Source organism: Adiantum capillus-veneris, chromosome 21 (genome assembly GCF_014529385.1).
Source record: "Adiantum capillus-veneris isolate H3 chromosome 21, ASM1452938v2, whole genome shotgun sequence".
Taxonomy (NCBI): domain Eukaryota; kingdom Viridiplantae; phylum Streptophyta; class Polypodiopsida; order Polypodiales; family Pteridaceae; genus Adiantum; species Adiantum capillus-veneris.
The window spans coordinates 32,044,920-32,117,008 of record NC_140951.1 but is presented as its reverse complement, the minus strand read 5'-3'; positions in this window follow the sequence as shown (position 1 = coordinate 32,117,008).

Sequence of the window (72,089 nt, the reverse complement as noted above, 5' to 3'; positions counted from 1 at the left end):
AACAATTTTGCAGAAACTACCCGCGAAAGAGACCGGAATCAATGTGATCTACAACTTTGCAAAAGAAAGTTTTTTCAAATTCTGCACCGATTTTGAGTTATCGTTCGCGGACTGCGTACATACCTAAAAAGCAACTTCTGCTTTTTGTTTTTGATTTTTCTGCTAATTGGAAACGATTTTGCAGAAACTATCCGCTTAGAGGATCGGAATCGATGTGGTCTACAACTTTGCAGAAGAAACTGTTTTCAAATTCTGCACCGATTTTGAGTTATCGTTCGTGGACTGCGTACATACCTGAAAAGCAACTTCCACTTTTTGTTTTTGATTTTTTTGCTAATTGGAAACGATTTTGCAGAAACTACCCGCGATGGAGACCGGAATGGATGTGGTCTACAACTTTACAGAAGGAAGTTTTTTCAAATTCTGCACCGATTTTGAGTTATCGTTCGCGGACTGCGTACATACCTAAAAAGCAACTTCCGCTTTTTGTTTTTGATTTTTCCGTTAATTGGAAACGATTTTGCAGAAACTACCTGTGCGGGAGACCGGAATCGATGTGGTCTACAACTTTGCAGAAGGAAGTGTTTTCAAATTCTGCACCGATTTTGAGTTATCGTTCGCGGACTGTGTACATACATAAAAAGCAATTTTCGTTTTTTGTTTTTTATTTTTCTGCTTATTGAAAACGATTTTGCAGAAACTACCCGTGTGAGAGACCGGAATCAATGTGTTCTACAACTTTACAGAAGAAACTACCCATTATGGGAGACCGGAATCGATGTGGTCTATAACTTTGCAGAAGGAAGTTTCTCTAAATTCTGCATCGATTTTGGGTTATCGTCTCGGACTGCGAATATGTTTGAAAATCAAAATTTTACTTTTTGCTTTTGATTTTTCTCATAATTGAAAACATTTCTCAATTATATTTTTCTTCATCAATCATATATTTGTTACTGACGTAACTTTGCTGCAGAAGCCAGTTACACATCGTTCCGATTCAGTCGAGCCGTTGATGATCGTCCACATTCTATCGAGCTACTGTTGGTACATGATCTTTTGTTATATGATATACTCGTTCATTGATTCTCGTATAATTATTCTTTTAGAGATATAGTTTACGTCGTTTTATTAATAATTTTTCATTGATACCATAGTGATTTTGATGGTACCATGATGATGTTTTGTTAATACTTTGGTCATGGTGATTTTCGTTGATACCATGATGATATGTCATTGATACCATGGTTATTCTCGGTGGTGCCATGATGATATTTCATTGATACCATGGTTATTCTCGGTGATGCCATGATGATGTTTCGTTGATACCATGGTTATTCTCGGTGATGCCATGATGTTGTTTCGTTGATTCCATGGTGATTTTTGTTGATACCATGATGATGTTTTGTTGATACCATGGTTATTCTCGGTGATACCATGATGTTGTTTCGTTGATACCATGGTTATTCTCGGTGATGCCATGATGATGTTTCGTTGATACCATGGTTATTCTCAGTGATGCCATAATGTTGTTTCGTTGATACAATGATTATTCTTGGTGATATCATGATGCTTTTCGTTGATACCATGGTCATTTATTCATTTTTATTGATATAATGATGATATTTTGTTAATACTTTGATGGTATTCATTGATCACTACATTGATAAATGTTGTTTTATGTAGTATATACACATATCATTTGTATCACGTAATCACACATTTTGTACTTTTACGTTTATACTTTATGTACCATATGTTGTCATGCGTATATATGTCGTTAAAAGAGTGGCGTCGCGAACCATCTCTTATGGCATTGTGAACGTAATTATTTCATTAACGATGCTAATAATTTTCATGACATGTTCTTTTTGGAGTCTATGATCTATGTAGGATTGATCAAAGAATTGATTTTATGAAGACAAACTTGGTGACAATAAAAGATTTATGAAGATATGTTTGGTGATGCCATATTGATGATAACATGAAGACATGCTTGGTGATGCGATATTGATGACAAGCTACACAGCAGATTCACAGAGACACTTTTGATTACAAGCTAATCGATAGCTTTTATACCTCTTTATTGAACCTTTGTATTCATTATTGTATTTGATAGGATAGGAGTAATGTAACTCCTCATAAAACATTCATTGTAAAAGGAGTGATGTAGCTCCTCGTAAACATTTGTATATTTAATGATTTTAATAATATAACGGTGGGTGTATATAGAGCTGTGGGTTTTTCCCTTGATCCCCCAAGGGTTTTTTCATCCACAGTTAGGGACCCTTATTTGAGCGGGGGTGTTGAGCTTATATGTGAAGCTACTCAATATATGGCTTCTCTATATATGGCACCCAGGTCCCCTCTATATATACATCATCTCATGTGTGTATTCTACATACTTTGGGGTTCTACTTCTGTGTTCTCTCCTTCTCTCAACACTCATCTTCATTGTCACTGTGCAAAAAATCTTTAAGATTTCTACCCAATAGTTTCTCTACCAATGCTAAGAACTTTTGAAAGACACTAAAGATGTCACTCTTTCGTTTCAAGAGATAAACCCACACCTTTCTAATAAAGTTGTCTATGAATGTTAGGAAGTGTAAGGCTCCCCCTAGAGACTTGACTGGCATAGGTCCGCACAAGTTGCTATGAACGAGATCTAGAGGACTCCCTAACTCCTTGTCCAAAGGTGCTGATGTCAACGTAGTCTATTTGCCATAGATATAATGCTGACATAAAGAGAAGTATCCCATGACGTTGGTAGCAAACATAGCAAGAAAATGGCCTTCATTTTATCATCGAAATTGAGACCTTTTGAAGTAAGCTGTGAAAACACGTTGTTGAACTCGTTCAAGTGAGAGCTAACATTACTGCCTTCTTTCATGTTCATGCACATCAATTTCTTCATCAAGAAAACCTTGTTCAAGGCATTGTTGCCATCCCAAGCCTGACATAGAGCATCCCACACATCTTTGGCATTGGTCTTATCCATTATGGTAAAGTAAATGGATTCACCAAGGTCTACGTAGGCGAATGGTTGCCATAGCATGGTCATTCAAGTCATCCCACTCATGAGTGTACACATTCTCTCTTCTTCCATGCCAGGCTGCTATCAAGCCTTTGTTGTTGCCGCCAAACGACAAAGTTTGAGCCATCAAACTTTTTGATGTAATACTCTTCTCTTTCGGGTGGAAGCACTACTTGTAGCCATGATTAAGAGAAGGTAGCCAAAAACTTTATGGAAAATTGCTTGGGATACTTTTGACAGAGTTTTCCCTAGAACAGGAGCAATAACTCAAACCAAAATGTAATAAAATCACTAAGTAAGAACAAGTATAAGTGCCAAGAACGCATAAAATGGACTCGCGAAAAAAATCCGACAGAGTCTCCTTTGTATGAGGAGTCAAAACTCAACTCAAGAAATGCATAAAATTCTCAAAAGAACCACTGGGCATAAACTGCTCAAAACCATTGCTGTGTGACTGCCAACTTGACGTTAAAAGCACAAAGAACGGCCCATATACATATCCTATGGTGAGGGTACCGTAAGAGGGGAACTCCAACTACCTATATCACTGAAGGTATCTCAACATTCAAGAATACTCTAGCTGAAAGAAAACCTCACGCTATCGACCCTCCAAAGGCTAATGCAGACACAAAAGGATTAGTCACAATCTCAAAAAGGGCTCTTTTGGTCCGAGTCTCAGAAACGGCCGGAAAAACTGTCAAAATAGCCAAAAAATGGCTCCACACGTAGTACAATAGGCAGTGTCCACAACTCAACATACATGAGTGACCATGCTCAAATAGGGGCCAAGAATTGCTGCATGTAGTAAAAGTGATCCCGACGAGGATATCTGCTCTCAAAAGAGCTCAATAGCACTATAGTGTGCTAAAGCAAACATGCATCTGTCCCACAGAGAAAGTAATGTTGAAATGACTGCCAAAATCACATGAAAGGTGCTGTGTCTGTAAATGTCTAGAAACCGGAGAATCTGTGTGTAAACAGGCTCAAAAACCCTCTATAACTTGCATGTCAGTGTTGATATGTGACGATTTCCACCACTGGACAAAAATATACTAGTCGAATAGCCGCCAAGAGTGTCGTAGCTAAAAACCGTGCTGTAAAATCCGATCGATGTGCTTGGTGCCGATGTCGGGTGTCACTCCTCTATGGTAGAGGCACCTCACCTGTGCTGCACGTGGCAAGCATAGTCGATGGTCGTCTGTGTGAACGCTGGCATCAAGGTCAGATGTCAAAAATCCTCCCACGTAAAGAGTGTCGCTGATGTTGATGTCGAAGAATCGATGAGAGTCGGTGTTGAGGTGTAAACACGGTGTCGAAATTGATGTGATGTCAATGACTAGCGGAGAGCTAGTCAATCCGCTCTCACCGATGTTGGTGCTGGTGCGGAGTAGCGAGTTGTCGATCTTCGGTGTCAAGGTCAACGGACTAAGGTTGATATTTTCTGTGAAGTCGGTGTCAGAACGGAAAATTGCCGATGTTGAGGCCACCTCCCACCACCATACGGGAGTCTTCAATGTCCGGTGCGATAAATCCTGCTCTCTCTCTCTCTCTCTCTCTCTCTCTCTCTCTCTCTCTTTCTCTCTGTCTCTTGCTCGTTCTCACTCTCACTCCTTGGTGGTGAGAGGATATCTCTCTCTCTTTCTCTCGATCTTTGTTTCCTTCACCCTTTGACTCGGGTGTGTGTGAGCTGTGGGAGGATTGTCGAGGTGTTTTCAAGAGCATTTGGCAGGATCACGGCCTCACACACTAAATGTGTGATCAAAAATTAAAATAACTTTTGCTTCACTGCATTCGGCATGCAGCAGACTGACGAGCTCTATTCGCTAGATTTGATGAGCTGGGTCTCAATTAAGGTGGCATGTGTGTGTGGGCACTGCTCGCCTCAAGGAAGATGTCAAATTTTTTGGCTCAAGAGTATGAATGTACAAGTATGTAAGAGGATAGAGGCAAAGGCCAACTTGACAAGGATAAAAAAGACAAAGTTCTCACCAAGGAGATTGGCATGGCATATGTGGTGTGGTGACCACAATTGGACATAACTCCAAATTTCTAGTCAGGTGGCAGTTTTCACAACTAGCTTCAACTAGAGAGAGGCTTATGAGTGGCACAAAGGGGTAGAAGGTGCTACCTACAAATGATTTTGACCCACAGGTTGGAGTTCACAAGTTTGTAGATGATGTACAAGGTGTATGAAGTAGTGTTGTTAGTGAGCACTCATGTTCTCTTCTTTTCCTTGGATCTCATAAACGCTGTCAGGAGTTTTTTGGAGCGAGGGATTGCGCATATGTACATACACATGCATGGTGCATCAAATAAAGAATTGCCCATTTTCTAGAGCCAGGTGGTTACGTGGGCCCCACATGTGTACAGGTAGGACAACATGTACACAGTGCATCGATTCTCACTATTACCCGTACCAGTGTGTTTTTTCTACAATAATGAGGAGTTGGTAGCGAGAAAAACTTCTCAAGGAAGATATACGCGGGCCGACGACATGAGGTAAGCAGGTGCGTCATATGGCATCTAGTGGCGTCAGGAGGCCGAACGGGGTCAATACTTGCACGTGGATAAGTATGGACACAACGTGGGTGTTTTCTTGTGATAATTATGCACAAAGGTCATCATGAGGACCAATTTTTGGGGCCACTTCACGTGGTGGCGGGATGTATTATTGGAAAAATTTGAGTGCCAGGTGTGCGCATGGATGCAACAGGGTGACAACTATGCACTGCGAGGTCAGTTTTTGGCCTGTTCGGGGTTCGTTTGAGGTCAACTAAATGGCCAAGGGTGCCCAAGTGAAAAAGATAAGTGTGGGAACTGAAAAAACTGAGAGAAGACCAGAAAAAGAGTGAGGAGGAACAACCGCAACTGTGTTTTTGCTCATTTTGGAGTCTGTTTTGGCCGTAAACTGCTCATCCGAGGTCGGATTTGAGCACTTTGACATTGTAGACTGGGGTTTTGGGCCGTTCCGGACGCGATGGAGCTGTCCATTTTGCCAAATTCCTCATTTGTTTTCTGTTGTTTTGGCTGCGTAAGTTTCTCCTATGAGCGAAGCTTCTACTCTAGTTTGTGATTGTATCTGGCTTATTTTACCCATACTGTGTGAGCTATTTGCCTCATTGGTGTTGGCCCAAGCTCAATTGTATCTAAAAATCAGAAATTCTCCTCTTTTGAGCTGAGTTTTTTGAGTGTGTGTGTGTGTGTGTGTGTATCTCTGTGTGTGGAGTGGGCAAACAGATAGTTACTCTCCTCTCACTCCATAGGTGTGTTCCTTGTCTTGGCCAGGTGGGTTGTGTAAGTCTAGTGTGTGTGTGTGTATCCTTCCAAGAGTGTGTGTCAGGTCATTATAGAGGTGTTTTGTGTGTTTCCATCCCGCTCACATTCTTTTGGTGCCCCCACGGAGGATTTTCTTCGAGTACCTTCTGCTTCGAGCTTCAAGCTTCGCGATTCGGGATTACAGGTTGCAGATTATAGGTTACAGGGACAGGGACAGGTACAGGTACAGGTGATTCACACATGTACATGTAGCTAGAGTAGAGTGATACACTGACAATGGAGGTCACTTGCAGCTGCTGTGGGTATGCACCATTTGGCGCCTGTTTGAGCTCATTGTCTACTGGATTGTACGTTACTTGTGGAAACTGCCATTGTACGCCTTTGTGGAGCCATATTTGGTTTTATTTGGCAGTCCCAGCCATTTCTGAGACTTGGTCTGGAAGATAGTCATTTCTGAGACTTGACTATACGCGATTTGCATGAGCCTTCGTGTGAGGGTTGATAGCGTGAGGTTTTATTGAGCTGGGGGATTCTCAAATGTGGAGATCCTTTCGGTGATACAGGTAGCTGGAGCACCCTTTTCGTGACCTCGCCATAGGCTATGTACTAGTGAGTCCTATTTAATGCTCGGGTTCTATTGTTGACAGTTTATGCATACATATACAATCTATATTTTGGGTTCTTACTGCTCTACTTCTGGGGAAACTCTGCCAAAATTTTTCCAAATTGTGATGGCTGGTTTTTTGGTCTTTTGAGCCATTTATGCTATTATGCTGCTGAAATTTTGGCAAAATCAGAGGATAAGACAGGTGTGCTTTCTTGGGAGCTTCATGGTTGGCTTTAATGGATGATCAAAATGGACCTCAATTCACTCCTTTTCATTTAACTCAAAGAATCCAGATAAATGTTCATGTGTCCAGGAAGATTTTTTTCCAGCAGCGCATAGTCTTTATGTTCGGGCCAAGAAGATTAAGAGAGATCCTGGAATGTCCTTTACCTGTTGTAATTTCAATTATCAACTATGAAAACTTATTTGACGTGCATGTGTTTGTCCTTATCTAAAGTTGAGCTCCAGGGCTTTGGCAAAGATAAATGAAACGGTCAAAAGTAAGGGTATCAAGAACCATGACTTGGTTTTGCGCTACAGCAGTAAGCTGGACAACACCTTCCAAAAGAAGTTTCAAATTAAGTGGGAAGGCCCTTTCAAGGTAGTGGAGTGTTTCCCGAATGGTACATATCAGTTGGCTAACCTGGATGGGGTTCTACATAAGTCAAGGGTAAATGGATTGCGTCTTAAATTGTATCATGCCAGGTTAATGATGGTCGAGAAAGATGAGTTGTCTGTGGATCAAGCAGTGTTGGTGAAGGATGAGGAGACTTGTGACGTTGCGAGTCTCATATCGCTTTTTGCTGCTACTGCTGATCATGAATGATCTAGCAGGCTAGGGGATGGGAAAATTATTTCAGAAGTTTTTTGGAGCGAGGGATTGCGCATATGTACATACACATGCATGGTGCATCAAATAAAGAATTGCCCATTTTCCAGAGCCAGGTGGTTATGTGGGGCCCACATGTGTACAGGTAGGACAACATGTACATAGTGCATCGATTTTCACTATTACCAGTACCAGTGTATTTTTTCTACAATAATGAGGAGTTGGTAGCACATAAGAATTCTTGAGAAATCTATCCGCGGGCCGACGACATGAGGTAAGCAGGTGCGTCAGATGGCATCTAGTGGCGTCAGGAGGCCGAACGGGGTCAATACTTGCACGTGGATAAGTATGGACGCAACGTGGGTGTTTTCTTGTGATAATTATGCACAAAGGTCATCATGAGGACCAATTTTTGGGGCCACTTCACGTGGTGGCGGGATGTATTATTGGAAAAATTTGAGTGCCAGGTGTGCGCATGGATGCAACAGGGTGACAACTATGCACTGCGAGGTCAGTTTTTGGCCTGTTCGGGGTTCGTTTGAGGTCAACTAAATGGCCAAGGGTGCCCAAGTGAAAAAGATAAGTGTGGGAACTGAAAAAACTGAGAGAAGACCAGAAAAAGAGTGAGGAGGAACAACCGCAACTGTGTTTTTGCTCATTTTGGAGTCTGTTTTGGCCGTAAACTGCTCATCCGAGGTCGGATTTGAGCACTTTGACATTGTAGACTGGGGTTTTGGGCCGTTCCGGACGCGATGGAGCTGTCCATTTTGCCAAATTCCTCATTTGTTTTTTGTTGTTTTGGCTGCGTAAGTTTCTCCTATGAGCGAAGCTTCTACTCTAGTTTGTGATTGTATCTGGCTTATTTTACCCATACTGTGTGAGCTATTTGCCTCATTGGTGTTGGCCCAAGCTCAATTGTATCTAAAAATCAGAAATTCTCCTCTTTTGAGCTGAGTTTTTTGAGTGTGTGTGTGTGTGTGTGTGTATCTCTGTGTGTGGAGTGGGCAAACAGATAGTTACTCTCCTCTCACTCCATAGGTGTGTTCCTTGTCTCGGCCAGGTGGGTTGTGTAAGTCTAGTGGGTGTGTGTGTATCCTTCCAAGAGTGTGTGTCAGGTCATTATAGAGTCGTTTTGTGTGTTTCCATCCCGCTCACAACGCTCCTTTTGTTGACAGCCTTAGAGCTCCTATCACCATCTCTTTTGTGATATTCATCTCAGTGGCTTGCCTTGTGGGGTCAGTGATCCTTGCAGTACAATCTTCTTGAATGGTACTCAAGAGGTTCCATCTCATAGAATGGTAGCAAGCCTACTCTACGATTGACTTCTCTGATATCCGGTGTCTTGGAAACATCATATATTTCGTTGGGCATGAGTTTTAGCTCTACTGCTACATTCCTAAATCTACCATGGAATATGGATACATGGTGCTCTTTCAATAGGTATTCTCCCACATAAGTGTCTTTTCCACTCTGATTGATTCCCCCTCTAGTTGATATGGTGGGAGTTATTGTAGTATTTGCTTCATGGTTCTTTTCTTTTGAGCTACACTTGGTGATGGCCTATATCTGGTCTGGAGATATTCCTAGTTGATTCTAGCTTTTTGATCACTGTCATGCTAACTCAACTGGGTCTTTCACTTCTAGGCTTTGTTCATATTGTGATATGGGGGAGATTGTTTTGACAATTTAAAAAAATCTGACCTACAAATGACTGGCTTAGATCTGGTTTTATTAACCTTATTCATACATACATACTCCAATACTGCTAGTCCTTGGTGGTGATGCTGCCATAAAATATATGTATAACTTATACATATTCTGGCTTTGTTACTGGTCTGGTTTTGATACTAATGTGGTTTTTGATACTTAAACATATGGGTATTGATCTGGTTTTTTGGTGCTTTACTACCTAAGTATGGTATGGTATTATGATATGGAGGAGACTATTTGCTTTGACTAAACAAACTGACCTTTAGCTTGGTGCTTGGATGTCTGACTTAAATTTGGTCCTTAAAAACCTTATTCACTACATCTGGTTCTTGGTAGTGGGACTGCATGTTGAAATTAACTAACCTTCAACCTGTTGATGTATACTGCATTATTATTTGATTTCTGGTTCTTGGATAACTAAGCTAAAAATCTGGTTCTTAGATAAATAGGCTGTGCCTTGAAGTAATTCCAACTTGGTATTTTTTTAAAAATTTGGTTCTCGATAGCTGTTTGTTGGGCCTGCTAAAGTAACATTAGGTTGACCCTGATCTTGATCTCTCTTTTCGTTGTTACTAGGATGTAACAATACTAAAATGTGCAACTTGTATCCATACAACATAATTGTAGTAGCAACAAACACTTTCCTACATTCTCTTGGCTCCATGTCGAAGAAGGCATCAAGTAGTATGGCCAATCCATCACTCACGGATATTCGTATATAGCATGAAGCTCTCCCTTCAGGTTTTAAAGTTGATTCCCTCCTCTAGATTTTGACTAAATATACACGACTAAATCTACGTTCTTTGTGAGCCTTGATGGTGTGATGCCGGAAACATCCTTGATGTCGGCACACCCATTGCAAATTCGAGGCTAGCATCTACTTGGCCATTATCACTGCCCTCAAACCGTTCATGGTCGATTTCACATTTGTCCGAGGAAGTGTAGGTGTCTACAGAACTTGCGACACTTATCCCATTCATGATGATGGTTCTCGAGGACTATCTGGACATTTCCATCATCGAGCTTCCCAACCTCGACTTGCATTTCAATAATAATGGTGTGCTTACAATCCCCAAAAGAAACAACCTCATCAATGTGCAAGCCAATAAGACATGTCCAGACTTTTACGAAGCACCCGTTGGCCGGTCGCTTATGTTCATGCATGTTTTTTCTATGTCCCTAGATCCATTCCATTTCCTGGCATCAGCCCATGAAAATGCTCTCTCTTTCTCTCTCTCTCTCTCTCTCTCTCTCTCTCTCTCTCTCTCATTCATGAAATCTCCTATTAAGCAAACACTAACCACTCCCACAATAAAGTATTTTAAACATTAAAAGTCCATTCTCCCCTTGGCAACAACATTCTTCTCCACCCACCCACACACACACACACACACACACACACACACACACACACACACACACACACACACACACACACACACACACACACACACACACACACACACACACACACACACACACACACACACACACACATACCCCTTTTTGCCTCCACATGCTCATCTGAACATGCCCCAGTAGGATGGCACACATGTTGTTTTGAGGGGTATCTAGCAAGATCCTTTTGCAAGCTTAGTAAAAGTAGTGAAAGTAAAAGGGCAGAAGTAAACACCACGTGGGGGGGGGGGGGGGGGGGGGGGGGGGGGGAGAGAGAGAGAGAGAGAGAGAGAGAGAGAGAGAGAGAGAGAGGAATTTGTTTGTGGTGGAGAGTGAGAAAAAAATAAATGTAAAAGAACTTTTGTCCCATTTTGGTACGTGTGTAAGTGCTATTGATGTCTTTGTGTTTTGTCTGCCTGCAGCGGACATCACTAATACTTGAAGTGAGTGAGAGAGAGAGAGAGAGAGAGAGAGAGAGAGAGAGAGAGAGAGAGAGAGAGAGAGAATTTGTTTGTGGTGGAGAGTGAGAAAAAAATAAAAGTAAAAGAACTTTTGTCCCATTTTGGTGCGTGTGTCAGTGCTATTGATGTCTTTGTGTGATGTCTGCCTGCAACGGAAATCACTAATACTTGAAGCTTTAATTACATACTCAAGTTTTAATTATGGAAGATTTTTTTTGACAGGTTGGTACACTTCGATACTGTAAAAGACTGTTCTAAAAGATATAACATCTGGTAGACTACTTTGAAAATGAAAATCTGGTAGACTACATGGTTTTTTGAAAATGAATACTTGAAAAAGGATGTATACACTACTTTGAATTAGCAAATCCTTGATTGGACATTATAGTTTTGGAAAACAGGTTGAAATACTTAAGTATTTTTTGTATGTCTAAGGACAGTAGCTAGTCAAATAATTTTTTAGTTGGACATGGATAACAAATGATAGGTTCTTTGAAGCTTGCCATAAAGCCAAGTGTAACATATCCGTTGTCTTGACTATATGGATGCAGGTGAGAATTCTATCTTGGCTTAAAAAGGTTTAGCATGCTGCAGTCCGACCTTGATAACACTTGATGATTGGACTGGGATTTTTATGATACTTTTGCATAAACTCATTTGGAATGATACCTCATTCTTATTATGCTATACAGTTATGAATCTAAGACTGAGTTGTTTCTGTAAAAATCTTTGCCTAGACATCTTTAGCCAGTCGTCTTTTGAACGTCTGGTTCCTTGGTGTGTATTTATTAAGTTTAAAACAAACACACACACACACACACACACACACACACACACACACACACACACACACACACACACACACACACACACACACACACACACACACACACACTAGTATACTGTTCTTTAGTTATATTTGGTTTAAAAAAAATTCCAAAAAGAAAAACAAAAGTCACACCTCCCCCCCCCCCATTTAAGGCTCCTTCTGCCTGGACCATACTAGGTCTAAAACATAAGAAATTGGTTTTTTATTTTGACCACTACTACCGAGGGCCAAGCCCTTGATTAAATGATGATGCTCTGTCAAGCGTGATCAATGTCGATTGCTATCATGGCGTAGTGTATGCGGCCATCCTCCCCCCTGACTGTAGATCCCCATTGAAAGCCATAGGTGTGCTACTCGATGCTATCTCACACTCATGGTGGAGCGTAGCCTTCCTCTCTCGATACTGTGGCACATCACACGGGCAAGACTTGCCACCTCTTGCTATAAAAACAGGTGAGGTCACATCTTTGCCCCTCACTTAGCTATTGTGGGTGTGTTGAGTTATTTTGTGAAACACCTCTTGTCTGCTTTCTACTACCAAGGAGAATGGAGCTCTCCTCGGAGGTGACTCAGGTGTATAATCCTACCCCTGCTGAGTTTACTGTTTTGCTGCACTATTTATGCACATACTAAAGGTTTTAGAGGGAAGGTAGTCCTACCTTTTGCTTGTTACAAGCACGCATACTGTGCATTTTTTTCCGGCTATGGTATTCTTGCAAAATGTGTGCAAATGGTATTTTCTGTTGATATCTTTTCAAAGGGCTTGATATGGTAAACTTAGGAATGGTGCATCCTTGCCTTGTATAAAAACTGCTCCTGACCTCGGACTGGTTGGGTCACCTCTGTGGCTTACTGTAGGCTATGTCGATTCTTGAAAATTGTTGCAGGTTCATATAGTTATGAGCTTGACTGGCTATTTTTGCTAAAGCCTGGACATTATGGATGGCCGTGGGTCTCTTGTTGACTTATGGATATGAAGGTAAGTATATGGCCGAGGTTGTTTTGGCTTGGGTATAGCTTCCAAGCTATTGGCAAAAAAAATGATGAGGTTCCACGAAAAAAGGGGGAGAGTCTTGCTACTCTCTTAACTAGTTACATTGTTGTCTTATTGGTTTAAAAAAAAAAGAGGTAATCACCACCATCATCTATGACCTTTGGTTAACAAAAAGATGTCGGATTTCTAATCTCTTTATCTAAAAAAGTACCTTTGGTACCATGGGTTCTACTGATTTTGAAGGTAAGTATATGGTTGCTTCTTTATGCATAGCTACTGAGCTGTGGCTCTTAGTTTTACTTTTGATGGAGTTCACCATAGTCTATAAAGTAATATGAAAGACTGCTAACATACCAAAACTAGAGAATTAACTAGTGAGTAGCGTTAAATGGTAACCTTGCATTTGAACTACATTTCTACTCAAATTTATATATTTTTTATCAAAGTTTTAACCTAGTGTTCATTCTCTCTTTCCGTAATAGCCTTTTTCCATACAAACACCTTACCCTTCTTAGATCTTTATGCATTTACATCATATTTCTCTCTTCATGCTAAATGTAAATAGTAAACTTAATTCTACCCTCCTAGTTTTTTTTACTGCATATTCTTTTAACTAATTACCTTTACTAATTTAAATAGCTATCTACATCCCATAATTTGTAAATAAATAATTTATGGGCACTTATCTTACCCATCTTCTCTCAAGGGTAGGGTTAACCATGTAGGCCTCCCCTTCCCCACCACTATGTGACCCAACTCTTGGATCATTTACTTGTGTTGGTCAACAAATCTTAAATATAATGTATATCCCCAATAAATCAAACTTTATTGGAGCCTACCTCATTTGTTTAAGGTGGATTCTCTTTTGAAAAAAACATGCTACACCTTGGATGCATGCTAAAGGGCCCCCTACAAGGAGACTTGGTTCAAAAGGTGTTTTGGATGCATCTTGAACGCCTTATCTCGTGGGTATAGTTGAGGAACACTCCAAAATCAGATTAAACACTTTGAGAAGGTCAACTTTTCCTTTTACAGCACCCAATTCTGAGTTACAGGCTGGAAGTTATGGTGAAAACAAGGTGCTGCGGACACTGTTACTGCAGGTCAAAGTTACAATCAGGTAAACCACAAAGGTGAAAAGTTTTCTTGACTTCTCCAACATTCTAAAATACGAATGGGGAGTTAAAAACCACTTGCATGTGGAGGGGTCGGCTCAAGATGCTTCCAGAGACACAACAAACAGGATGGGGACACTCTGCAGGAGCCACTGGAGGGACATCATGGTGGGGCCCACATACATTATCAACCCTTATGGAGCCTCCACGACTTAAAAGTCTATTTTTAATGAAAAAATAAGTCCCTTATTTGAATAATTGAAGGAATGGTCAAAAGGGAACCTAACTATGGTTAATTACCTACCTTAGTCAAGTTTAACCTAACCCAAGGTCTTGTATAGCTATAAAAAGACCCTTTGGCAAGCACAAAAATACACACACCTACTCCATTGCTACAAATAAGCTCCTCTAAGGTTAGGGAAGCCCTAATCTCTCTCTCCTCTTGTCTCCCTATCCATTTCCTAAGCTCGCTATCATAAGCGGCACCATAGAGAGAGCATCAATATGCTATTGCTACCATTCTCTTGCAAATATTTCTCTTACCATACTCATCCCTAAATAAGGATTGTAGATTCTATATGAGTGCAAGGATATCATGTTCAATGATCTATCTCATGGTTTGATCAACAAATTGTTGCAATTGGGGTGTCGTCGTCACACTTTTGCTCTAAACGCATGTAAAATTGGTAAGCCTATCTTGGCAGCTTCTCATATTTTGTGCTCATTGGGTTGCTTGTTTGTTGAGAAAGTTTTTTGTGCACCATGGTGTCTATTTGCTTGGCTTCTCTCCTTATGTTGTGTGTAAGTAATTCTTGGGGCTGCATAGATGGAGAAGAGCTCTCTATGCATGCCGCCTTATGTGTGTAAGTAGTCTCTTCTTTTGGGAAAGGAAAGTAGGTGTCAAGTATTTGTGCATTATGGTGTTTTGAGTTTTGAGGTTTTGTGCTTGCTTTTCTTAGAAGTATATGAGCACTAATATGGTGAAGGTCAATATTTGCATGTGAGTTTGTGCAGTGTTCAAAGGGATTGCTTAAGGAGTGTGTGTTGAATGGTTGAAGGGCATTTTGTGTTGAAGCACATAAGGAAGGTGTGAGTGTGTGTGTGTGTGTGTGTGTGTTGTATATAGTTTGTTTTGGTTTCCTTCTTTCTCCATAAAAGAGGGTGGTGCCCCTAAGAAATATGCGTGTGTAGGGTCTCACGGAGTGGTTGTCGGGTGGGAGCCTTGAGTTGAGCCCCATCTCAAAAAATCCGCTCTCATAAAAGTGGTGCCCCCACTGAGGAAGTTTCCTAATTGCCTTCTATTCTCCTCATGAACAATAGAGTTGCACCATATGCTTTTCATTTTTCACAACGCATCAGAATTAACATTTGTGTAGATCGCAATTTTTTTTACCAACAACGCATTGTTTTTATGTTTGGAGCAGAAAGACTTGGTGAAATCTTGGCATCTCCAAATCCCATCATTCTTCCATTCATTAATTATGATGATTCATTTGATGTGCATGTTTTTATTTTGTTTTGAGGCAGGGACAAGAGGCGCTTAGATAGCGATCCACTCAAAGGAAACTTTCTTCAAGAGAAAGAAAAAGGAGAACACATTGTCACATGAACCAACATGGAGCTGCTTCTCCTTTTACACCCATAGCTCGTCAATCTGTGCACATCAATATAATTGCTACAAAATTTAAATTTGAAGCAACCATTAGGAGAATTTTTGGACCCACTCGCCTTAATGAAATTAATGCCTCAATCAACCCTTTTATTTTGCCTATGATAAATTATGAACTAACACTTGATGTATATATTTTCATTTTGATGTGATCACTCATCGTAGTCAAAACTTTGTGGTACACAAGCCTCCTTTTATTGTAAAAATGTCAAGCACTTTTCCTACCTTTCATTCTAAAAATGGTGAGGATGCACAAGAATTTCTGGATAATTTGGAGATGGCACACCTCATCTCTGGGAGAGATCAAGAAGAGGTAAAGCTGCGTGCTTTTCCACTCGTTCTCAAAGGGGAGGCTAAGGCATAGTACGAGGCCTTGCAACCTCAAAACAAAACCAATTGGGAGAGGCTACGTGCAATTTTTCTTGCCAAATTTGGGCAAGGAGATACTCCAGAGGGTCTTTGGAAGTGTCTACTTCAACATAAACAGGTATTCCTTGAAGACTACCCATCTTATGAGGCCGTTTTCCTTAACCTATGGGATAGATGGGAGGCTACCTTACAAAACCAAGGTGGTGCACCAAACTTTCTAAAGAAAGATAGGTTCATGGCTGGCTTGTATCCAATTTTGAAGACCAAGGTAGAGTTAAAATTCCCATCAACATTTGAGGAAGCACGTGAGGTGGCCATGGTCAAATTCAAGAAGTTAAATTTTCAAGCACATAGAACAAGGGACCTAAATGAAGTCATTGAGAGGGATTCTTCACCAAGCATGGGAGCACAAGTTAGGGGCTCTCTTGCCCAAACTTCACAAATAGGGGAAGGATCACAACAAGAGATCTTGCAAAGATTAACTCAACAACTAGAGAGTCTCACCTTGAATCTAGTGCAGGGCCTACCCCAACAACGACAACCAAGAGAAGGGAATCGCAATAAACGATGTCAAGCAGAAGAGTTGAGATGCTGGAATTGCAACGAAGTTGGTCATGGCATGTATAATTGCCCTCACCCTCGAAGGCTTCCAGGGGACATATACCCTCCTAGACCCCCTCCGCTCATGGTGCAGCAAGAGCATGCCCAAGCCCCGCAAATTCTTCGTCGACCACCACCACCTTCAGTGGCAAACATCCCTCCTGTCCCACCAGTGGAGGAAGAGAGAGGACTAAACGTCATAAAGCTGGAAGAGGAGATAGAGGTGAGCCCTATACATTTTGATGTTATGCCAGCAGAAAAGCGCACAAGAGCACACAACAAGGATGAAGACACAAGGAATGAAGAGTCAGAACCTGCAAGGAAGGAGAGGAAGAAAAAGTCAAAGAAAGAGGAAGGAGGCAAGAAGCAGAGGTCAAGGCGAAGGGAGATCGGCATCAACGATTTTCCATTAGGAAAGAATATGGAACCCTACAACATCTTAGAAGATTTGCAAACTCAAAAGCCCAATATTTCTTGGCCTCAACTCCTACATCTATCACCCAAGGTGAGAAAGCACTGGTCCAAACTTGTAAGCACAAGACTCCCAAGAAAGAAAGAAAAGGTGACAGTAAAGGCATTGACTTCAAAGCCACAACAAGATGTGGAACCTATTGTAGATGCTTATGTAAGGGGTAGGAAGGTATCCAATGTGTATGTTGATGGTGGAGCACAAATGTGTGTGATCACGGAAAGAGCCATGAATAGACTAGGGCTTGAAATCACTAAATCCTCTAATTGTCAAGCTAGGTTGGCCAACAATGCAAGTGTGAAGTGCCTAGGGATCATCGAGAATGTAAAAGTTTCTGTATGTAATATAGATGCACGTGTGGACATGTATGTTATGCCAGCCAAGGGGGAGGGCTATCCCATCATCCTAGGGAGGCCTTGGCTCATTGCTGTGAATGCAGATCAAAAATGGGGACGAGGACAATTGATTCTCAAAAAGGGGCAACATGTAGTATACGATTGGCATGAAGGAAAGCAGCTCGGCATCAACATGAGACCACGGCTGATGAAGAAAGTGAAGAGAGTTTTGGCTCAAGCGACGAGGAAAGTTCAACCAGTACATCCAATAGCGAAGAAGAATCATCTTTGGAGGTAATGGGAATCATATTCAACACATCAAAAACTCCATCAATAGAGGTTGACCCAACAAAGGATCAAACAAAGGATGACAAAGGTGACCACAAGCACTTTGAAGACTTTGAGAGGATGCTTGCAAAAGATCTTACCCCTGAGGAGAAGCGGTCCTACATTGATATGCTCAAGAGGTATCCCAATTTGTTTATCACTGATTACTCACAAATTAGAGGTGTGGATGTTATAGAGCATGGCATAGAATTAAAACCAGGTACTAAACCTGTGGCTCAAAAGCTAAGGCGCCTAGGAAAAATACAACAAGAGGCACTTTTGACAGAGGTTAACCGACTCCTCAAAGCTGGTTTCATTTACCCCGTGTCTAACTCTGAGTGGGTGTCCCCAATTGTAGTAACCCCTAAAAAGAATGGAAAATGGAGGGTCTGTGTTGACTACAAACCGCTCAATGCTACAACAAAGAGGGATCATTTTCCTCTTCCTTTCCAAGATGAAATCTTAAATGAAGTAGCCGGCTATGAATGTTACACAGTGTGTGATGAGTATTCAGGGTATTTTCAAATCAGAATAGCAGAAGAAGATCAGTTAAAAACCACTTTCATCACACCTTGGGGTTGCTTTGCCTATAGAGTGATGCCATTTGGGCTCACAAATGCTCCTAGTACCTTTATAAGGTTTACAACTCTTGTCTTTCAGCCCTTCTTTGGAAAGTCAATTAGGGCTTTTATGGATGACTTCTGTATCTATAGTAGCCAAAGACTTCATTGCCAAAAAGTTGAGGAGGGGCTTAGGAGGCTTCATCAATTTGGGGGACAGCTTAATCCTGATAAGTTTCACATTGCAGAGTCACAAGTGGTATTGCTAGGTCATGTGGTTTCTTTGCAAGGAATTCAAGTGGATCCATCAAAAGTAAATGCTCTCTTGTCACTACAACCACCAACGACAACCAAGGAGCTCATGACTTTCAACCACAAAGTAAGGTACATGTCTCGTTTCATTCACCTTCTAGCGGAAGCTATTGCACCTTTGCACAAGCTAGCAAACAAACCCACATTTGAATGGAGAGAGGAACACGAATTATGCTTTACTGAAGTAAAGGGTATTCTCAACTCTCTTCCAACAATAATGCCACCAAATCCAAAGGATACATACTACATCACACCAAGTGTAGGAATGGAGGCCATCGGTGTAGTTCTCATGCAAAAAGACCCAAAAACATGCTACATGAGGCCAGTATACTTTGCAAGCAAAGTCATGACCGCTGCAGAGAAGGGCTACACCGATATGGAGAAGGTGGTATTCACAATTATGTTTGCAGTAAGAAAGTTCCGATCATATCTCTTACCTGCACCATTTGTCATTCTCACCATGGAAAACAATTTACCATATGTTGTGCAACACATGAGCCTCTCATCTAGGATAGCCAAATGGGTTCTAGAACTTCAAGAGTTCGAATACACTTTTCTTGTGGAAGATAGCACAAGGGCAGGTCTTGCAGACATTCTCACATACAAAGTGAGAGAAAGGAAGGAGTCACCAAAGGCAGGAGATAAAGCTACACCACAAAATAATGAGGAGGAGATGGACAATGCACACATTTTGTGCTTTGATGGAGCTTACCGACGACAACACGATCAGACAGCAGGGGGGGTTCTTATTCTAAGTCCACAAAGGGAAGTTCTTGTTAAGAAAGGTATCACCTTGGAAAATGTTCATTCTAATAATGAGGCTGAGTATGTCACCTTAAAGTTGGGGCTTGAAGAATGCATAAAACTTGGCATCGATAGACTTATAATAAGAGGTGATTCCTTACTATTTATTAGGCAAATCCAAGGGATATGGAAGTGCAAGAACCCTACTCTAGTAGAGTGGCTTAGACAGGTGAAGGCTTTGATAAAGAACTTTGAAGCTACACAGGTACAGCATGTTGTGAGAACCCTCAACAAGGAAGCAGATTATCTCGCCAATGAGGAACTTCAGATCATGGTGGGAGGTGTGAAGCTCTACGAACCAAAGTACCAAGGCCAAGAGGAATTGAAGGACATCATATTTTTCCTCCAAACTGGTGAGTGCCCTAAACACTTGGATAAAGTGCAAAGGCATAGGTTGGTAAAAAAGGCAACTCCTTACCAACTCATAAAAGATGATCTGTATCCTAAAGGGAAAGATTTGGTGCTAAGAAGGGTGCCCTCTGTTCAAGAAAGAGAGAGAATCATCTTTTAATGCCATGATGATGTCTGTGGGGGTCATTTTTCTCATGATATTACAAACAGGAAGATTTTGCAAGCAGGGTTTGTTTGGCCAAGTCTACACCTTGATGTCCAGCATTGGTGTAAGTCATGCAAAGGTTGTCAGATTGCTGGAAATCGACGACTCACTTACGAACCTCGAGTTCCAATAATTTCGTATGGTCCTTTTGAGAAGTGGAGTGTGGATGCAATAGGCCCCTTACCTCCCACATCTACCGGGAAGGTCTTCATCATTGTGGGAGTAGATTACATGACACGATGGGCAGAGGCAGCAAGTACAACACGAATTACAGCCGAGGAGGTATCAAAATTTATCTTTGATCACATATGCAGTAGATTCGGCACACCATTCGAGATTTTGTCAGATCATGGTCCAGGGTTTAGATCAGAGCTCCTAGATAATCTTTTGACAAAGTTAAAAGTCAAACATTTGCATTCTACACCTTACTACCCTCAGTGCAATGGGTTGGTTGAAAAGGTGAATGGAATGATATGTAAGATCATTTCTAAGCAGGTTGCAGATCGACCAAATGACTGGGATCATCATTTGACCGCAGCTCTATGGGCATACAGAACATCTTTCAAGGTATCCACTCAATTCACTCCTTTTCATTTGGTATATGGACAAGAGGCACTCCTTCCTATTAAGGTGGAGATTGCAAGCCTACGCATTCTCTCACGGGGAGCAAAGAGGCCAAAAGAAGCTTTGCAGGAAAGAATTTTAGATCTTCAATGACTTGAGCTTGATAGAGAAGAGTCCATCGACTATTACATTGCCCAAGCCACAAGCCAAAGGGACAAAATCAACAAGAAGCTCAAGGGGAAAGGATTGAAGGAAGGTATGTTGGTTCTTCGCTATGATAACCGACTTGATACTCGACTTGACAAAAAGTTTTTGCAAAGATGGGAGGGACCTTTCATGATAAAAACAAAGTTTGGGAATGGTAGTTACAGATTAGCAGATTTATCACGAAAACTCCACAAGACCAGAGTCAATGGATGGACATTAAATCCCTACTTTCAACGTATCAATCCGTTGATAGGAAGTCATCTACCTACATCGTCTAAGCTCCAAATTGGTATGGATCCCTTCGGCTTGGAAAATGCTCCACCTATTTTTAAAGCTTTGATGTGCAAAGAAGAACCAGCCTTGGAATCTCAACATACCCAAGGCAACCCTCCCATCTCTGATTTATGGGATTGAGGTAATGAAAAGCAGGTCTAATGGAGTAAAAGAGTGTATATCACTCCTCCTTTTTTTAAAAAAATAAGAAAAAAAAGAAGAAAAAAAAAGAAAGAAAAGAAAAAGGAAAAAACTCTTTTGTTTCATTTAGGAGCATGAATGATCCTATATGAAGGGGAAGGGCTAATATGAGTAGCGTTAAATGGTAACCTTGCATTGAACTACATTTCTACTCAAATGTATATATTTTTTATCAAAGTTTTAACCTAATGTTCATTCTCTCTTTCCGTAATATCCTTTTTCCATACAAACACCTTACCCTTTTTAGATCTTTATGCATTTACATCATATTTCTCTCTTCATGCTAAATGTAAATAGTAAACTTAATTCTACCCTCCTAGTTTTTTTTACTGCATATTCTTTTAACTAATTACCTTTACTAATTTAAATAGCTATCTACATCCCATAATTTGTAAATAAATAATTTATGGGCACTTATCTTACCCATCTTCTCTCAAGGGTAGGGTTAACGTTGTAGGCCTTCCCTTCCCCACCACTATGTGACCCAACTCTTGGATCATTTACTTGTGTTGGTCAACAAATCTTAAATATAATGTATATCCCCAATAAATCAAACTTTATTGGAGCCTACCTCATTTGTTTAAGGTGGATTCTCTTTTGAAAAAAACATGCTACACCTTGGATGCATGCTAAAGGGTCCCCTACAAGGAGACTTGGTTCAAAAGGTGTTTTGGATGCATCTTGAACGCCTTAGCTCTTGGGTATAGTTGAGGAACACTCCAAAATCAGCTTAAACACTTTGAGAAGGTCAACTTTGCCTTTTACAGCACCCAATTCTGAGTTACATGCTGGAAGTTATAGTGAAAACAAGGTGCTGTGGACACTGTTACTACAGGTCAAAGTTACAATCAGGTAAACCACAAAGGTGAAAAGTTTTCTTGACTTCTCCAACATTATAAAATACCAATGGGGAGTTAAAAACCACTTGCATGTGGAGGGGTCGGCTCAAGATGCTTCTAGAGACACAACAAACAGGATGGGGACACTTTGCATAAGCCACTGGAGGGACATCATGGTGGGTCCCACATACATTATCAACCCTTATGGAGCCTCCACGACTTAAAAAGCTATTTTTAATGAAAAAATAAGTCCCTTATTTGCATAATTGAAGGAATGGTCAAAAGGGAACCTAACTATGGTTAATTACCTACCCTAGTCAAGTTTAACCTAACCCAAGGTCTTGTATAGCTATAAAAAGGCCCTTTGGCAAGCACAAAAATACACACACCTACTCCATTGCTGCAAATAAGCTCCTCTAAGGTTAGGGAAGCCCTAATCTCTCTCTCCTCTTGTCTCCCTATCCATTTCCTAAGCTCGCTATCATAAGCGGCACCATAGAGAGAGCATCAATATGCTATTGCTACCATTCTCTTGCAAATATTTCTCTTACCATACTCATCCCTAAATAAGGATTGTAGATTCTATATGAGTGCAAGGATATCATGTTCAATGATCTATCTCATGGTTTGATCAAAAAATTGTTGCAATTGGGGTGTCGTCGTCACACTTTTGCTCTAAACGCATGTAAAATTGGTAAGCCTATCTTGGCAGCTTCTCATATTTTGTGTTCATTGGGTTGCTTGTTTGTGGAGAAAGTTTTTTGTGCACCATGGTGTCTATTTGCTTGGCTTATCTCCTTATGTTGTGTGTAAGTAAGTCTTGGGGATGCATAGATGGAGAAGAGCTCTCTATGCATGCCGCCTTATGTGTGTAAGTAGTCTCTTCTTTTGGGAAAGGAAAGGAGTTGTCATGTATTTGTGCATTATGGTGTTTTGAGTTTTGAGGTTTTGTGCTTGCTTTTCTTAGAAGTATATGAGCACTAATATGGTGAAGGTCAATCTTTTCATGTGAGTTTGTGCAGTGTTCGAAGGGATTGCTTAAGGAGTGTGTGTTGAATGGTTGAAGGGCATTTTGTGTTGAAGCACATAAGGAAGGTGTGAGTGAGTGTGTGTGTGTGTGTGTGTGTGTGTGTTGTATATAGTTTGTTTTGGTTTCCTTCGTTCTCCATAAAAGAGGGTGGTGCCCCTAAGAAATATGCGTGTGTAGGGTCTCACGGAGTGGTTGTCGGATGGGAGCCTTGAGTTGAGCCCCATCTCAAAAAATCCGCTCTCACTAGCTTGTCTAAAGTAATTAAAACCTATAAGATGGACATGGATAATAAGTGATATAGTCCATTGATAACTGTAAAACACATCCAAGGCTAACAAAATTGTTGTCTTGTTTGGATGGATGCAGGTAAGGACTCTATCTTATCTTGGAAGGCTTTCTTTTCTTTGGCAAGAAACCTTTCTATAATGAATTACTCACTGAGGAACGGGGAAGTTCTTTTACTTCTAGTCTTACTGAAAGAGGATCTCTTTCCTACAATCATTGTACCTAAATAATTCTAATACTGAGTTATTTTTGTACATATAAGTTCATTATTTCTTGGCTAGCTGTCTTTTGAATGTAAAAATTCAATTATGTCTTATTAGTTAAGATTTAAACAGCTACACACACACACACACACACACACACACACACACACACACACACACGCACGCACACATACACATACACACACACAAGTACGATTACCTTTTAACCATGGTGGCTGCCACTAGATAGTATTCTGCTTGTGATGATGAGAGTTCAAAGACAATTTTCCTAGATAGCGGCTCCTCAGAACGTGTACCAAACGGGGTATTTAAAACCAGGTGAGGGTTTCTATATGCCCTTTACTTAGCCTTGGCTCTTGTGTTTTTTGTGTGTATGTGAAAGAGAGTTTTTTGAGAGCCTGAACATTTGCTTACTGTGTGGCTATGGACATGGGTGAAAACAAGGAGGCATCATAAGTTGGTAATAAGGCTGAAAAATTTGTTTTTTCCTACTGCATTCTCTATAGTATTGTGCACCGCCTCAAGGTTGTTACGTTGTTGATATTCCTTGGCATTGATAGTGATTGGTGACTAGAAACTACGATTGTAGGGTTTGGATTGATGGTGTTTTTCCACAAACAAAGAAAATTTGCATCGTTTTTGGTCCTTTGACATAATACTGCGTAAAATTTTTGTCATTTATTGTGCTAATAGTTTAATGTTTAAAAAAATGGGGGGAGGTTGTGTAGTCAAAGGTTGTTATTGTTTGACCATAGCATTTGTAGTGACAGCATTGCAATATTATATGGTGGTGTTCCTTGCCCCAAAGGGTGTTAGGTTTTTGGCCTCTGGTTTATGATTAATGTCTTATGCCAATATGCTATCTATGTTCTGTTGATACCGTCTTCTATTGAACTAAAATTGTCGGGCTGCGAAATAAGATTGCCACCCTTTTGGCGCACCTTTGGTTTAGGGTTGTTCGCTTATGCCACATGGATTGACTTTGTACTATTGATATCATCTCATATTGTGTTAATTGTCAGAGGCTGCTTATGAATTAAAGATGCCGCCTTTTTTTTCTCTTTTGGTTCACCAGAAGTCGGCCTTTCACTTTAGATCCCTATGGAGGAGTAGAATAGCAAAAGTAAAATCTCCTCATCATATTAGGAAAAAAATGGACTCTCCATGGGCCTTGTAAGAATCCCTAATTTAAAGGAAGCCTGCCAAGATTAAGGGGGACAAAGGCTTTGAATGGGGCTATTTTGGTAGGGTCTCCTCCACCTTTGACCCCTAAAAAGGTAGGGGGAAGGGGGCGGGGGGGGGGGGGGGGGGGGGGGGGGTAACCATTTAAAAAGTAGGGAAGGGGGGGGCTAAACCATTTGAAAAGTAGGGGGATAGGGGGTCTTCTCTCTCTACCTTTTTGGCCAACTTGTAAGTGGCCTCTTAACTCTCCCATGCCACCTAAGCAAATCCGTGGGTCAAAGAGGTCAAAAAATGACTTTTTTCAAAAACTTTCAAAAAAACTATATTTCCCCCTAAAAAGTACCCCCAACATATACACATAATAAAAAAAAGTTTTTTAAGTTAAATTACTCAAAATTCAACATTTTTTGACTCCCTCCAAACTTTTAAAAAATTACCCCCAAAATTGAAAACTCTCTCTCCTAATCTAAGCTCCTCTCCTACACTCATCCCCCTTGCACCTGCACCTGCTGCTACACCTACGCACCCATCTCTCCATCCTTCAAGCTCCATCTCTCCATCCTACAAGATCTATCTCTCCATCCTTCAAGCTCCATCTCTCCATCCTACAAGCTCTATCTCTCCATCCTTCAAGCTCCATCTCTCCATCCTACAAGGTCTATCTCTCCATCCTTCAAGCTCCATCTCTCCATCCTACAATTCCTCTTGACGACGTGACCAATGTCCCAGCAAGCTCTTCACGCGGTAGGTCTCCAGGGCTTTTCCTACGCCTACCTCAAGAGTATGTTCCGACAAAGAAAACATGCTTGGGTACATTACCTTCAGCCAACGAACGCCGCGCTCAAGGGGAGAAGAATGTGGATCTTTGGACAGACGGATGCTTGTATCCAAAGGATCCTTCTCTCAATGTTCATCCATCTTTTACAAACATTCCATCACTGTTGCAATACGTTGGAAATGGAGAGCAAGGTTTGTTGGGCTACTACAAGAGACTCAACAAACACGAGATTGTGCGGTCCGAAATCTACTTGCTTCATTGGCATTTGCTCAATGGGAGTTTCCACAATCTTCAAGCTCAGATGCAAACAGCTACTAGTGCGCTTGAGGAGGCAAAGAGCACCATCACAACCAAGGAAAACGTAATTAAAAAGCTTGAGGTACTCTTTCACACATGAAGAGTACTGCCATGGGAGGTAGGGTGAGGAAACGAGAGTTGTCCGAAATTCAGACTCTTGCACCATGTGGAGGTGCAAGAAAACGAAGGGTGACAGCTATGAGGTAACATGTTTTATCCCTCATGTTGTTTAAGTTTAATACGGCTCATCATTGTTGTTTTGGGCAATAGAAACTTCGTCCAAGAAACGTGCAGCGGCGAGAATGCGTCAGCAAGGGCTACTTTACTTCGTTCTTGTTTCAACAAAGAGGATTTTATTGGGATTCTTGATGCTCCAGAGGCAAAACACTTGAAAGACGCAATCACTAAGAGAGTTCTTATAGATTTTTCTAATATTGTCACTGATCTAGATGTTCAGGATATTTGTGATGCTGTTGGGATTAGTACCAAGGGCTATCAAGCAATACATCAAGTGTTAAAAGATGCATTAAGAAGTCGAGGAGTCACGGAAAACCTATTCCCACTTCCTCACAGAGTGAAGATTGCCAAGAAGGTGTCAAATGAAGATGTGTCTTCACCTATTAGGGGACTACTTGTATATTGAAGACACGATGCCTCTTCAAGACTCTGCGTAGCAAATCACAAGGAAGGAAGGGCCGCGGGAAGGGAAGCGATGCTGTTTCTAACAGTGTGTTGCGGACCGAAGGGTTTGTTTACACCAAATTCAACAATATCTTTGTGGACTTGATACGATTGCAGCAGTCCATGGCTGTTTTCTACAATTTGAGTGATGCAGGTTAGTTTAGAGTTTCCTACATGCTCTATGATGTGTCATAACATGCATTCTGAGGCTTTATGTTGTTGGCAGTTCTTGAAGGCAAGCTTGTGTTCGTGCTGAAGTTGGATGAGTGTGTAATTGTTAAAGGGAGAAAGTTGGAGAGAATGAGCATCACGCTTATGAATGAAGCCCTAGATTATGCCAAGCAATCTTGCAGTTCGAGTGAAGCGACAAAGCCCTCTTTTAGTGTGCAATCAGAGAAGGATATATGGTGGCTTGGTGCAATTGAAGTTCCGAAAGAGACACATGAAGTCCTTGCATGGATTTTCAGTAGAATCCCATGGGTCACAGAGGTCATTAAAGCTCAAATAAACGGTGAGAAGCTCATGGTTTCAGGATGTGGGGAGTTTGATGTTGAATGGCATTTAGGTGGTGATCTAAAGACCATAAAGTGCATGCTTGGATGCAAACAAGGTGCAAATTCTTTACTTCCCTGTCCATTCTGTACGAAAGGGCACAAGACAAGTCGAGCAACTCAAGTGGAAGGTCAGGACGATGATAATGATGACCATATAAATAGGGAGTGGCAAAGTTCGGTTCTTTCATGTGATATGCTGCAGGTGCCCAATAGGGATAGCAAAGATCCTGGGTGGAACCCCATAATTCCCTTCTCCCTCAACAATGTTCACTTTTGCACATTGCATGCGTTTATGCGAATATTTGATAGGATCTTAAAGCATCACATTGATTATGCTTTCACAATGAAGCCCCTTCAACAGTCAAAAGACTCCTTGCAGGGGGTGGAGATGCTCCTTAATGAGATTGGATGTCACCGATCAAGGGTGAACATTGTAGCAGAGACTTGTAGGGAGAAGACATATGAGGTGGCACAGAAGGTTTCCATGAATGGAGCCAAAGCACGTCGATTTTTCAAGAAGATGTCAAAGTCTCCAATGCAGGTATCCAAGGCAAGTGTCGATCTAGCAAGTGAGAAGCGGTGGGAGTTGTGGAAAGATTTGTGTTCATGCACGACGGACAAAGATCCCAATGTGGAGGTTGCTAACCAACGCAAGCTAGTATGGTCATCCTTTCAAAAGGTTGTGCAATTGATGAATCTTTCAAGCACCACTGTTGAGCAGCAAGAGGAGTTCAAGAAGGTGCTTTATGAATTCACAAAGGCCGCTAAGGACGGATGGTCTGAAAGCAAGATTACACACTACATGGTTTGTTTTAACGGACTTAATACATATGCAATTTTTGAAAATGTAACTTTTCTATTCGCTTATCTCCTTTTTGGTTGTTTTAGCACATTCTCTATGCGCATGGTTCATACTTCATGGACCGCTATGGTTCGCTTGATATATGGAGTACACAAGGCATGGAGAAGTCCCACTATCGAGCAAAAGGAGTCTACTTCAAGAATACTCGGCATGGTGGTGGTAGTTCACACTCCAACTACCTCCAAGAGACTCGTTTAATTGGTTTTTTAGGCACACCTTTGGGAGAACTCGTACTATTGAGAAAGCAAGAGAATCGATGCTAGCAAAGCAGTTACGCAACGCTTCCCGTACTACAGCATCCGAGAAGTGGAAACGCTCGCGAGCGTCCCTCGGCCACAAAGCTTGGCGTGCAACTAAATATAAAAAAGGCAGCGTTTGGGCGTGGCGTCAGCCGTCCGCATGATCCTGGTTTAGTTGTTCAATTCAATTGCTTTATTTGAGTTTCACTCAATTGGCCGCATAGTGTGAAAGGGCCCAAATCTCAAAAAAACCTATTTAAAGGTTGAAGAGGCTCATTTTGTCATCTTCCCTACTAGGTGCAACCATGGCACGAACAAAACAAACGGCTAGGATTGCATATCCAGAGGGGCCGGATGGCCAACGACTCAAAGGTACAACAAAAGAAGCTGGAACTTCACAAGCTCAAGGTGAAGTCCACACAGAAGAAGCTGGAGCTTCAAATCAGCATGGCCAGTCCTCTACAGCAGCAAAAGAGTGACGGAAGAATCGTCTTGTTGTCTATTCATCAGACTCCAATGATTCTGATGGCAACAGGGAGGATGAGAGCGACCAGGGCAAAGAAACAAACAGCCAAAAGCAGCCGTCAGAAGGCTTCGAAGAGACACAAATGGATGAAGATGCCCCATGGGTTGTCATCCAAATACAAACTTATCAGGCTCACATGTCTATTGGGGGTAAGACACTTCCTAAAGGGAGTGGACCTACACCATCACATCCGGTCGATAGTGAAGAGCACGAATCAGATGGAGAGGGTGGAATCCGATTATGAGGTGTTGGAAGTGCCTGTGCAGAAAAAAAAGAGAAAGAGCATTGTCTACAAGAAGAGGAAGCAAGCTGCCCCGACTCGTGCCAAAAATGCACCTCCACATCGACCTCAGAAGGTACGAAAGCGCAGCCGTGCTTTTGCGGAGATTCGACACTATCAAAAGAGCACCGAGATCTTGATTCGGAGGGCCCCTTTTGCAAGGCTATGCAGGGAGGTTTTACAATTGTACAACACTCAGTTTCGGATGGGCGTCGTGGCCATAGAGGCAGTCCAAGAGGCAGTAGAGCAATATTTAACTGGCATATTCGAGGATTCTAACCTCTGTGCCATCCATGCAAAGCGTGTAACCATTATGCCCAAGGATATACAGCTTGCTCGCCGTTTGCGCCATGAGGAGTAGCTTGTAATTACGCATCAACCTTTTTGTATTTACGGAACTCCAAGATTGGGAAGAATTTGAATACAAGCGTCTTTTGGTTCAATATCCCACTCTGTGCATTGTATTGGGAAGAATTTGAATATAAGCGTCTTTTATTGTATACCCCAGTGCGCAATGTATTGTTTTAATTCTGCACCATGCAATGTAGCAGTGGTTCAAGTTTTGTCTACCTTCTATTGTATGTATGTAGCCATTAGCTTGTTATTGTGAAAAATTTCCTACGTTTAGCACCTTGGCTAACTGGGGCAGGCACTTCCTGATGTATCCATGCTATGTGACTCACTATTGCATGGCAAAAACATCTACAAAGTGTTCAAAATGGCTTGGAATGCCCCCAAGTTGGCTGCCACAAGGGCGCGCATTTGGGGCATCCAGAGGCCTATGGATGGACATAATGCGCGCCCTTGTGGCAGCCTCTCCTAGTGCTTTGCTGACACTCTCCAGTGGTTTCTAGACAATTTTGACAAGCAATACATATGTTTTTTTTGCTTCAATGCTTCAATTAGCATAGATGCTGCTGGAATTCATCCCCCCTTAGTCCATGTCAGTCCTAAACTCCAGAAAGGGCTTAGATATTGCCACAAAGTTTACTCTTGTGGTTTGTTAATACAACTTTAGGTATCTGGGGCAAGATGGGCTTAAGGTTACCTGGGTATCCATGTCTTCCTAATTTGCAACTGGGTATTATTGTCTTCTCACTCTGTTTTGTAACTGGATATGCTCCTATTCTCCAAGAAGGATTTAGATATTGCCACAGTTTTGTGGTTTGTTAATACATCTTTAGGTATCTGGGGCAAGATGGGCTTTAGGTCACCTGGGTATCCATGTGTTTCTCTTTTGTAACTGGGTATTAATGCCTTGAAACTCTGTTTTGTACTTGGGTATGCTCTTAGATGTGTCCAAATTCATCTGCCACAAGGGCGCGCATTTGCACACTTCATCTGCTGATGGAAATCCCTAATGCGCGCCCTTGTGGCAGCATTGTTTAGGCACTTCCAAGCCCTTTACTAGGCACATACATAAATTTGGAAGCCTAGAAATAACGAAGTATACATTTTTAAAATTTTAATGCCTGCCAAACCCTTTAGTAGTCATAGCAAAAATTATGGTGCTTCTCATACACAATGGAAGACCAACATATAAGAAATTCAAAACCTTGCAAGAAAGAGAGTCATAGACAACAAAAAGTAGTTTCATTAAAGAAATCAATGCTTTACATGATATCCGGCTTTTGATTTAGGATCTTTCTAATTACAATTTTCTGGCGCTTGGCCTTTTGGGGTGGCTCCTTGTTAAGTAAAGTGGTTGTGATTTCTTGGGTGTCATTAACCCCTACAGCTTGGTTCATGCCGACATGGGCAATAAGGCGCCCGCGAAAGTTTACACCGAAAGTGGATATTGCAAAATCTTTCTTTACAAGCACTACAAGGTTGGCCGTTTGGGCAAGTGTTGTTAAACACAACGCCTTGGAGAGTGAACGGAGAGCAAAAATGTTGTAGCGACCATTGGGAGAGTACTCGGCATGGACAAACACCACGACACCAATGGGAAGTGTGCTGAGGTAGTGGGCAAGTGCCGCTTGAGGTCCGAACGGCGTCCTCCTCCCCCCTGACCGTTGAGCCCAGGCGTCAACCTCCAGAACATCCTACAGAACATAGGTTTTCTGAGATATGGCACATAATTATGATATAACATTAACAAAATCATTTGTAACAATCAAATGTAAGTGAGCATCTATACCTCTTGTCTACGATCCTCCTCATCCGCATCCGGGTGCAAGTAAAGATCCACGCTTGACTTTCCCTTTGGATCAAGCAAAACAGGTGTTGCAGCAGGTGGTGGTGAATCCACTCTTGCGCGTTTAGCCAAACACATGGCTTGCACGGCCACAAACTCCTCCTCAGAGACCTTGGCCTGCTCGGCCGCTGCCACCTCGGCTTGTGCGATCGCTACTGTCTCCGCCAAAGTATTCCCCATGGGCAGTAGGAGATCATTGTCATGGGAGGTGGTGGTATCAAGCTCAAACTTTCCATGGGCATCGAGGATGATGAAACACTCATCCATGCGAAGCTCAAAGGATTTCTCCAGATCGTGCATAAACACAAACTCCTCCCCACCCACCACAATGGAGGAGAAGCGGGTAATCTCTACCTCAAGGATGGCATCCCGAGTGGTGGTTCCTTCTGCCGGTCCCGAGGATGAACCGACTGATGGAGAGGCCTCCAAGAGGCCTTGAATCCCTACAGGGTAGGTCAAGGCAAGCGTCCTCTCCTCTGCGGATGAGTCAATGGCCGCGGGCTTGGGGTCCTTCACATCAGCCAATACCCCGCCGATCTGCAAGTGAGGTAGCACTACGTCAGGGCCTGCTAGGCACTCGTGAAGGAGGAAGATCATTATGGCCTGAACAGAGAAAAAAGTGTTTCCGATCCTTCCCTTACGCATTGCTCGCACATCATCAGCTTTAAGCCGCACATATTGTCCGTCGGGTTGTGCTATGGTGGCAAAGCGTGCAAGCCGCTGATGAAATGGCCTGTCCCCTTGGTAGATGTGGTGGAGAAGGCCTTCAGGGACCCATTGCCCTGGTCGGTTTGGTAACTCAACAATGAATCTCCCCATGCACGTGGAAATGTATGAAGTAATGTGCTCAAGAGATTGAGAGTGGAGGGTCAAGGTGGTTTCCAAATCGGGTTGGGTTGTGAAAAATGCTTGAAGCTCAGGGAGATTTGCATACCCAACCTCAGTAAGGAATGCATCTAAAGCACTAGTAGCAGCCATGTCTTCTCTTTGCGTGATTGGGTATGCTAGGTATCAAGTACAACACCTTAAAACTTTTCAAAATCCTTAATAAAATATCCAATATATAAACGATTAAAGTTACAAGCCAATTCACTTAGACAAGATGATTTTGTCTATAGCCCAATCTTTGTAAACAAGCATAGTGGCCTCCATCTGCCTTCCAATCTATACAACCAAAAATGGGCAATCAAAATACAAAAACCCACAGAAAATAAGAAAAGGTAGCTAAGGAAGCACAAAGCAGACCTTGCATTGTTCTAGTTTGAAACTTGCATTACCGACATCCTCGAATCCCATTATGACAAAGTGCTCCCGAAGATTGGCAAGAGTCCAATGCGGATTCACTGCAACCACCTCCACCTCGTTATTGAGCATGCAGACACGAATTTCAAAGGATTGAATCTCTTCGGCTGTCAGCTACAAGGGTATCCATTTGCCACGTTTGTGCATCCACCTCTCATAGCTAAACCGTGCATACAAGGTGCACCTTGCTTTCAAATACCGAAGGAAAAGCTGTGTGGGGGCCACATTGCACTTATAATGGTCACCATCATGCAAACCGTCAACATAGCCCCAATTGACACCTAGAATGGTGTCCATTGCATCTATGTCAACTTCTTTGCAAACAAACATTGTTGGTGTTTCTACAATCGGTAGAGAGCCGAATGCATGCACAAACAAGTGAATGGGACAATGCCAACTGAGACCCACCGATCTGGTTGCCTTACCGAACTTTACGGACCCTTGGAAATCTTGCAGCACCTTGCACTTGAAAGAAATCAAAGCCCAATGGTCTGGAGTTGGCCATTCTGCACTCTGCAATGAGGGTGTCTCCACGGCTTCTAACCTACCATAGCTTTGGCTTGACTTCGGCACCACATACTTGTGGGAGTACATGAATATTCGCTGCTCGGTAAGTTTTTTCGATGAAACATTAGGAAACATAAGCTCCCCAATGTGAGCATGCACAACCATGAACGTGCCTGAGAGGCACTCAAGCGGTTTCTCCTCAACTAAGCTAGATGGAAAAACATCTTTACAAATGTCCTTAGTTAAACATAATGATCACATAAACGTAAACATGACATATGCATGGGATAGCTAAACCATGAAAACTTACAATGAGGTGCAAATTGAGTAGAAGCTCTCTTGAGGTGGAGCTCAGCTGCACTGTAGACGTGTTGCACGATGGCCACCATTCCGGACTTTGTTTCTTTGAATGTCAATAGCTGGCCCTTCCAATGACGTTCCAATACGCCTCGACACCGTACGCGATGAGGTCCAGCACGTGATGGTTGCATGTAGATCCATGCACCCTTCTTGAACACTTGTGGGATCCATACCCCCTCTGAGTCTTTTGTGTTGTGCAACACAATCTCCTCTATCTCTGGTTTGGGCCGTCTATGCGTGGACATGCTTGGGAACTTGGGCTTAGGAAGGGATTTGAAAGAGTTGAGTACTGTGAAGAGAGAATGAGGAGCTGAGGGGAGGGTGAGGTGAGCTGCCTATGGTGGCTTTGACAGTGGAGATAGAGAAAGAGAGGAGTGAGAGGTAGAGAGGTAGAGAGGATAGTGGAGCTGTGGGCTATGGAGTGTGGGACTGTAGAGGGTTGATGGAGGTGTGAGAGAAGGGGGAGCTATGGAGAGAGAGGAAGAGAGTGGTGGAAAGCTTTTGGCTATGGCTGCCTTGACTGTAGAGAGAGAATGGGAGGAGGGAGAAGAGGGAGAGTGTGGGAGAGAGAGAAAAGTGGATTTTGGGGGCAAAAATTGACTTTTTTAAGTTAGTTTATGTTTTGGGGCAGTTTTGGAGGCAAATGGGTCAACTTTGGAACTTTTGAAAAATTTTCAATTTTTTGGGTTTTTAAGCATGCGCGTTTTTTTTAAAAGGGGTCCCTCCCTCTTTTATGACACCTCTCTCCTCCTATTTACCCCCCCCTAGCCTACCTCCCACCTCTCTCTAAGAACCAAGCATTGAAGAGGGAGACAATTATGCTACACCCCTATCATTCCTCCCCCTCTAGGTGATATCCCAAGAGCCTTCTCATTGGTTCTCCCTTAAGCCTTCAATAATAAAAAAGGCCCAAGGAGAGTCCATATTTTTCCTAATAGGTTTTGGTATAACACTTATTGATGAAAGCCAAGGTATGATGAGGATATCTCTGACCCAAATTGCGGGGCTTTTATCAGTTCAATCTTTTACTTGATTTAATTAGGCTAAGTGTAATGACTAAACTTCCCCAACTGAGTAAAAAAATTGGACACTATTTGCAAGGTTATAGAAAGGCTAATTCTTCTATGCCGATATGGGTATTAAGACACTTGGATCAAAAGAAGTGGTGGCCATCTTCAAAATGATATGCATAATAATATTTATTAAGGTCTATTTAAAAATTGGGGCTACATAGAAACCATATTTATAACTATCTCCATAAATCAAAATAAAAAATACTTTTAAAATAAATCTGGATTACATAAGCTCTTTGGACATTTGTTTTAAAGTTAAAATAGTTGTAAAAGCTGGACATGAATAACAACTGATATAGTCCATTGACACCTGTAATATGCACTCAAGGCTAACATATCTATTGTCTTGTTTGAATGGATGCAGGTGAGAACTCTATCCTTTCTTGGATTTTTTTGGCTTGAAGCAAATGTCTATCCTTGACACCACATGCTCTTACCACTTCTTAGAACATACTTTTTAGATCAGCTATTCTACTTCTACATTAGAATGAGACCTCATTTGTATAGCAATGTAAAAAAATAACTCTAAAATTGAGTTGTTTTTGTACTAATCATTCTCACTTGTCTAAAGCCAGCTATCTTTTGAACTTAAAAGTTCATTTATGTTTTACTATATAAGTAAAACAGCTACACATACGTCCTATACATAAGGCTTTCCCAACCCCTTGGGAAAACCGGGACACTGGTTTTAGGAACTAGCTCAAATTATAGTGCTAGGTTGAACCCACTGTCTATAATTCCTTTTTAGGTTGACTGGTGCTAGGCGGCCCCCTCTTAGACTATAATTCTGGTTTTTTGCTCACTGCTACGGGAAGCTATGTCTCTTTTGACGAGCAAAACACAATATTTGATGCTCTTGTAAGAGCAAATGACGTGACAAATTTACACAAGGATATTCACAACTAGCTTCAATAAAGACTAATACAAAGAAACAAAGCAAGGAAAAACAAAAGACATAGCTGAGACATCATCTAGGAAGACAAAAATTGAGCAAAAACAAGAATACTAGAAACTAAAGCAAGCTTTGAAAGAGGTTTGGATGATCGAAATGGAGACTGAAGAGGGATCGGACAATGATAAATTTGATGCACCCTCTTACTACAAAAAGTACACGATTCAAGATTGAAAGATTATTGCTCAACAATCGATGGGAGAACTTAAGAGACGACATTCCGTAGAGGAAGCTTGTCAAGCACTTTTTGTGCTTTATTGTCAATTGTAATTTTTAATTAGCTTTTAGGATCACAAACATATAAACTGACTGCTTGCATGAAATAAGTCTTCATTGAAACATAATGAGAAGTAACACTCACTAGTCATCCAATTTAGGTTATAAGTAGGTATCTAATGTGGCCTTTGAATATTAAATTCCACTTGTACAAATAAATGATTGAAGGAGGGAATCGGGTGTTGATTTGAAGGTCTTTCAATTGTCGAAGCTAATCTCTAACTCAATAATAAATTCTTGAAGGTCCACCACTTCCCTAATCTAAGCTCCAAAAGAGTCTTAATTGGTTTATGCTAGATTCTAACTTCTCGGATGGAATAGATCTCTAGAAAAAAGAGGCAATCAATGACTTAATTAAAGAAAAAAGACTTGAATCTTTGAATTTTTCCCAAACTAAACAAGTACAATCTAATGTTAACAAAACCTTATATTACAATTGAAAAGTTTACGACTTAAAAAATTGGTGATCTTAAAAAGAAGCATAATTTTCCATTGCATTTGTATAATTAAAAATTGAGAAAACATCTCTCAAGAAATTGATAAAAAAAATCAGGTGATTGATTTGTTACTTTGAGAAAAAATATCAAGACTTGTATCAATTGAGCTCCATACCCTATGTGAGAACCTACAAGAAGGAATCAAAAGAGAGATTGATTAGATACCATGGATATGAATGTTCAAGCATGTGTATCAAGGTTTAAGACATTTCAATAGTACCTTAGGGTTTCTTTCTATCCAGCTTTAGAAGATTGTCCTCAACTTTCACCTTATTTATATAAGCCTTTGTAGTGGTTGCCTTCAATGGTCCTTTTGTGCTACAACCCAATTGCTTAGGTAAAGAGATCAGTTGTGGTGCCTTCATGATTTCAATGGGGGTGCCTTTATTTGATAATATTTCTTGTATTTGGTCTCTTCTAATTTCACTATGGTGGCTTGTGTCACTTGCTCGGTCCAATTTTTTTGGAAGGGTAGTTTCACCATTGTCATATTTTGTAGGTGGTATTCCACTTGTAAAGAACACCGTAGCTAACCAAACTTCATTTTTATGCTTCCAATACTCTATGTTTTTTTGTATTCAATGTTATTTTTCACTTGAGGTTGTCCATAATGATAAGAAGCAATCAATTGCGCACATCCCTTCTCTCATCAACCTGAAACAAGTAGGGAAGTAGCTTCCCCAAAAGCACAATGCCAACCATTTTTTCACCATCAAGTTGTGGTGGAAAAATGCAATTGTTTAAAGTTGAAATACATCCCATGTAAGGAGAGTCATCAATAAGCACCTTTCTTGTGGATCACATTTAAACCCCATGGCAACTATGGCCAAAGGCTTGAACATTGTCTCAATGTTTGGATTGTCAAGTCCAAATAATTTTTGGCATTGAGCAATGTAGCCACCTTCTTGATATCATACTGCAAATAAAGGTAATGTATCCCCAGCTAAGTTATTTAGTGCTCCAAGGATTTGGAGCACATTGTCCCTAGTAGTTGTCGACAAGATTCCAACATTAATCTCTCTAATATAGTATTCAAGAAATGTACGCTTGGGGAGGTCATCTAAATACCCACGTGAGCTCAACAAAAGGGTATTTAAAGTTCTTGAAACTTACAGAAATATATATACAAAAGGATACTATTTTTCTCAAGTTGAAAAAAACTTGTAGATTTTAAAAGAAAAGAGTACATCATATTCCTAAAAAAATTCACAGATAAGGGGTTTTACAAACATATCTTGAATGCACGGAATATGATATTTTACACGTAGTGAAACCCCCGAGATTGTATGCAACGCTTGAGTATAAATTATATTTTTGAATCTATTTGCATTGACTTGTGGTGCATGGATGGCTGAGGGGAATGATTCAATAATAGCCATTTAAATCAAATATAAATGTAAGCATGTATTTCTCATCATCTACACTAGATGAAGTAGAAGAAATTGGAAATGGCTCAAGAGCAAACATTTTGGTCTCTTTTGAAGTAGTTTGGATTGTTGGAGCAGTGATTTATTGGTCCTCATTATTGCAAGCTTGGTCAAGCTGCAAAACACTAGACTCATAGAAATATCATCCATCTTGGGCACTTCAAAATTGGGGGAATCAATGTATCTAGAGTTGTTGACTAATTTTTAGGGGGCCTTGTCAATACCAATCTTTTAATCTAAGAAAGCACACATAACATTGGTTTCTCAAAAATCAATAGAATTTAATTCACCATTTTTACATGTAGAACTCCAAGTAAGAAATTTATTCAAAGTGAAATCAATATTAGAATCCTTGCAACCATTGTTAGCATTGGTACACAAGGCATCAATTGTCTAAACTACAATCTTTTGTGGAAATATTGTCTAGCCTACACTCTATTAAAGGTTAGTACTTAAGTGGATACTAAAAGACAAAAATTGTTCAAGAACACACGGGCACAAGGTCCACCACATGTCCAATCTAGGCTACAAGAAAAAATTAGAGCTTTAGCTTAGATTTGGATTCAAGGACCACAACTATTTTAAGCTAGCTAGCTTCAAATTACACCAAAATGTTGCAAAGATGTGCTAGAAGAAAGTAATATTGGATCTTGTAGCAGTCAACAAGCCAGACGGGCACCCTTCAAGTCAACCCCTTCTTCCTTAAGCCTAAAATTTTGATGTACTCTCTCTTTTTTTGAGATCCTTGTAATTATTTTGACTGTGTTTGACTATAATGAGTTAAGTCCAGTATAGTCGCCCACTGGCCAAGAGAGCCCTATGTATAAAGTCTAAGTTGTAAAGTGGGAGAGGGGATTATTATCAAGTTTTGAAGAGCTTGAAGCGTACAACTAAAAGTGATTTTTCACTACAACTTGTAATCCACATATCTTGAGTTTTGGTAATGACATTTCAATTCTGAAACTTGCAATGTGTTCCTTGTTCAATGATCTTTCATTCAAGTATGTTCAATGTCGATTCTATTGTGATTCTTGACTATGAGTTAGAAGGCTAAATTTATTGACTTGAGTATGTTAATGAGTGTTTCTTGAAGTTACGACTATAGAAGAGTCTCCCTAGACCCTAGGATGACCTATCTGATGTGTTCTGTTACAATTTTTGAGACCTAAATTATGATGAATCGTGATTTTGGTCCTCAAAACACCACCAAACTTGGTAGGATAGTGACGCTAAGTGTCCTTGACCTTCTTCTAAAGATTTGTAGCATTTGGACTCCGTTCGAGTGCCAAAATGGATTGATAATTGAGCGCGATGATGTAGGACATATGTACATTGGCATATCCAAGAGTGAGATATTTTCATGTGTTAGGTCTTGAATTAGTCCCTTGGGTCACTTCTTTGAGTTTGAAAACCTCAAAGAGTCTCCTTGCCCCATCCGAGTCGCTTCCCCGAGGATTGACATTATGTTAGTGCCAAAAAGCTATGCTATAGACATTTGTCGCGATGACTCACTAACATTGGAAACGCGCTAACATTGGTGCCACTATTGGGGATAGTGATCCTTAGGTGTTCAGTGACCGAGCCGTAGCTTTATTTTAGAAACTTTGATTTTAATTGCCATAACATTTACACTTTAGCAGTCAGGCATCTAGACATGAGGTTTTGTGCTTGGTAGAGTGTAGGAATCGAGGACTCATTAGATCTATTCTCGAGAGGCATGAGGGTTGTGAGTGAAATAGCCAAAAGAATTTTATTCTCCAATGTTCTCATTACTTTCAAAGTGTTGTACCATTTTCCATTTTGACTTCAATTTGTACTGTTTTGTATGTCTTACTTTCATGTTTCTATTTTGTACTTAGGAGTAAGGTAAGTAGAACCTATCACCATCAAATTTGGGCACAAAGATCATGGCATAAACTATTGAACACCATATTTTGGCCAAAACAACCATAAACTCTGAAATAACAAAAATTTGATGGGTAGAACTCCAAAGCTGATCAAAACTCAAAAAGAAGTGCAACAAAGGCCTAACCAAACCACATAGAGGAAATCTGGAAAGTTCCATGCTGATTGGTGTAGAAACATGGATTGCGATCTATGACCCCTTGTGACATTTTTGGTCCACAATGCTTCTAAACTCCAGCTATATACTTTTGGTGGAAAACTTGACACAAAAACCCAACCAAATCAAGAAAATTGGGCAAAAAACACAAAGAACCTTGGAAATAGACTAAAGCTGACAAAATTTCTTGAACAAATGTTGTGGAACATGGATCGCAATCCATGGACCCCTGAAGCATTTGACACTGAGATTTGACCAGTGAAAAGCTAATACCATTTGAAACTACTTTCGTGAAGACCATCATAGCAAGAAAACAACAAAAGTTTGACCAACAGACAAAAAACAGATTGTAAGTCAAAAACTGCAACCAGACACAAAACTCAAGGAAAAAAGGGTTCAAATCCAAAATTAAGTAGATAGGTAGGAAACATAGACCTCAAGCAACAATTGACAAATTTTTGAGTCCAAACATGGAGGAACATGGATCATGCACTCTGACTTCACAAATTTGTAGCAGTGGTCAGAACAAACTTTTTTCCCCCAAAACAAGGGTAGCAAAAATTACCCAAAGGAGGATCAAAACTAGCTAGAGTCAATCAAGGCAAAAATCAATAAAGTAGAATGATCAAGGGACTTTTGGGGAGGCTAAAGATCACCAAGTAATCTAAAGCTTACCTAGAAACCATCAAAAGGCTTACGCAACCCTATGTGTTAAGTTTCAAAGAAAATCTGTACTGGGGTGCATGAATCACAATCCATGACCCCCCAACACAAAAATTGTCTAGATTGATAACTGAGCTAGCTCTTGTCTTGATGATGAGCATAGTGGCCTTTTCAAAATTCAATTTGGAGTTGCATTGTGCAAATAAGAAGTAAAATAGGAATTGTGACTAAAGCTCAACCAAATTCTAATTTCTACACATTTTGACCAACCCAACGACTGTAAAGCTGTAGCCACCAAGTGAATTTGTGTAGGATAAGTGCAGGAGAGTGTGTGAACTTATCTTCAACAGAGAGACTAAATGCACCAAAATAGGTAAAAGGTCAGGGTTTTGTCAGCTTCGTTTTCTTGATGTATTTGCGGTTAGGCAGATTGTATCAAAATAGAAGTCCTAATAATAGAGACCAAACAAGCCATATATCCACCAAGGGTAGCGTCAATCAAGGGACCATACCCATCTTAGAGAAAATCCCAGAAGAGAGTCTTTCAGATACTTCATTGAAAAGATCGTATCTCCATATGGCTGAGGGAACCACAAGTGTGAGTTTTGAAGAAGAAACCAAAATGGGGGGGGACCATTGCAACCTATACCAACCCAAAACCTATTTCACTTACAATAACAGTTCAAGAATGAGCAAGGAACTTAGATATATAAAGACGGTATGGATTGATATTGTGTGAAAATTGAAGAGAGGCTTACTGAGCTTAAGTTGATAGTGCTAGTAGATTAAAGTGGCGATTGGTACTTTGATAAAGATGGAAACGTTTATATAGTTTTGCTAAATTCTTTCATTGTGAACAAATGGGGGTTTTCAAGCACCAAACAGAAATTTGATGTGGAACCTAAAGAAAAACCGCCAACTTTGGACAATTCGAGTGCCAAGTTGATGCAAGAAAATGTGGCTACACACACGTGTCAACATTGATAACATGCATGTGGGCTTATATAAGTATGATAACGAAGAGAAAACGCTCTACTGTAGACGTGAAGAGCCCAACATGAGGGAGTTAACCGAGCAAAAATGCTTATATGTGTTTGTATTGGAAATCAAGAGACACACACATGTTATCATGTTGGACAAGTAGGGGTCCACTCTATCATCACTATTTCACCCCTAGCTTGCACAAACCTTCCGTGTGAGAGACAGTAAAACCAAAAACTACGAGAGCTAGCCCCTTGATATATCATGTGGTAGACTCATTTCGTCGCCCTCATCTATCTGCACCTTAACCAATGGGATGCCTGGATTCCTGGGTTCCTATGTCTACACATCAAGATAACGCCATCACAGACACTATCTTCAGTACAAGAATGCCAGAAATCAGAGCAAAAAGTTGGGATATAAGACTTGAGGAAAGGGCATCTAAATGAATCCCCTCCAGAGCACTGATCAGTGGACATGAACTGAGAGACGCTATGGGTGTAGAGTCATGAGGATGGTTGCAAAAAATCAAAGAATGCAACCTTCCCAAGTGGCCAAATGTGTACCAAAGAAGTATAGTGGATCAGGAGATCATTACATGCATATTTCCATATCTAAGAAGTGGCCAAATGTGTACCAAAGAAGTATAGTGGATCAGGAGATCCTTAAGTGCATGTTTCCATCTTTAAGCAAGTCTTAAGAGCAGAACAAGTGGCAAATTTCCATTCATAGTACAAAGGATTTGGGTTACCCCTAGAAGAGACCATGTTAACTTGGTTCCAACCACTCAACAATGGGGATTTCCTTAACATTGATTAACTGCTACAAGAGCTTGCTGAGGAATTCTCCAAAAGAGGAATCAAGCACACTACAATTTTGCAAATCTATGCATTTAGGCAAAAGAAAAATGAAAAAGTGAAGAAAGCTTCCCTTCGTTTCAAGAAGTACATCAAAAGATGTCCAGTGCAAGAGCTACCGCATGATGATTTCTTATTGGTTCTCTTTATTGAGGGCTTGAGAAACGAAAATCTAAAAAAGGACTTGCATTTGAAAGCTTGCACCACATTTGAACAAGTCACCAAGGAAGCCTTGTACTTGGTTGACAATTGCAAAACTTATGGCAAGGGAAAAAAAGATATTGAGTCAATTCCTAGAAGTGCATCTTCTACCTCCAATGGGATCACTGCGTTCGTAGAGTGCTCCTATTGCAATCATGCCAAATATTGAATAGCTATTTGAAGAAGTAGTTCGCAAGATGAATTAGACCTACTGACCAAATCTGAATGTGAGATTGCAGCGCAGCCACAAGAAACTAATGCTCCACAAACGTTGAAATGGTGTGCCATAGAACAAAATTACACAAAACATGATACCAACCAGTGTTTTTATAACCGTAACTACATAAGAGAAAGGGTGTACGTTGTCCTGCAGCTCCGCTCCCATGCTAAGAAATATGCCAAGAAGATGCAGATCAAGCTTATTGAAAGCCTACTTGATTAATGGTCAGTGATGAGGGCTTGTTAACAGGCCAAGCTTAATGATTAATGTATGCCAGATGCGGCTAAAAAGGTCCAATAGATGCCTCAATGATGCCAAAAATGATTATTCTTGAAGTGAGCACACATGGAAGATTATGATCTAGAACTACAGTGCTTGAAGTGCTCTACCAGCCTGTCTTTACGGCTCGTTGATTGGAGCTACGATGAAGAAGTTATGGCAGTTTGAAGTTTAAGTCGATTACACATCCGTACTGGATTGGGCAACTGCAACTCAGGTGACAGAAATGAAATGAATGCACGGGCCTGAAGTGCTCACTTTGTGGAGTGCGTCGTTCTTTACAGATCAACAAAATCGGAGTTCTGGTTGCCAAGATATTAGCCGTTAAAGATTCGTTGGGGACCGGATCCGTACCAGTTTGATCCGCTCGGGTCGGTGTTCCGTCTGGGAGTTTTGAGCAGTAGCAAGGGTTTTGATTATAGCAGAATAAGTGCTTGAGATAGCAGTGCTTTAATCAACATGTATGCCAAATTTGATGCCTACTACATTGCCTTGGCCGGTATGTACCCCAATGACTGCCCAATGTTGGCCGGCGGTAGTCGTAATTGGCAATGCCTGGGTAGTTTGACACTCTTTGAGACTGAATGTGACAGGAGGATCTTACGTCAAATGCAATTACTTATACTTGCTTCTTGCGGGCCTGTGGCACTATTCAAGACTTTTACGACATCGAAGTTCATGAAGATATTGTTAAACAAGGACTGCAGGGAGAAATAAGTTGTGCTTGGCAATGCTTTGGTCGCTATGAATGTCAAATGCTGTGCTTGGAAATGCTTTTCCCATATGTATACCAAGTGTGGCCGCTTGAGGACCCAAGGGATGGACGCCCAAGCAATAAAATAGGGGTTTTAATGAGTGTGAACCAAGGAGAATAAAGGAAGGCATGGTGAGCAGATGACGGGCAGGGGAGCAGCTTGAGAGGGAGGACTCATGCCGAGTGCCATGAGCATCGGTTGAGCGTGGCAAAGGAGGGAAGGAGGCCCAGCATCTCAGGGCGCCTCCATTCGGCCCCATTTTTGCTGGTTTTTGCGATGCTCGACCCCGTCGCCTGCCACATCATTAAGACGGGTCCTACGGCCCATCAGTCATGACGCCACATCAGTCACGGCGGCGTGACTGATGGGCCGAGGCAAAAATAACAAAAGGGGAGGGGCTATCAACGAGAGGGCATTGCATGAGGGCAAGAAGAAAATAAGAAGAGGGTTACAAAGAGGAGAAGCCGGAAGGCAGGAAGAAGGAGGGTAAGCAAGAGAGCGTTCTCTCTCTCTCTCTCTCTCTCTCTCTCTCTCTCTCTCTCTCTCTCTCTCTCTCTCTCTCTCTTTCTCATACAATCAAGGCGCTCTTTCTCTCGTGCTTGAGAGAGCAAAGAGCTCGAGAAAGAAAAGCATCTGAGAGGAAGACAAGAGCACCAAGCAATCTCTCTCCTGGCCGTAATAAAGAGAGGAGCATGTAAGGGAAACGATGAGCAATCGAGGGGTTACAAAGAAGCAAGGCGGGACAAGCAAACCAAGGGAAGTCAAAGTTCGCTCTTTCTTTCTCTCTTTTGAAGTCGGTTACCAAAGAAGGAAAAAGTAAGGCAAATCAAAGGGCTCTATCTCTCTCGGCCTTCTGGTAAACTGGAGGAAGCAGGGGATTTTGTCGGATACTTACCTCCTAATCAGCTTATAAAGACTCTAATGGCGAGCATAAGTGGAAATTTTACAGTCTTGATCTAATTCGAGAGCATTAAACTCTCCTAACTCCATTAGTGCCGTTAACGGCACACATTTGTAATCGAATTCCACTTCGGCTAATCATTAGCAGTTTAAACCATTTCGATTGTCGAGTTTTAAGTATTTAAAGTGTTGACAGAATCTTTTGCCTTGTGCCGTGTGTCTTGTCTCTCTTATTTCCCACAGCAAGCAACCCGGTGCTGACCCGCCGGCTCACCTCGTGAACCCATATCCCCCGACAACCTACCTCTAGCAATGCAGCAATTGCCACCACCTCCAAGGTACCAAAATTGGGGATGATATTGCACATCCTAATATGCATATAGGAAATGTGCCATTGTCTATGCAAGATGGTAAAGTGAAGTACCTGGTTGATGTACTACATATACCCAACATTACAAAGAACTTTGGTTTCTATTGGGCATAATTATGGCTGAGTAGGGTCACATGTCATGTTTAACTCTGATAGTCTCTTTGTGAAAGAGCATAAAAAGGATGGAAGGTTGGTTGCGCAAGGAAAGAAAGTGGACAAAATGTTTACACTGGTGGATGTAAATGTGCCCAAAGTGAATGCTGCCATGTTTGCACAAGGTGCAAGTGTTTTTTGAGATATAGAGATTTGACACAAACGTATTGGTCATGTAAATTTGTAGAGGCTGAAAATGATGTAGACTAAGGAGATGGTTACATGTTTATCTACATTTTGAGTTAATGAAATGCAAAAAGTATGTGAAGCTTTTTAATTTAGAAAGCAAGAAAAAGCATCCTTTCCTCATGATAAGCATGTAAGCAGGAATGCATTAGATTTAATGCATACAGATGTATGGGGTACGACAAAGAATGCATCTATGGGTGGATGTAGATACTATGTGAGTTTCATTCACAACCATACGAGGAAGGTATGGGTCTACTTCATGAAGTAGAAAATTGAGGTGTTTATGCATTTTTAAAATTTCAAAGTTATGGTTGAGAAACACACTGGGAAACATGTAAAGTTCCTGAGGTCAGATGGAGGGGGAGAATACTTCTCCAATGAATTCAATGGTTTTCTGAAGCTACAGGTGTCTACATTATGAACATGACCCTTACCGCTGCACTACATGATATGACACCTGAAGAAAAGTTCAATGGAATGCATCAAATTTTAAAGTGTTCGGATGTAATGCTTATGTGCATGTGCCAGATGAGCTAAGAAGTATGCTTGATCCAAAAGCAAAAAAATGAGTGTTTGTTGGCTATTCCCTTGCATTGAAAGGGTAAAAGTGTTCGAATCCTATCACAAGTAAAGTGAGGGTGAGCAAGAATGTCATTTTTGATGAAATGGCAAGTTGGTATGATAATGTAAAAGATGATTTGGAGGCTGATGTAAGAGAGAATGTCGTTGCAAAAAATATAGGTGCGTTGTCTCACAGGTTTTGAGTGGGCCTCAAGGGTCCTTCAGTGCAAGTCATGTTGAGAATCCATGGAGTGGCAGGTTACATAAAAGAGTAAGTTCTGCAAAATTTTCAAATATATTAAGAAAAGGAAAGGAAACATTTGATGATGCCCCTAAGTATATGGAGCAGCCACAAGGTTATGCAAATACGAGGCTATGTGACCTTGTATGTAGGCTAAAGAAAGCATTGTATGGGATGAAGCAAGCACCTAGAGCTTGCTACGAGAGGATTGTGGAATTCATCATTTCATTAGGCTTTGTGATGTCTGATGCACACCATTCATTATATGTGTGGATGAATGAGGAAGGAATTGTGGTAATATGTATCTATGTGGATGATTTGATTGTTGGAGCTAATGATGTGGCTAAAGTAGAGGACTTGCAGGCTCTACTTATGCAGGAGTTTGAAATGAAAGACTTAGGAGACTTGCGGTATTTATTGGGCATTGAAATTATTCACATGGAAGAAGGTGTATGGCTGTCACAAAGGCAATACGCTTTGGATATGTTGAAAAAGTATGATATGACTGATTGTAAGCCAATTGAAATGCCCTTAGATTAGAATTTGAAGTTGGGGAATGTTGCAAGTCAAGTGCTTGATAATGCTACCATGTACAGGAAAGGGGTGCTGCAGTAGCAGCATGTGATGTAGCACGGTTGGGATTGCTACTTCACAACTTTGGACTAGAGTTATAGAGGCCGATTGTCCTTTATTGACAAGCTCAGTAGCATAGAGTTGACACAAAACCCAGTGTTTCATGCCAGGATGAAGCACATTGAGGTGCACTAACACTTTATCAAAGAGAGGGTCTTAGCAGGCGATATCAACCTACAATTTGGGTGACGAATGAGCAGGTTGGAGATATCTTCACTAAGGTCCTTGGAGCATCAAAGCTACGATGGTTTTGAGTGATGCTTGGCATACAAGAGATTTCGTTGAGCTTGAGGGGGAGTGTTGAGATGTCGAGCTCAACATGTACAACTCCTGGATGACTACCACTAATAGTCATCATCATTGGCGTGCCTTGGTGGATACACATATCTTCACCAGTGATACTACAACTAGAATACACCGAGCTAGTCTACTTACTAGAGATGGAACACTTATCTACTACTCACCTTAGTCACTAAAGGTTAATACTAGATTTTTGTACTAGTTTCCCTTTTTATGTTGTATTTTTCCCTTATGTTTTGTAGACCCCTTATCTTGAGTTTGTGAAGAAGAAGAAGAGCATTCTTTTGCCTCCATCTTTGTGTGTGTGTGTGTGTGTGTGTGTGTGCGCACTTGCAAGATCTCAAGCTCTCTCCTTCTCTATCTCTTGAAACTTCACTTGTCTAAGGTGCACTTCATTGAAGCATGGAGAGAAAGAGGTTATACCACGTGCCCAAGATATGCTCCATTGAAACATAAATAGAAGCAAGGTCCATCACTTGTCCAAGATAATGTAGCAAATAGTTGTTGTTTCAAAGTCTGCCATTCTTGTCATTCAAACATTAAATACTTTGACATGAAAAAGATAGACTCAAGCAATACTATATAAAACAAAATCTAATATTAAGAGTATGAAATCAACAAAAAGAAACATTAACATGTACAAGAAGTTCAAAACATACGCCCGGGGGATTCACTATCTTATAATGGGGGGATGTCACCTGCGTGCATCCAAACTAGAGAAACCCCCGTATGTACGATATCTTACATGCTAAACTGCCCCCCTACATACAGAAAATATATAGTCATTCTCGCAATGAGTCATTCTCCCTCATACGGATTTCGTACGGAATGTAATGACCCACTATTTTAAGTATACTAGTAACATGACAATTTTAGAAGCACATGCTTTTTCAAAAGTAGATGCTTTTGAAAAAATACATATTGAATTACAAATGAAAAAAAGTGTAGATTGTAGTGTTGAAACTTTCTTACCCTTCTTGTAAGAAAGGAAAAATTTGAGTTCACCTTTCATTTGCCATATTAGAAATTAGGCACTCTTCTTAGTGCGGTTCCGCTTTTCATGATCTCACCATGAACTTTGTACCACCATGAAGCTAAATATAACTACAAGTTAGAACTATCTTCTAAATTATTGACAAAGGGATATAGTGGCTAGCCATTAGAGATTAACATAAAAAAATATACTTATCTAAAAGCATTATTGTTGATTTAAAACATTATATTAGTGCTCGACTTAGGAGCTAATTTGGAGTAACAAAAAGATTCAAAACTCAATAAACTAAAATAGAAAAAAGTTAACATTTTTAAAGCTTTAGTCAAACCTAGGATTAAGAGCTAGTTAAATCTTTAACACTCCAATGTTTCCATGAACAAGGTTTATGTAAATAAATATAAAAGCCTCAAAACAAAGCTATTCATTACTAATAACAAAACTCAAAGAAATTAAAACTTGGCACATTTAAAAAAATTGGTTCTACCTATCTTCTTTTGTTGTCGATGTCGTACTACGAATTGTGAAACAGTGGACTTAATGCCCCAATAACACAAAAGGAAAGAAAACCAAGTCCTAATCCAAAGACAAAACCAAGTGATAAAATCATGAGGCCTGCCAAAAGTGTTACATAATTAATCGAGAGTGCATACAAAATGTTACATAATTACTCCAAAGTCCAATACAAAAAGGATGAAGAAAAATTATGAGAGGCGTGGGACAAGAATGACTACACTAGTAGTATTAGGGCAATGACAGAGCGGATTTTGTAGTGAAAGAGAGCCATGTTAGTGTAACAGGGAATGGGTGGAACACAGCATAAACGTTCTGAAACGGTGTTCCGGATGAGTCCCATACCCGAAATGAAGTCAAGAACGGAATTCCATTCTGGAATGCGCTGTAACCAGAACGGTGTTCCGGAACAGGGGGAACGGGACGGAACGTGAGGCAGAATGGTAAAACGCGAAGTGAAACAGGAAAAAGTAAGTATTTTGGGCAAAAAACTAGGAATTTGGGGGCAGATTTGTGGTTGTTCGGGGGACATATTTGGGGCAATTTGAAGGCAGGTTTGGGGTTGCTTAGGAGTTGATTTAGGACTAAGTTGAATGGAGGTAATCCAAGCCTTACTTTAGTCCATTCCGGCCCTATTCCCATTCGGAGCCCCCCTCCCCCTCCTTGTTCCCATCCTGTTCCAAACAATCTCGTTCCCGTTCCACGTAACTATGAGCCATGCACATAATTAAAAGTAGGTTGCATTGTGGAGCTATGCAATTAAACTAGTTTTTTCTAGCTGTAATCGAGTTGTTTAGAGCTATGCAATGAAACTAGTTTTTGCTATAACCAAGATAAAAATTGACAAAATTCAAGAATCTATATTGGAGTAAGATTACAGAGAGCAATCATGGAGAGAGAGCAAGGGATGCACAAAAGAATTCACCCTAAAAAATAGAGCTCTTATAGGTGTGCGAGTAAGGAAAAGGCATGCAAGGATGGACATTAAAGTGGTTAAACATCTATAAGTAAACTTTGCTAAATGATAACTTTTCGTAAATAAGATTTGCTACAGATCTCAGTAGCACCTCACCACAACCAAAACAAAATCGCTAATAACAACGTTTTCAAGCCACTTGCAACACGAGGATGGCTTTGAGTCTCCCAATGCAAACCAAATAAAACTTGTGAGACTAAACTATTCCCAATCGGCTTATAATCTCTTTTCACAGTTTGGCCAAAGCAGGCTCAACACGTCATTGCAAAATCGGAGACAATTTTAAGAGAAGGTCAAGATTGTCTTCACACTTGCAAACATAGCAATGGCAATCACTTTTTAAACAAAGCCAAAATATTGATGATCATGTAAAAATCCAAGCTAGATCTCTGTGCAATGTTCCTTCATCAAGGTGGTGCTTTCTCTCACACATAAAGAGCATGTTGCTTATTTGTGACTTTTGGTGCCATCAAGGCCAAATAGGTTATGCATTCATGTTGAAAAGAGCCACAATCATCTCAAACAAAGGTATATTTCAAATAAGATAGCTCACTGTTGCCCTGTTGTGAGTGCAAATAAAGGCCTCACATGAGGATGAGTTACTTTTGCTACTAATGAAACCAGATTCCATGACAAAGAATTTTAGAATCCAAAAAACACTTCTGTGCTATGGTGGTGATAAAAGGCCTACCTTATATTGTTCATCCTCATCACCTCCACAAGTAGGGCCACAAGAACTCTCATATGGTGCAAATCAGGCCTCTTGAAGCTTCATCGGCATGTTTGCCACGATAGGGCCGGGATGAGGGTGTCATACATCCTGCAAATCAGGCCTCTTGAAACTTCATCAGTGTGTTCACCACAACAGGGTCGAAATGATGGTGCCATACATCCTGCAAACAAGTGAAGGCCTACCTTATATTGTTCATCCTCATCGCGTTCACCAGGGATGGTAGTCTCTTGCATCATGCAAATCAAGCCTCTTGAAGCTTCATCGTACCATTTTCACCAATAGAGGGTCTCAGACATTCTGCACACAAGTGAACATCTGGTTAGAAATGTCAAACGCAAATTGGATCCTTTCAACCTCAGCGTGTTCACAATGGGCCCACGGTCAAGAGAACAACTCGAAAAACTCAATAATGTTTTCTAAGAACCCTTTGTTGGCAATAAGGTATAGGAACCAGCTTAACGCAATTTGATTTTGAGATTTCACACACCTAGTCGCAATTGCAACCATGTGCCGAAGCATGAATGACTGAGAGCAATATAAAACATAATCATCGTACGCTTTTGCAATGACACACCTAGCCGCAATTGCAACCATGTGCAAGTGCATCCATGTACGATGATTTGATAAAAGAAATTTTAAACCTTTAAGTTTTAACACAAAAAACTCAAAAAAAAATTAATAAAATAAGGAAGGGTTTAAAAAATTACTGCTACACTGCTTTGAGAATGTGGAAAGCTGCTAGAAAGTTTGGTGAAAACTTTTCAATGTACCTCTTTTGTGAAAAGACAAGCACCGGCGTCACCTTTATATAGCCACGGCGGGCCCGGCGGGCAAATAGCTTTACCCGGCGTGACCGCCAGGAAGATTCACTAGCCCGGTGGGCCCGACGGGCCAACTAAATAGCCCAGCGGGCTACGAGCTGGTCTCCAGGTTTCCCTGGAGGTCAAAAAAGATGAATGTCAATTAACAAAATATTTGTTATTATGCATTTCTATTGTTATTAACCTGAAATTATAGTGTGATCACGTCATTTTGAAATCCCTGGAACTTCCCGTCCTGTTTTCGAGTGTATGGAGGAGTGAATGAGAGCTTTATCTCTTCAATTTTTCACTTGGGAGATTCTATGGAAGTTCTGAGGTTTCCATGGATGTGTGTGTGCAAGGAATTGAGGGAAGAAGGTGCGGCTTTCTGCAAGACTATGTGATCCTGTATCGGTGCCATTAGGGTTGGCGCTACTCCAAAGAGTCCAACAGAGTGGAGTTTGGTGAAGCTTTTGCAATGGTTTGAGAGTGGCCTTTTGTGGCTGGAGTGTTTGGTTTTTTGATGGTTTTTCTTGTATATTTTGGTCACCATCAAGCGTGATTTCAAGTGTTGATCACCTTGACTCACCTTGTAGTGTCTGCGGGCAGGCAAGGGCTTGTAGATTGAGGCATTTGGAGTTTGAAATGAGCTTGTGGGTAGAGTTTTTAGGGAGCCGTTGAGTGGTAGTGTGAGAGGTGAGGAATTCAAGTAAATTCCTTGTGTTGTGTTGAGTTGTCTGGGTGTGTGAGTGTGCGCACGACATCTTTTGCTCCATCAACGTGGGATCACATTTGTACCAAGGATGCCTGTGAATACATATAGCAATGCCACGTGTTTGCCCCACCACCCAACATTGACATGTGTATCATTGGCGACCGACAATACACATGATAGTTCTACATGGCCCCAAGCCACTGCTCTAGGCTGCCACCCACAAGACTCCCTCTGTCACCCCCAACCCCTCTCATAAGTGCATACACTCCTTGTATCACCCCCAAGCCCCTCTCGTGTGTTTTCATGGGCACCTAGCCTTATCAGGTTGGTAAGGCCGGGTGCCCACAAGGACACATGGGAGGTGGTTGAGAGTGATAAAGGGAGTATGGGCATGGCTAAGAGGGGGGTTGGGGTGACAGAGGGAGTCTGGGTTGTGGTCACATGTACCATTGACCACTGCCATTACATGTGGAAATATCACATGGCTAGGGCCATCATGTGGCATTGTCACGAGTACCTACATGCGGCACTATCACATGCTCGTCTTAGCCATGTGGTACTACCACGTGCACCAACAATAGTCGAGAATTCATGCACATGGTAGTGCCATATGGCTTGTCTTATTTTGTCGACATGGCCCATCACACCTCTTCTCTCATGTGTTGGTATACTAAATTTAAGGAAAATTTTCCAAAATGCCCCTGTAATTTGTGAAAATTCCCAAAATACCGTTCATATTTCTAAATTATCCCTTGTATCCATTTTTTGTGAATTGTTCTAAATTTTTCCACTTTCTTCTTTTTGCTAATTGAGATCTATTTTCAAGTGTCTTAACACAAACGTTCTCACCAATTTGCTCATAAAAAAGGTAACTATGTCTAAAAAAACATGAAGTAATTAATCTCTAATGCCTACGCTCAATGTCTAGTTTAAGCATCTTCATTAATGCACAATCAACCCCTTTTTTAGTGAAGAGTTGCAAAACAATTTGTCGTTTAAGATATTCACTATTATAACTAGGGGTATTTTGGGAATCCCAAAAAATTTCAACGGAATTTTGGGAATATTTGACAAAATTTGAGGAATATTTTGTGATTTTTTAAAATTTAAGGGGTACTTTGGAATAACCACAAATTACAGGGGTATTTTTATAGTTTACTTTAGATTAATTTTTAAAACAATAATTAAAGTAAAATTTATCATATTATTTTTAATATTTTTAAATAAAATATTGTTTATCATGCAAGCATTATATAAAGAGGTTGTTATTGTATTTAGCACTCTTCTTAGTCAATAATAATATACCAGAGAGTGAGTATTATATACATAGTTGGATAAGGATCTATGTATCTATCCATTTTAAGGTTTATTGGTATCTCTTTCTAAAATTATATGTCGTGGTTATCAATATGCACATCATACCTATCAAGTGGGTTAGCATAGACTTTTGCTCCCAACCTATTTTCCACGAAGAATTCTAAGGTCATATTGAATTTTAAGCTAGTTCCTGTAGTTGCCATTCATGTAGGTCCTTTAGAGGCCATGCTTGAACTACAGATGGAATGTGCTTCAATTATAGTCTCTAGCCCAACCTATTTTTGAAGTGTTGTTACTTGGAGCACATTGAAAAAGATGATTAAAATTGCATTTAATAATGCTAACTTAAAAGGTCTCTCATTCATTTCTCTTGTTAGTAAACCCAGATGGATTAAAAAAACCAACTCAACACATAATGCTCACTTCAATGAGCTTAAATTAGACAACTTTGTCTCATGGCTTCTTGACAACTGGTATGTACAATCTAGGGGCATTTGCTACAATCAAAGCCTAGGTATTCCTATGGGATTTTCTTGCTCCCCCTTCATGTGTAACATATATCTAGCCTACTTTGAATACAAATGGTTTCTTAATATCATGGGAAATTCAAAATCCAAACATGAGCTTTCAAATTTTAATCACACCTATGTGTATATGGATGATATTCTTAGCCTTAATAATAGATCCCTTCACAATAAAATTACATCTATTCACCCAAATTGCCTCAAGTTTGAACCTACTTTGGAAAAAGGTTTTGATACCCCTTTTGGGTTCTTTTCTGCTTCTATTCTCAATTTTGCTACAAAACCCATACAATAGTAACTATGATCTCCGATCCATTTGAAAAAGGGATAAAATTAAGATCTCTACTGTGGAATTTGTAAAAAAGAAAAGAAATTCACCACCTAAGGCTGCTCTAAACTCTTGTATATGTCTACTTTACATGATTTTACCTGGGAGGAAATTAAATGCCTTATTGACAAATATAATTGCATTAATAGTTTCAATAGGAATGACTTAATCAATACATATATTTAAGATACATATAATCATTGTCCTTTGTAGGCTAACTCCATTTGTCTTTTGAACTGTTGTGCTCTTTTGTGTATAAGTCTAAAAACAACAGCAGCAACAACAACACACACACGCACGCACGCGCGTGCGCGCGCACACACACACACACACACACATCTCTCTCTCTCTCTCTCTCTCTCTCTCTCTCTCTCTATCTATCTTTGTGACATACTTAAGTGGCATCTACAACTAGCCCATGGATGGCCCAACTTTGTTGTAATCAGGCAAGCCCCCCTCTCTTCATAAGAACATAGTCAATGTTTGAGTACTCGTTAGTTTTGTTGTCATATGTGTGCATGTACATACACGCACTCACTATAGTTATAAAAAATTGGGGGAGAAGGGACAACACCATAGGTGCCAAATGTTCAACAACTTTTCAAGCACTTGAAGAAAGGGTATAAAAGTGTCTCTTTATAGTTATTTTTTAAATTGTGAAATATAAACAGTTTTTTAAGCAATATCAATGTTGGTCTCAAAAAAATCCCCTTGAATATCTAAGATCCCTTGGGTTTTTTTTCTACCACACACCTACACATAGACATATACATCTCTCTCTCTCTCTCTCTCTCTCTCTCTCTCCCCCCCTCGCCCCCCCCCCCCGCCCCCATGGGTGACATACTTGAGATGCATCTAGAGCTAGCCCATGGATGGCAAAACTTTGTTGTAATTAGGCAAGACCTCCTCTCTTTATAAAAACATACTCAATGCTAGAGTTTATGTTAGTGTTGTTGTTATGTGGGTGCACATACATACACGCGCTTACTGTAGCAATCAAAAAATTGGGGGAGGAGGAATAGCACCACATGTGCCTAATGTTGAACAACTTTTTAAACACTTTAAGAAAGTGTATAAAAGTGTCTCTTTATAGTTATTTTTTAAATTTTAAAATATAAACTTACACAATTTTAATAACAATATTGGTCTCACAAAAAGCCCCTTCAAAAAAATAAAACCAATTATATCATTAAAAATTAGATTTTAAGCTCCACTATTTATAGTATAGATGCTTTGATTTTTTTGAAGTGGTGTAATCAATAATAGGAAGGCTTAAGAAAATTTCCTATGGTTAAACTAGAGAACAAGTCACTAGAGTGAGTCATGTTTGACGGACATATATTGCAATGTACAATTGTTGGATATGATCCTAGTGACTATGGGTGCTTACTTTTCCCAGGATAGAAAGTGGGGAAAGGTTTCTACCATCCCATGATTTTTACAAGTAGTAACCCACTTTTGAAGTTCAACACCTACGTTGGGAGTGGAGAAGACAAGTGTAGAATCTCTTGAGAAAAGGTTCTCGCCAATGGGTACGTACCTTAGAGATTTTTACTTGAATATTGTAGGTCTTTTTACTTAGATTATGAAGATGTAAAATCTTCTAGTTGTTTCCTTTGATCTATAATCTCACAAATCCTTTTGTTATTATCGCAAAACAATGGTAATTGGCAGTTTGCTCCCAATCTTATTACTTTGAATTTGGTGGGGCTATCCTCAGGGTTCTTGCTATTTGGTGGGAAAGTGGTAAAAGGAAAAATTTCCTCATGGTGCATGGCATGATAAAGTTTTTCATAGTAGAATCATAGAATATGATGCTAATAAAACCTTATGGGGTGTCTTCTTTGAAGATGATGAAACAAATTACCACTTTAATCATTCTAATGTGGAATAATATCTACGTCAAATTGATGGTCATGAATGTAATGTCATTGTGGATAGTGTCGGTGCTCAAGGGAATTCATTGGATGTCTCAAAGTCTATGCATCATCTTGAAGATGATGTATATGATGAGCATATTACATTATTTAAAATGCATTGCATGACTAGAAAGAACCTAAAGGGAAAAGGAAAACAAGTTGATAATGGTACTGTTCATGTAGAAGCAAGTGTTGTAGAGGCTACGCCACTCTTAGACATGAGAAAGGGAGATATTCCTATGGAGATCATATCTCCACTTACTATGGAAGAGATCAAGAGAAAGCTAGGGAGACCATGCAAAACAAAAAGAAACTTGCCACTTGTGTTTGTTATCAACACACCTGTTGATGTGACTCATGAAGTGAAAGTGGATGTAGTAGAAGAGCTAGAAATTGATTCACCTAGGAAGAGAAGATGGCCAAGGAAGGAGGTGATCGAGCCAATTCTTGAGGAGCTGGACCCAATTGATGAGAGATTAGATGTTAAGTTTGCAGAGGTGGAAGATTTGCAAGTTCAAGTTCAATCAAAGGACTTGCACAATAATGATGATCGACCATTTGAAACAATAGAGTGGGCAAATGATAAGTGACTTACAATTGAGCCCGTTGAAAATTTCAAAGAGTTTCCCATATGTGCTATTGATCCACATCCCTTGATTTCTTCTCAAAAGAGGATGGACCCCTTTCAATTATCTCTAGCTCTTTTCCCATTGGAGATGATAGATAAGATTGTCATAGAGACAAAAAGGTATGCACATGAGGTGAGGAGGAAGGTTAGAGAAAGGCATGCAACCACGTGCCATTGGGAAGATATTGATCACCATACACTCTTTTGATTCTTGGGATTGGTGTTAGTTGCAACTTTGCAAAAGTGTCCAAACACCACTTTGGAAGGGAGACACAAAAGCAAAGAACGATTTCAACAAATAAAGAGGTCGTTACATTTATGCTACAATGCATGTTGACCAATAGATAAAAGAGCCAAATAATATAGATGTTGGCAATTTCTTGAGCTAGAAGAGACTTTAAATAGAACTTTCAAATCTAGCTAAAACATGAGAAGGGATGTCACTATTGATGAGCATGTAATCCCAACACGCAAAAAGAGAAATCCAATAAGGATGTATATGCCAAAAAAGCCAGAATAAATTTGGTATTGAAGTATCAATATGTGTGATGCTTGCTCAACATACAACTGTCAGTTCATAGTGTATGACAAGTTGCCTAAGAGCAATGGACTTGGACATTCTATTGTCCAAGACCTTGTGAAATATCTTCCCCACAAAGGACACTACATTTACCTTGATATGGATTTTACATCTTTCAAGTTGATGTGATGGTTTTCTTATAATGGCACAACTATGGTGAGCAAAAATAGAAAAACTTGGCCTAAGAGTGATGTATGGGTGAATAGGAATGTACCACGTGGAACAACATTGTTTGCATTTTATAGAAAGATTGGATTATTCTCTTGTGCATGGCAAGATGCTAAGCCTGTCTTTGCAACTGGCAATGTATGGCGAATGGGGAGCCATACTTGTAAAAGGCAAGCGAGAAGCTCTCAAATAATTGTGAAATGCCCAATTTTTTTTTTCAAATATAACGTCAAGAAAGTTGGATGTGTTTAACAAGTTCTTATTTTGTGGAGAAGAGCTGTGGTATCCTTCAAGTGGTGGCATAAGGCATTTTGGGTATTGGTTGATGTTGTTTACACTAATGTATATATAATCTTTAAACATTGGCACAACGGCATCTACATCACAAATTTTTATGGACCTACAAATATTACTTGTAGAAAAAAGTTATGGATCTGATTATGTAACAAGGATAATGTGGTGTATTGGAGAAGCACATAGCAAAGGACTTGGAAACCATGTATTAGTGAAGACTGAAGGTGTAAGCTCACAATATTGTGTAGTTTGCTTGAAGAAGTGGCACAAAGGGAAGAAAACATTGGATAAAAATGCTCCAAAGAAATGGCATGCAAGGAAGTAGATGGCTCACAATCATTATGTGTTTGGTACATCTGCAACCAATATTTTTATTGTTTTCACTTGTAACTTCTTGCCAAGTTTATCTCAGCTCTTCACTAATTTTATTTCCCCTAGTCTTGGATCAAAGTTTCTTGGCCATTTATTGACTTTGAAGAGTCATGTGTGTATCCAAGGCTCAAGTTCATGAATTTAATTGTTTCTTCATATTCTTTTCTACATGTAACATACCCAAGTTTTTTCAATAAAAACTATTTCAGTTACTTTGCAAAAGTATTTGAAGTTTTTATTTTTCAACATCATAAAGAGTTTTAACAAAAAATTGCATCAAAATGGGACTTCGGAACTATTAGTTATGGCCCTTACTCACTAGAAAAAAATAGGTTGCTACGAGAAATTTAAGCCTTAAGACTATGTTTAAGGATAAGAGTCAACCCTTAAGAAAGAAAGAGAAACTTTTGGCTAAGTTTTAGGAAAGAAGGAGTATTTTTAGGAAAGAAAGAGTGTTCTTCAGAAAGGAGGAGCATTTTTAGCAAAGAAAGAGTATTTTTAAAGAAGTAAGAGAGATGCCCTTGCAGTTATCAATTGGGAATGTTGTGCAATTCAATTGGGAATGTTGCGCAATTCCCTTTGCAAAGGCTCTATTGGTTAAATAGAGAATGTCTATGGGTAGTGACCAACTCTTAAGAGAAACTGAAAGATGCATTTTTTTGTTGAAAAATAGGACTTCGCCCTCCTAGTCGACCACTTCTTCAAGAGTCCTAAATTTTTTGAATGTCCATCATTATTTTGATGGAAAGCCTTGTAATTATAAGAGAGCCTTTGATTTTAAACAGATAATTTTTGAGTCTCTTATGTCCAATCTGAGTTGTAGGAGTCTGTAATTGGGTCAGAGCCTTGTAAAGATGACCATTGGCCAAGAAGCCCTAGGTATATAGTTCATTTTTGTAAATGGGAAATGACTAATCATTATCACAAGGTTTTGAGTTTTGAGCGTACGACTGAGAGCGACTACTCTCACACGCTTTATAATCATCATATATCGAGCTCTAGTAATCACGTTTCAATTCTGAAACTTGGATCGTGCTCCTTGTCTTTTGCTCTTTTATTTAAGTGTAATCATTGTGAATTCTGTTGTAGATTGCCGACTACATGTTAGCAAGACAAATCAACTGTTTTGAGTGCGTTAATGATTGTTTTTTGATGTTTTGACCATAAGAGAGCGTTCCTAGACCATAGGGAAACCTTTCTGGTATGTTTTGTTCTAGTTTTTAGGACTTTAATCATGATGGATCGTGATTTTGGTACCTCATCAGATTGTGACCAAACTTGGTAGATTTGTGCTCTTAGGTGTTTTAAACCCTTCCCTGAAATTTCATAGCAATTGGACTTTGTTTGAGTGTCAAAATGGTGTGACAACAGATTGCAATGACATAGGACATATGCAATTTGCCAGATTTAGGAGTGTTGGATTTGCTAGTTCACTTGATGACTTCATTCTATAGGTTCACTTCCTGAGGTTCACCCTCAAAGAGTCTCTATGCCCCATCCAAATTGCTTTCCTGAGTATTGACATTATATTAGTGCCAGATAGCTATGCTCCAGACGTTCGATTACAACAATCGACCAACATTGGCAGCATTGCCACGGATAGTAATCCTTAGGAGGTGAGTGACCTAGTCGTAGATTTTTACTTAAAAGCCTTTGATTTTGATTTCCATTTGATTTACACTTTTTTAGTCGTGTAGACAGCTAGACTCACGGTTTAGTGCTTAGTAGAGTCTAGAAGTCGGGGAATTGCCAGGTCTATTCTTGAGAGGTATTGGGATTTGTGAGTGAGATACAAGAGTATTTCATTCCACATGTTTTTTGATGCTTTGAAAGCACTGTTCCATATTCCATTTTTCTTCATGTTTTGTACTATTTGTTGATTTTTAGTCATAGGGTTCATTTCAATACTTAGGAGTGTCATAATAACTAATAATTTAATTCTTCTAAATGATTTTCTCATGTTAAACTGTTCATTTAATATGGGGAAGTGCCAGGGGAGAAAAAGTTAGAATATTGGTTAGACCAGATCGGTCACAGCACGGATCCAAAGGAGGGAAAATAGGGATCCAAAGGGGGGGGGGACCATCTGGAAAAGAGAAATGTGCAACAATAAGCTTCAAAGACCCAGACCCTAAGGTTCAGCCCATTAAGACTTCCAAAATGCTAAGGTTCCTAAATTCAAAGGTAATGTTCAATGGTCAAACTCTAGGTAAATTTGGATGCTTGTGGGAAGACTCAAAATTCTTCCCACATCGCTATCTAGGAGGGGGCGAGCCCAATTTGTAGGGGATGAGAGAGAAACACACACATACACACTCCTGCAAGCTCCCTTTAAACAAAGGGTATAGTGGACACATGTCACCTCCCTAGGTAAGTTTCCCCCAAGGTGCGTTCAAATCCTATTGGATGGCCATAGAGGTGGACCAATGAGAATTAGGCTAGACTAAATTTGATTTAATTCATTCAAAAGCACTTGATAAAAGAACCAATAGAAATTAAGCTCTCTAGAGGACTATCGGACAGTCTCCCAAGGGGTCCAATGAGCATTCAGCAACCCAATGGCTTGCCTGATTCCTATTGGCCAGAAGACTAAGGGGTCCAATGAGAGATTAATTGAATTATTTAAATACCTAAAGCTCTCACAAAAGGGGAAAGGGGGACACATGTCACAAGGTTATCACTTATGCTTCTTAATTGTCATTGGCTAAGCTTTGCAAAGTTTAATGGGATGCTAGCATGTGAAAATAGCAAGAGGGGTCGACCAAGAGAGAGAGGGGGGTGATTTTTTCAAGGCATTATCACATACACACTCACACAATCTCATGTGTGGAGTAAATAAGACTATCTCCTTCTCAAGATTTAATGGAAATCTCATCATCTACTCCAAGCTTGTGAGAAAGGGAGGCCTACACCAACAACTCTTGTCTTTGTGATGCAAATCCAACCAAGAGCCAAGCTCCAATGCAAGCTCATCTCCTCTACCGTGCTAATAACTAAGCTATGCTAAGTTATTAAGAGTGATAATGTGAGGAGACATACTTCTTTCTCGTAAAAATACTCCTTCTTCCTCTCGATCTTCTCTCATCACCCGCTAGCTCTCACCATCTTCAAAGGTGTTTGAGGTCTTGGGTCTGAGACGTGAGGGAATTATGCTGTGTTTTACAAGTGTGAGCTTGGTGCTTGAAGCTTCCATCTTCATTGCACCATCAAGTTATTGAAGGAGCACAAAGTATTGTATTGTAAAATGTCTCCCTTGATGGGGGCAACCTATAATACAAAGCCTTTTGGAGGGGGGACCGGCTCCATGTAAATAGCTTAATTTCTCTTTCTTTTTGAAGTATTGTTCATGCCTATCTAACTAAGTGTTATGGTTTTGTTGCTCTCTCCATCCAAGCACTCTTGCTATGCTCATTAGGAATCTATTCTTAATGAAATGCTCACTATGTCAATGTTATGTTCCGCAGTACACAAGTTACTAGACCATTAAATGTTACATTGGTATCAGAGCACAAGGTTTCTCTTCTTGATCAAGAAGAGTGGTTGTCAAGCTAACTATAAATGCTTGGTATTATTAATTGCAATCGAGTAAGTAGAATAGGGATTTTCCAGCCTTGCAGTGCGCCTGCTTTGTGCAAATAATGGGGCATCTCTGTCGAGAGCTATGGTCTTAATAGTGAAGTCCTACCGGGCTTGCCTACGGCTTAACCACTATTGAGCTATTAGAAGCTTGACAAGAGCCATTGCTGTTTTGGTGGTGAAAGACTCTCTCTTCTATTCTTTGCAATTAATGATATTCAACCCGTGGGTACAGGAGCTTGAGTGCTTTTCTAAAGGGGTTAAGAGGAGTAGCAACTATGGCTTGAAGTGCCAAAGTACACCTAAAAGTTTTACACCTAAAAGTTGTTAGAATGGATGACAATAGTAAAGAGAGTGAAATTAATGTTGATAACTTTGATTTTGCTAATGAGCAGGCTACTAATGATGCCCCTATGCTTGTTAATTACCTTGTTACTAGGATTCAACAAGCCATACGTAATATTCCATCCCTCCAAAGTGAAGTGCAACAACAACTACGTGCTCATGGGATTGTCCAAACTCCCTATCAAGAAGAGAGAGTACCTAGGAAGCCTCCTTGTGAGACTTCCAAAAGAGGCCTCTCTCCAATAAGGGAAGAAGAAGCGGATCCATACGAAGGGCTCAAAAATCTACTTCTTGACAATGTATCGACTTCTCGAAGGAGAACTCAAGTTTCAATGGTAGAGCCCCCACCAAAGGAACAAGAAAGAAGTGAGTCTCCTGCCACCTCGGTGCAGATGGCTCCACAAAGACGGAGGGAAAAATGCTCTCCATCAGCCCCTAAATGGAGAAGACCATCGCACACTTCTCCACACCATAATTCAAAGAGGGATGATAGAAAACAAGAGAAGAAAAAGGCGAGAAAGAGGTCACCCTCTTCTCCATCTTCTTCATCCTCTTCCTCTTATGAAGAAAGTGATGGTGCAGACAAGGAGGAACAAGGGAAGAAAAAGGCAAGAAAGATGTCACCCTCTTCTCCATCCTCCTCAAATTCTTCCTCTTCTGAAGAAAGGAATGATGCAACTTTCAAACTAAAAAAATAAGAGGCCATAGGAAATCCTATGCTGCATGGAGGAGGTCATCCAAGCTCAAAAAATTCAAAGGGGGAGGAAAGAACATCTCTTTCCTTACCTACGATGGCACCTTTGGTGCTACAGACAAAATCTTGGCTTTCATCCAACAATTCGATGCGATGTTTGGAGATGAGGGCTTCACGGGGTCCTCTAAGCTATGCCATTCAGCTATGCATTTTTAAAAGTCCACCAGGCAATGATGGTCTAGCCTATGGGAAAACGGTGAAGCTCCACAAACATGGAAAGTGTTAAGAGCTTCCATCATGAATCAGTTTTTGGCCTACCGATGCGAAAGACAAAGTACTCACTAAATGGTGAAGCTTGAAGCTCTCTCCCTACAAATCTATTTATAAATATGTAGACAAGTTTTGGGGCGGGCTTGCATCTCAAAGCCACTGTCTTCAAAAAGATAGATTTTGGAGAGCAAAAAAAACAATTTTGTGTGGGTTTAACTGAAAATATGGAGGAGTACGTCAATTCCCAAAGGCCACACACCATATCTGCAGGCATACACCATACCATGGTGGCTTCACAAATAAATTTCCAACAAGGGACTAAGAGAAATCTTAAGCCCATAGAGAACAAGGACCGTAATAACGAGCCTAAGGGAAAGGACACTGTCCAAAAGTCTCCTAAAGGCAACGCCAACAACAACAAAGCTAAGGAGAAGGGAGTTTACAAAGACAAAAACAAACTCTCTCCGAAAGAGCTTGAGCGTTATCGTAAAGATAATCGTTGTTTCAAGTGTGGGGAGCAAGGGCATGCCTATCGTACTTGTCCCCACAAGAATACACAAAATGAGCCTCCTACAGCTACCTTGGTCAAAATCCAAGAAGAGGATGCTCACCACAAAGGATATCCTCTATGCCATGGGAGGGCGAGCTTTTTGAAATGGGGCCTCTAAACCCAAACCAATGGGCCTACCCTCACAAAATGTTCGTAAAGAGGCACGCACACTACTTGGGGCACCACCTTCTTTTGGGAGTGGAGAAGGAAACCAATCAAAATAACACTTGCACTCACCCACTCAAGCAACACACTTTGAAAACCCCCTCACTCTATATACACTTTGGACACTTGAACACCATCAACGATTATGCAACCCAATGCCGTGCATCAAATGAAATATGCAATTTGTGGAATAGCATTCACCTTCTCCCCATAAGAATACCCATAATACATCCAAACTCCTCCTCTCTCAAGCACTGATCAAAAAATCATGCTCACAAGACTTGCCTCTCAAACACACAAGAGTATCACTTACATCAAACTAGCACACTTTGCATAGAGAGCTCATCTCCATCTATGCAATGCCGTGACACAAATAAAATCACCATGGGAGGTAGCCACATGCATATGTAATGAAGCAAAAGAGAGTTGGAGTGAGAAATTTCTTTAGACCAATTGAATAAGTGTGGAGAAACAAACCAATGGTAAATTGAGAATAGAACACTTAATTGATTTCTCGCACACCTTTTAAGGGGAGGACAGACGCTGGCTAACCATCACGAACTGCAACACTTGAAAGTTTTGAAGATGATTTAATGATCATTAACATAACCATGAGAGAGATCATGATGTATTTACAAGTTATTGAGGTGTGCTACAAATGATTTATTGGGTTGATGGAGTAAGAGATTGTAGAATAGAAAGAGTGGAGGATAGAGTTGCACTTTCTCCAAAGAGGAGGGTTAGGAGGGACGATGTGAAAGAGGGAGAGTTGGGGTTTTCTCTACTATTGATCAAGAAACAACATGAAGTTGAAAATATAGGTGTATGTCCTTGAGTCTCTCCAAGGGGGGCCATTTATAGTTGTGTAGGAGTGAATTATGCTACACTTAATTAGGGTAAATGATTAGCCCTAATTATGTGTCCTTTGACCACTCATTGAATATTGGACATAAAAAGGACTATTTATTCACCAAAAATATCATTTTAGACCGTGAAGGCTCCATAGGGGTGCCTAATGTAGGTGGGCCCCAGCATGAGGCCCTACGGGTGGCTCCTGCGGGGTATCTCAACTTGTCTGTCTTGGCATTTAGAAAGCATCTTTAGGTTGGTCCCATCACATGCAAGTGACATTGAACACTCATTGCTCTTCTAGAAGATGAGTAGGGGAAAAATAAGATCTCACCCTCTTGATTTACTTGATTTACAGTTCCCTTTTGCTGCGAATCTGACAGATTTACACTATTTTGACAAAACTTTTTACCTGTAGCTCGGAATAACATGCTTCAAAAGGCAAATTTGACCTTCTCAACATGTTTGATATGAATTTGGACTATTCTTCACGCCCATGCACCAAGGAATTTGGTTTGGAAGGTCCACACTAGGCTAGGGAACCTTTTGCTTCCAAGTCTTCTTGTATGGGCCCTTTGCTTGTATGCATCCAAGGGGAATCATGCTTTTTGAAAAGGGTATGATGCTTAAACAAATAGAGGAGGGCCCAATATTATTTGCTTGTGAAAAGAATATACAATTTGAGTCTTTTTGAAAGGAGAAAAACTATATGTATATTCTTAAGAGACATTGGGCCACCTATGTAGGGGGCATAGAAGACTTGTAGAGATGGGCCATAATCTTTGGTAAAAACAAGTGGAGAGTTGATTTTCCATTGTAATTTATCTATATAGGATGGAAGATGGATATATTATTTTTCTACCATTAATTCACAAGAGGTAAGAAAGTTTGGGGGTAGATAGTTGGTTATTGTATGCTTACTTTTATGTACAAAGCAAAAAAGAAAAGGGTGGTAATATAAATATATGACTAAGGTGACATTTTTGGGAAGAGTACAATGTATGTGTCGCCACAAAGGTTAAACGAAGAGGGGGAATTTACTCTAGATAACTTAATAGCGTAGAAAGATATATACACATACGAGGAAGAGGACGTTGAGTAGGTTGAAAAATGTTGCAAAAAGATGGTTACCATTTTATGCCACTCATATTAGCCCTCCCCCAAGCCAAGAGATATTCATATCTTTAGGAGGACGGTGTTGCTTCTTTTTCTTTTTCTTTTTTTTAATCTTTTTTTTGTAATTTTTTCTTTTCTGTTTTTTTTTTTTCAATAGGAGGAGTGTCATGCACTCTTTTACTCCATTAGACCTGCTTTTCATTACCTCAATCCCATAAATCGGAGATGGGAGGGTTGCCTTGGGTATGTTCAGATTCCAAGGCTGGTTCTTCTTTGCACATCAAAGCTTTAAAAATAGGTGGAGCATTTGCCAAGCCGAAGAGAGCCATGCCAATTTGGAGCTTAGACAATGTAGGCAGATGACTTCCTATCAACGGATTGATACGTTGAAAGTAGGGCTTTAATCTCCATCCATTGACTCTGGTCTTGTGGAGTTTTCCTGATAAATCTGCTAATCTATAACTACCATTCCTGAACTTTGTTTTTATCATGAAAGGTCCCTCCCATCTTTGCAAAATTTTGGAGCTTAGACGATGTAGGGAGATGACTTCCTATCAATGGATTGATACGTTGAAAGTAGGGCTTTAATCTCTATCCATTGACTCTGGTCTTGTGGAGTTTTCCTGATAAATCTGCTAATCTGTAACTACCATTCCCAAACTTTGTTTTTATCATGAAAGGTCCCTCCCATCTTTGCAAAAACTTTTTGTCAAGTCGAGTATCAAGTCGGTTATCATAGCGAAGAACCAACATACCTTCCTTCAATCCTTTCCCCTTGAGCTTCTTGTTGATTTTGTCCCTTTGGCTTGTCGCTTTGGTGATGTAGTGATCAATGGACTCTTCTCTATCTAGCTCAAGTCGTTGGAGATCTAAGATCCTTTCATGTAGAACCTCTTTTGGTTTTTTTGACATTCTTGCAAGAACGCGCAAGCTTGAGAGCTCTACCTCAATGGGGAGAAGTGCCTCCTGTCCATTGACGGGAGCAAAGCGAACCCCAAACCCCGAAGGCCTCTAAAACACGGGGGACCGAATGGCGCGCCTCGAGCCTTTCATAGTAAAGCAAACAGGGGCACCACCTAGCTTCAGCGGCTAGGACGCAAACAACACACCACCATAACAAATTTTTCATCCAAGAGAGATGGATGCTTGGGAGTAATGATGAAGAGGAAAGGGAATGAGATCGAGAGAGAGAGAGAGAGAGAGAGAGAGAGAGAGAGAGAGAGAGAGTGAGGGAGGGGGTATAGCGGCTTAGTACTTAGGCACCACAAAAGGATGGCGAATCCGCACACCCTTCACACATACACAAGCTCACTCCAAACACAAGACTAGGTGGAGATTCCGCACATCTCACATGGGCAAAACATTGCAAGAAAACATACTCACAAAAACTCAAGCTTTATTTAGAGAATAAGGCGATGAAATGGGGAGCATAGGGTAGGGGAATGAGAAGGGAGAGAGTGGTAGAGCACATGGCGGATAGGTGGGAGTTGATGGCGAAGACTCGCACGAGGGTTATGGCCATCATCCTTCATTTAGTTTCCCTTCATCTTCCATAGCCAAGGGTGTAGAGGTCATGCTCAAGACAAGCATGGTGATTGCAGTGATGGTGATGGTGTGGGTGTGTGTGTGTGCACTAGGTACACACAGTGAATAGTGTGTTCTTTGGTGATGTTGTGTGTGTATTTAGTGTGATGGTGACCCCTCTTTATATAGGAGAGGAGGGGGGAGGAATTCTAGAATTTAGAAATGAAGAAATCATTATCTACATAGGCCATGTGACTGTGGGCCCCACTTGTCTGGCTGTGTGTATATGTGCCAGAACAGTAGTCTCATGAGAGAGAGACTAAGAGAGAGAGGTGGGTTGATGAAAAAAAGTGACAGGTGACATGGAGAATAAAGTAATTACAAGAGGGAAGAGAGGGGAGTGTGTTCAGAGGTGAATCTGTGTACAGATGTGTGTGAACACAAGAAAAATCAGGTAACCACCGGGTGGGGATGGGTCTGTGGGCACCTTTTTCAGTGAAACTGAGTGTGTGTGAGTGTGGGGGAGGTTATTTAGCTACAAGACAAGAGATATGGCTCCCTTTAGAGAGAGGGGGGGGTATTTGGGTCATGGGATATGATAGGAGAGAGAAAGAGAGGGTGGGGTATTTGGGTCATGGGATATGATAGGAGAGAGAAAGAGAGGGTGGGGTATACTATTTTGGAAGATAGGGTAAGTTGCATGTGAGTTAGGGTGCATTATTGGTGAGTTATAATGCATTATTGGTGAGAGGTGGGGTAACTTGAGCGGAGAGAGAAAGGAGAAAGGACAAGGGGAAGAGAGAGGGGGTTGACCTTTTGAGTGGAGGAGAGGAAAAGGGACACACGGTGGGGCAACAGTGAAGAAAAAAGGAGGCAAGGTGGGGATGGGCTACCCCGTAGGCATGAGGTGGCCTATTTTACCTTTCTTATATATTTACATAATCATACTTTATTTTTTTCTTACTTTTTCCAATGCCTTTTATCACTCCCTCCCTAAGAGGGGGTTTTCATGGGGTGGTGACGAGAGAAGAGGGGTATGGGAGCTTGGCTTGTGAAAAGCCCCCATCACCATAAACTAGATGCAAAGGGGTGAATTGGGTAGATACCTTGAAAGATGTCCTATACGCCCAAAGAGCAGCCGTCAAATGGCGATCCCAATCGTTAGGCCGGTCCACAACCTGCTTAGAAATGATCTTACATATCATTCCATTCACTTTTTCCACCAATCCATTGCATTGAGGATAGTAGGGTGTGGAATGCAGGTGTTTCACTTTTAACCTCCTCAAGAGATCATTCAGAAGGTCAACCCTAAAACCCGGGCCTCGATCTGATAATATTTCTAGGGGTGTTCCAAACCTACTACAAATATGGTCAAAAATAAACTTTGATACCTCTTCAGCTGTGATTCGGGTTGTGCTTGTTGCCTCTGCCCATCGTGTCATGTAGTCAACACCCATGATGATGAAAACCTTCCCTGTAGAAGTACAAGGTAGGGGACCTATTGCATCCACGCCCCACTTTTCAAAAGGGCCATAAGATATTATTGGGACTCGAGGCTCATATGTTAGTCATCTATCCCCAGCAATTTGGCATGGCTTACATGCCTTACACCAATATTGGACATCACGATGTAAGCTCGGCCAAATAAACCCTGCTTGTAAAATCTTCCTACTTGTAATATCTTGAGAAAAGTGACCACCACAGACATCATCATGACATGAAAGAATAATTTTCTCTATCTCTTGCACACCTGGTACTCTCCTCAAGACCAAATCTTTCCCTTTGTGATATAAATCATCCGCGATCAACTGGTAAGGTGTGGCCTTCTTAACTAGTCTATGTCTTTGCACCTTGTCTAAGTGTTTGGGACACTCACCTGCTTGTAGAAAGAAGATAATGTCTTTTAGCTCCTCTTGACCTTGATATTTGGGTTCATATAGTTTCACACCTCCTACCGCCATTTGAAGCTTTTCATTTGTGAGTAAATCTGCTTCCTTGTTATGAGTTCTCACAATGTGTTGTACCTGTGTTGCTTTAAAACCCTTCATCAAAGCTCTTACACTACTAAGCCACTCAAACAATGTACGATTCTTGCACCTCCAAGTCCCTTGGATTTGCTTGACCACTAGCAAAGAACCACCTTTTGTAATAAGTCTTTGTATGCCTAATTCTTTGCATTCTTCTAACCCAAGGGTTAGAGCAACATACTCAACCTCATTGTTAGAGTGAACGTTGGGTAGAGTGATACCTTTTCTAACCATTACCTCCTTTTGTGGGTTCAAAATGATGATCCCCCCTGCTGCTTTGTCTTCTTGGCGTTGATAAGCTCCGTCAAAGCATAAATTATGGGAATTATCAATCTCCTTCACTTTGAACTGTTTTGAGCCTTCCTCTCTTTGTAGTCGTGATCCTTCCCTTTCTCTCACTTTGTAGGTGAGAATGTCTGCAAGTCCTGCTCTTGTGCTATCTTCTACAAGGAAAGTGTATTCAAATTCTTGGAGTTCAAGCACCCACTTTGCTATTCTAGATGAGAGGCTCATGTGTTGTACTACATATGGTAGATTGTGCTCTAAGGTGAGAAAAAAAAATGGCACAGGGAGAAGATACGATCGAAACTTCCTTACCGCAAACAAGATTGCAAAGACCACTTTCTCCATTTCAGTGTATCCCTTCTCGGCCGGAGTCATCACCTTGCTTGCAAAATAGATCGGCCTCATGTATGATGTTTTAGGATCTTTTTGCATCAAAAAAACACCAATCGCTTCGAAACCTACACTTGGAGTGACATAGTAGGTCTCCTTTGGATCTGGTGGCATTAGGATTGGGAGAGAGCTAAGAATGCCCTTCACTTCCTCAAAACATTTTGCATGTTCCCTCCCCCATTCAAATGTAGATTGGCTTGCCAACCTATGCAAAGGGGCGATGTCTTCTGCTAGGAGATGGATGAAGCGAGACATGTACCTCACTTTGTGGTTGAAGGTCATTAGCTCGTTAGTTGTTGTTGGTGGAGATAATGACAAAAGGGCCTCTTCTTTAGAGGGATCCACTTGAATTCCTTGTGAAGAAACCACATGGCCTAGCAAAACCACTTGAGATTCACCGATATGACACTTCTCTGGGTTGAGTTGTCCCCCAAATTGATGGAGCCTCTTAAGCCCCTCTTCAACCTTTTGGCAATGAAGTGATCTACAGCTATAAATACAGAAATCATCCATAAAGACTCTTATAGATTTTTCAAAGAATGGTTGAAATACAAATATTGTGAATCTCATGAAGATTGTAGGAGCATTGGTGAGCCCAAAAGGCATTACTCTGAATGCAATACATCCCCAAGGTGTGATGAAGGTGGTTTTTGGTTGGTCCTCTTCTGCTATTCTAATTTGAAAATATCATGAATACCCATCACACACAGTGTAGCAGTCGTGACCTGCTACTTCATTCAAAATTTCATCTTGGAAAGGGAGAGGGAAGTGGTCCCTCTTTGTCGCAGCGTTGAGGGGTTTGTAATCCACGCAGACCCTCCACTTACCATTCTTCTTGGGAGTGACTACAATAGGTGATACCCATTCGGAGTTGGATACTGGATAGATGAATCCAGCCTTCAAGAGTCGATTCACTTCTTGTAGGAGAGCCTTTTGTTGCATAGATCCTAGTCGCCTTAACTTTTGAGCCACGGGTTTGGTCCCTAGTTTCAATTCAATTCGATGCTCTATTACATCTACACCTCTTATTTGTGAGTAGTCAGTGATAAACAAATTGGGATACCTCATCAACATATTGATGTACGACCTCTTCTCCTCACAAGTAAGATCTTTTGTAAGCATCTTCTCAAATCCTTCTTCAAGGTGGTGGCATCTTTCATCCCCTCGGGTGTGACTGTCTGTTGGCTTTTCTTCTACAGGAACATCTTGAGTGTTGGCGTTGAATACAATTCCCATTACCTCCAAAGAAGACTCCTCTTCATTGGTTGATGCACTTGTTGATGCTTACTCATCACTTGAGTAAGGACTCTCCTCCTCACTCTCTTCATCTGCCGTGGTTTCATAGTTGATATCTAGTTGCTTTCCTTCTCGCGAATCATACACCACCGGTTGACCCTTCTTAAGAATCAAACGACCACTTCCCCATTTTTGATCTGCATTCACAGCAATGAGCCAAGGCCTCCCTAGGATGATGGGATAGCCCTCCCCCTTAGCTGGCATGACATACATATCCACTCGTGCATCTATGTTACATACAGAGAATTTTACATTTTCAATGATCCCCAAACACTTCACACTTGAGTTGTTGGCTAGCCTAGCTTGACAATTAGAGGACTTTGTAATTTCAAGCCCTAACCTATTCATTGATTTTTCCGTGATCACACACATTTGAGCTCCACCATCAACATATACATTAGACACATTTTTATCCCTTATGTAAGCATCCACAATGGGTTCCACATCTTTTTGTAGCTTGGAGGCCACAACCTTAATGGAAAGATTTGCTTTCTTTTTTGGAATTCTTGTACTTACCAACTTTGGCCATTGCCTTCTTACTTTGGCTGATAGGTGTAGAAGTTGAGGCCATGAAATGTTTGGATTTTGGGTTTGTAAATCCTCCAGGATGTTGTAGGGCTCTAGCTCCTTTCCCAATGGGAAGTCGTTGATACCAATTTCCCTTCGCGTTGATCTTTTCTTCCTGCTACTTTCAGCTTCTTCCATCTTTCACTTCTTCTTCTTGTCCCTTCTGGCTAAATTTGTTCCTTCACTAGTCATGTCTTCATCCTTATCATGTGCTCTTGTGCGTTTTTCTGCCGGCATAACATCAAAGTTTAGAGTATGCTCATCTATTACCTCTTCTAGCTTAATGATGTTGACTCCTCTTTCTTCCTCCTCATGTGGGACGGGAGGTATATTTTTTGGTGGTGGTCG